General features: G+C 44.9%; 2 protein-coding genes and 1 non-coding gene across 6 annotated transcripts; all 3 read right to left on the reverse strand.

Annotated features, from left to right (window-relative positions):
* Positions 1–2,637: 2,637 nt before the first annotated feature.
* Positions 2,638–16,162, reverse strand: LOC119456421 (uncharacterized). The gene is made up of 5 exons (XM_049669825.1): positions 15,894–16,162; positions 15,334–15,469; positions 6,765–6,910; positions 5,668–5,791; positions 2,638–2,926 (listed from the first exon to the last, which is right to left on the reverse strand). Exons 1-5 carry the CDS (start codon positions 15,928–15,930, stop codon positions 2,680–2,682), a joined length of 690 nt encoding a protein of 229 aa, XP_049525782.1. The 5' UTR covers positions 15,931–16,162; the 3' UTR covers positions 2,638–2,679.
* A 5,671-nt stretch (positions 16,163–21,833) lies between these two features.
* Positions 21,834–48,437, reverse strand: LOC125939621 (uncharacterized). Of its 4 annotated transcripts, none has more exons than XM_049669827.1 (5): positions 48,256–48,437; positions 33,514–33,607; positions 30,118–30,228; positions 24,280–24,399; positions 21,834–22,679 (listed from the first exon to the last, which is right to left on the reverse strand). In XM_049669827.1, the coding sequence occupies exons 2-5, from the start codon at positions 33,596–33,598 to the stop codon at positions 22,564–22,566; spliced, it is 432 nt and encodes a 143-aa protein (XP_049525784.1). In that variant the 5' UTR covers positions 33,599–33,607; positions 48,256–48,437; the 3' UTR covers positions 21,834–22,563. The 4 variants fall into 4 exon arrangements, with proteins under 4 accessions (XP_049525784.1, XP_049525785.1, XP_049525783.1 ...); XM_049669828.1 differs by having other exon boundaries at positions 33,514–33,639; XM_049669826.1 differs by lacking the exon at positions 48,256–48,437 and adding an exon at positions 34,497–34,599.
* Trnaa-cgc (transfer RNA alanine (anticodon CGC)) lies at positions 30,934–31,006 on the reverse strand. The gene has a single exon. It is a non-coding gene; the product is annotated as a tRNA-Ala (tRNA).
* Positions 48,438–72,089: the final 23,652 nt, after the last annotated feature.

A 72,089-nucleotide genomic window follows, 5' to 3' on the forward strand; every position in this document is an offset into this window, starting at 1 on the left:
ACTCCCGTGCGTAAACGCGGTCTATGTCAAAAACTGCTCGCTGACTATGTTGGACCGTTTATTGTGCTTGAGCGTCTCAGCGAGGTGAATTATAAAATTGCGCGCCTCACTTCCAGTGGGAGACGGTCATCCAAGACCGACATCATGCATGTAGCCCGCCTGAAGCCACGAAGGCCCCACTGACTACTCGCCCGGAGGGCTTCGTCTGCGAGAGGAGCCATGTTACAGTGCGTCAAAGGTAGTGGATCATTAGCTGCAGCAACAACATTAGGAGAGCAGCGAGGAAGAGTAGGACGACGTGTAGTATCGGCGCCCACTTGCCCTACGGCTCTCTGCAATAAACGCCTTCTACACACCCCGTAACAATATATATAAATTTAAAGATTGAGATAAAACTCGAACAACGAAGCTTGCGGCTCAATTTGATGCAACCAATGATTCACTATACATAACCGTTTCCAGTAACAAGTGTTAAGAAGATTGCGTTGATAAAGCGCCAATGCACTCTTGTCAGGTTTATAGCAGCTGAGAAACTCCCTGCTTTCAAACACGCGCTTGTTGCAACATCTTAACTGCTTTCGTGCCAGTGCGTGCCACGTTTGCGCAACTCAAGGGTTTCTGTGGAAGGCGACCATTATTCACTGGATTCTGCCTGCGCGCGAACGTCGCTCAACAGGAATAAACGCGCCTGTGCTCGCTACCTTATGCCATGTTTTTTATGCATGCCCGGAAGACCATTTATCAACTCCTGGGCATATTCCCCAAGCGTGTCAAAAGCAAAATGAAAGATATTTAGCCTTTCTTCGTACGCTACTCGACGTCTTTACCTTTTTCTGTGGTAGCGTTGGTCGTGGCAGAACCTTACTTTCATTATATCTTCTGCCAGCCTTTTTGATTATACACTCGGCTTCATGCTCAAGGTATTTTCATTTGCTATTTGAGGCATGCTTTACGTATTCGGGGCAGCCTCGGTTTTTACATATTTTCTAAGATCTCCTGAGACAACTTAAATTCTAGATACACTGAGTGCAACGTACCCTATCAACCGCGTGTGTGTGCGTGTGCGTACTGTGCATGGCCAAGAATCTGTGCGAGTTCAATCCTGTGCATGCTTGTTTAGTCTGGCTAAGCGCTCATGCACTTACTTACCTTATCATATCGCAACTTTTTCTTCCTCTAGTACTTAGATATTGCGTCTTAGGTTGCGTCTAGACTGACTAATTCATCAACGCACCTGACCTGTTTATCTGCAGCATAGTTTTTGTCGCAGTGCCTTAGCTTGCGTCTAGACCTACTAATGCCGCCGCACATCTGACCCGTTCCCCTGCAGTGCAGGTTTCGTCGTATTACTTTCTATAGCGTCAGTGACTAGCAGCATCCGACGCATCCTACTCACGCAACAAACTAAAAGGTTTATTACCTTTATGGGTGTATAAAGGGTGCGTCTTTGCCCCCGGCTAATACCCTCGCCTTAAGGGGTAAGAATGATGCGTTGGAGGCAAATGAAGCTTTTGGCGACTTTTTGTGGCAAGTAAGGATGATGTTAGCTGCGACAGATCACATGAAAAGTGCACAAAATAAATTGTCATAGCTATCGCTGTCAAATTTTCATGTGTGGACCGGGTGGTCAGAATTGACACGTAGTTTTTAACTACATCTTTTTTCATCGTACGTGTCAATAGAGCTTCCTCTCGTGTGCAATAATTTTTATAGCCCTAAAGCTGAGGGACATACCTAAGACCCTTAGGATGTAAAAATTGTTAAAATGCTGCACCATCTGCTGACGCAAGTTAACACTATATTCTGCTGTATTCCTGACTACTGCAAAAATCTGCCATGCTATGTACGACCAAGAAACTCTTCGACAGTAATACTTTCCCACGCAAAAACCAGGACTCGTGCTTGCAAAGCTGTTTTTACGTCTGATTGGTTCAGAATTGCAAGCGACCGCCCATCGTTATGGCGGATTCTCTGCTTATTCACTGGTTTAACGGCCCAAAAGCCACGCTAAAGCTACGAGAAATGCCGTAGTAAAGTGCTCTGGATTATTTCTGCCCACCTGGGGTTTTTGATCGTACATCTAAGTACTCAGTAAGTGTGACTGCATTTTGCGTCATTGAAATATGGGCACCGCGCCCGGAAACCGAACCTGTGACCCCGAGCTTAAACAGAACGCCTTCGCCACAAAGCCACCACGGCGGCTTGGTGCTTGTTGTTACAAAAAGTGGCCGTCACCGACAAACAACTTTTACGAGTTAAAATTGTCAATTTCGCCTCTGTTTTGTAGCTTTTGGCACTTGACAGTTATAACAGTAGCCTAAATGACAAGCGTCGACGAATGATACACCACTACTACAGATGCTCCACTCCGCGCTTCAGACAGTTATCTGAAAAAAATACTGGGAACAAAAGCCCCGTGCGGAGCTTTAGCGGCAATAAATGTTGCGCAACGTGTCTCGTTCGAGCTGATGTATTTGCATTCGGCTCATACTACAAATGTGCATGCGATCGTGGAATGGGAAATGTTTCCAGGGAACGCAGGCTTCCAATTCTTAATACGGTTGGTTCTCTTGAAAAATGGATCTGCGTTTGCATTGTCTGGCACAAAATAAATAACAAATTGCTTTCAACGCCGGTACATCACAGAGGTTGGACTAGTTTATTCCTCGCCGTACATGATCACGACTCTTCGAGGATAATCTTGAGCTGCCTCGAAAGCACGGTGCCCTTAGGCACCGTGACTTTGTCGGCTGAGATGTAGGGCGCATTGCGGCACTTCTCCGAGCCGGGTATGCTGTTTCCGCAGCTGGCCAGGATGGGTGCCTGCGCCATGCCGTTGATCAGGTCCATCACCTGGTCGGCCGCGGTCTCGCCGCATGACTTAGTGATGGAAGCACGGGCGCACAGAGAATAAAACTGCATGTTGCTGTCGGGATAGAAAGACGAGGCGACTTTGTAGTTGAAAAACTGCACAGTATACAGAAAAAAAGCCTAGAAAAGATGACGACTGCCTCCCCGTTTGCTGAAAAGGTCATCATAATCATGATAGTTTTATCACGCCAGAGGCGCCGGCGTTAGGTAGAGTTAGAGAGCAGAGTCTTTGTACTCGGGCTCCTCGATTTGAACATCTGTCCCATCCCCATAGATTTATAATGCTAGAGTTGGTGCATGATCTCGGCACAAGGAATCGCACGACTGAGTAAAGGTATACATACAAAACAGACCAGTACAATCATACTAGGAAGGCCCACTGATCTACAAGAAACAAGCTAGTAGGAAGACCTTTCTCGTTGGACAAGATCTTGGGACCATGGCCCCGCATATCACCACTGCAGAAGGCCACAAAAGTGCTGCTGCGATTTCTGAAGGCTACCGGACTGAGCGACCCCCTGTGATATAGGGCAGAGAACTTTCACTACGTCGGTGACACCAACAGTGGACTTTCGCAACTTCTCTTAATCTTTCTCTCCCCTTTCTCCTTCCCCAAGTGCCGATTAGCCAACCAGACTCATTCCTGGGTAACCTCCCTGCCGTTCATTCATCCTTCTCTCCCTCTGTCTACACACACACAGAAATATATGTAATCCTTTTCCTCGCGAAAACATGAATGGGTCAACCTGAAACAATAATCGACCACTGCCTCTGGTATGAACATCGAAATAGACCTTTTTCGGGCAATCCCATGGATGCGCGGTGCACTATGGGGAAAGGGTGCACGTCGAGAGAGCAGGCTCCTTCAGAGAGTAGGTCCGCCGCCCGTTTGCCACGTTGGTGCCGTGGGAGTACAAAAGAAAAAAACATTCCTTGACGCTCCCCACGACATCAGTACAGATGCCCATAAATATCTACATTCATTTTATTTTCTCTTTATGTAGTATCCCTACGCAAGAAATTACAAAGCAATCACGCTGTCTATGCGGTAATCACCGAGCTGCCACCCTTTCGCGGAGAGCTAAGCTCCACCGCAAACATATCGCCTCCATCGTTTAAAACTTCGTTTGCAAAATTCCGCGTTGTCGGATGGCGCGTAAACAAAGAGATTGTGGCCTCCTATGAGAAAAGGTGTTTATGCCTCTTCTGCTGCCACAGTGGTCTGACAAGAGCACATACGTTGTGAGGCTTTAGAAACGGCCAGACTGTTCGCTGGTTGGTTGGTTGCTCGTATAGGTTCGGTGCTCATGTATTCTTATTTCTTTTTAAAAAATTATGACAAGGAAGAAAGAATTAAAACATTGTTCGTGCTTCCCCGTCTCTTACATGAGAAAACATTGTGCTATCTATACGATCTTGTGTTCGTGTTCCGCGATGAACCGTTTTCATTTGAGCGCATTGGTCACTAGTGAAGTACGTTGCTGCTTCGAGATGATAGTCTACTTGAAAGTCAATAGCTGCACTGCATAAAAAAGTTAGTAGGGCGATTTCTTTGAAACGTGCCATGAGCAGCATGGTTTACACATGAAGCCACCAATCGCAGCTAAGCGATATGCTTCGCCACAGCACTTCCGCAGCGTCGCATAGCACACACAGAACGAAATGAAGTGTTTTTATTAAGTTTCGGCAAAATTGACCAAGAAACTGGGAAGTGGTCTCTTCTTCCCCCACCTCTTATAGAAAAGTCAAATAATGTTCCCTTGTAAAAAAACGGAATAATAAACAAGGTGGACCATAAACCAAGTCTATAGGTGACAGTCGCCTCTGCAGCTATCTAACATGCTGCTGGGTGTAGTATTTAATCTGTACAATGCTTATAATGCCTAATTTTTAATTTTGGCAATGCCCTCGAATTAGTCAGGGTCAAAAGGTGTGCGCACTAAATAGTTAAAGTGGCTTCCCAGCTCGGCTGTCACAAAAAATATGGCGCGCGGGAACACTAGATGGTTGGCATCGCAAAGAGGCGAGAGGCCGCCGCAGCTTAACAATAAAAAGGACGTCCTTGTTTGAATTGGGTAGTAACATGCACCACCTTGCTAAATTTGTTTCAATTATGACTGCTGACAGGTGCTCATACGGCGCAGGAAAAGAGCAAGTGTGGCACTCGTTTCTGAGGCGTACACACGTTTCCCATAAGCGCTTGCGTGGCCGTTGGTGGCACTTGCGTGCCAGAAAAAGGTCTATTAAAAGTGTATGGTGGGGTCGGGTGAAGCAAGGCCACCGCAACTGGAAGTCGCTGGCAAGACCTTCGGAACTTGACCTGGTAATGACGATCGATCGTAGTGGTCCCGACTAACCAATTTAAATCCACTACAGTCTCCCTGCTACTTCTTTCACACGTCGTTCATTTGGATTCTTGAGTAACATTTCAGGTTAAAAGCCTGGCTAATGTCATACCCGACTTGTCATTAAAGCTACCAACCCTCTCTTTACAGTAGCCAGCAATTATTTGGTGCCTCACCAATGACGCAAAAGTAAGAATTTTCTCTCGCTTCACTACTGCTCTGCAACCTCATATTACGTTTTCTTTCCGTTACACTAGCTTCAATACGTTCTCTATGTATTACGTGCCCTGCTCAAGCCTACTCCTTTTCCCAATGTTAGTGAGAATACCACCCCATAAGCGTTAGTTCCCTAATTGTTGCTGCTCTCTTTGCCTCTCTTGGAGTTTCTACTGAACATACACACCATGGTAATAAAGGTATCAGAAAAAGGATACACAGAAAATCAACCCACCAGCAGGCCATTTGCATTTTGGCTGTCACGTTGGAGCCAACAATTGAGTCAAGCTGGTTGATGTACAAGTACATACAGTGCGTGGCAGGGTTCTGGCGAATGCATTGCGCCGTCCGGAGATACACTGGAAGCATAGAAAGGTTATATAAGGCAGTAACGTTGATGGCGCCATCAAATTTGAAAATTCTGACTGCATTGCCGTCTCCATTGAATTGAATATTGAATACATGCAGAAAATTACTGCATCTTGGTATGGACGCCATTTAGTAAATAAGTTTGTTGGCTTGAAATCTACATTCATTAGATCTATGCGCACGATATCGTTCCTATTTCTATGACATTGGAGCAGTCGTTGAGGATCTTCGTCGGTGACATAAAAGCGGCTTAACGTACATAGCATACCTTCCATAGCTTAACATAGCAGTCACCAATGTGGACAAGGTGCATAAATCGTGCACGCTACAGCTTGCAATAGATCAAAAGGGGATGCGTGTGCCTGCAGTGGGAAAAAGCAAATGCTAGAAGAATGGTTGCACGACCAACAAAAGATATTATGTCGCTGGGCCTGTAACTACGCAAGCCCAGCGTAGAGTAACTGACGCTCGTTCCCCTTGACGTTATTTCAAACCTAACAGCGTCGCCATTTATTTCCAAATGACACTGTATACACTGTCTACAGAAAGCGCGGAACAAATTTTCGCACTGGTATCAGTCTCTACAAATATTTGCATGTAAATGTACGGGTAGCTTAATTTTTTAGTGTGCTAATTGGATTGGATTGAACGTTCTTCCTACAAGATGGACTGATCAATCAGTCACTCGGGCGACTGATTCTACTGAGATTGTACCTCTTTTGTGCCACCTACAGCAACGAACGAGATCGTTGAAGAAATAAAACAAAGTGAACATACGAATTGCGGTTTCCAGGCACAATAAATTTTATTACGTTAGTATTGCCAATGATTCAGCCTTTTTCAGCCACAGCACAAGAAAAGCTGTGATGGCACTGGCAAGACAGAACACAAGAGCCGCACAAAAGATGGTGTTCTTGATTTGTTCATCGAGCACGATCATCAGGCGATGCAGGAATGACGTACCAGCGCTCTTTTGCAGATGGTGGTTCTTGCAGAGGTCTTCATAGGCAACCTTAAGACCTTCCATAGTGGCTTCTAGGAATGACCTCGCTCTGTCCGGACAACCCTCGGATTCACGCATGATGCAGCCTCTCGCCTCAACCACTCTCCTGGAAGACCATGTGAACCATGTCGGAATATTTGAGCATCACGTCCGCAATGAATCTACATCTTTAGTTTCCAAAAGCGATTAAAATATGATTTCTAGGTTTTATTTTAAGTATAAACACTATAGATGCATTTTTAGACTCATATTTTATGGTGCGAGTCACCTCCTTTCCCTGATGAATATTTAACGGGAGTTTTAGAGGACCGGTGTTTTTAAGTGCCATCTGAAAAGACAGTACTGTAAGTGGAGCCGTGCTTGCATGGCGATATTTTCTGTCGCGAGCAGCAATTTAGAAGCCTCGGTTTTCTGTGCGCTTTTCTTTCAAATGAGTGTGATGACTTCCGTATATTCACTTCTCCTTTGTGAGCTTGCGTCGAAACTAGCTATCCACTCAGAATATCCAGACACTTTTATAATTCCTAATTTTATGTACCCCATTAACATGATTACTTTTATGACAAGCTTATAGGTCATAGACTTAGAATACTTGGACGTATACATAGAATATAGACGGAGTAGAATATACAGGAAGAGGTGGCTTAGTGAAAACACTGCAATGGTACCTCTTGTTATAATACACGTAACAGAAAGGTAAAGCAAGCGATTCCGGAACATATGAAAAGTACCTATGTCGCATCGTGGTATGTTAACGTAACATGAAAAGATTAGTACAGTAAAATGTATGACTTGCTTACGCGTCTATATTCGGACTGTTTACTCGTACGCTCACCAATTGCATCCTAGATGTAGCCGTCGGATTCATTGATTTGAATGAGTCTCCATCTTGCTATTAATGTTCGTCAGTTTGCAAAAGTTTCCAGGTATTAGCCTTATGATGACTCGCGTTGGTGCTGTCAAGTTCATATTAAACCTTGAGCACAACATAACTCTTCAGTGTGAGCTAGGTCTCACCCCTCAGGTTCCATAGCCTTGCAGTACCGCGCGCGTGTATCACAGGGGCCCCACCCAACCGGTCTATGGCATACCTAGTGCTCAGAACTGTTGAGAGGCGTTGTGTGTTACACGCTCTGGTTCTTTTCAACTAATGGAACGGCCTCTCGGGATACCCATTGGCCCATTATATGCACCAATAGTGTTCTCAAATTTAAAAAAAGCTTATTATCATGGCATAAGAAATTTTGAATATATGAGCAAATGTAACAGACTTACACGTGTTACAGGCAGATGTCATGATTTGCCAAACCTGCACGCTTGTCAATTATATTTCACATTGCCTTCACTCCTTTTCCAAAGTAACTATCGAGATATTAGGCCACGTAATCATCCCGGATATCTTGTTCTTCTTTCCGGGGGTTTTACGTGCCAAACCCAATTTTGATTATGAGGCACGCCATAGTGGAGGGCTCCGGATTAATTTTGACCACCTGGGGTTCTTTAACGTGCACTACAACGCGAGCACACGGGCGTTTTTACATTTCGCCTCCACCGAAATGCGGCCGCTGCGGCCAGGAGTTGATCCCGCGATCTCGTGCTCAGCGCCGTAACGCCTTAGCTGACTGAGCCACCGCGGCCGGTCATCCCGTATATGATGCCAGATTCATGTGGAACTGTATGGTAGTGATTTGAACACATTCTTGCAATCAACCTTCGAGAAAATTTTGCGCTGATTTGCTCTGGCCCTTGTGTCATCACAGACGACGAAAACCAATCATGAAGTACGTTTCAAATAAAGCGAAATTACATGAAAATTCGGGATGCAGCTTCAACGTGGCCACCCACCACACGACGCTGCATCTTCATCTCTGTGCTTATGAAAAGAAATGAAGTGCTTTGATTTTAAGGCGAAAGCTTTAGGTTTCTATGTTGGCGGTGCTGTTGGCGTGCCATTGGCGGGGAACTTGCTGAAACTGCGCTATGACGAAAAATGGCTGACGCCGCAAAAAATGCTCGAATAAACGTCACATTTCTCAGGGAGGTTCCTGTAAACAAAGTAAATTAGGGGCTTTGAAAAGAAAACTTGGTACATTTCAGTCTGGGTGGAAATCGCACTCGGGCCTCGAGGGTGCGAGACGAGCATGCTTCCCTAAAGTCACTGCTGCTCCACGGTTCGGGCGTACTAAAGGTGTGCCTAGTACGTGTGCGATTGCACATGTCACGTCACAGCCATCTCGCTGACTAAAAGTTTGGCCTAGTACGTGCACTAACATGCTGCACTTTAGATACTACGTTAAGTGTTCATATGTGGCGTTCAGGAGGTCGCCTTAGTGCCATACCAGTGCTTTCCATTGCGGCTAGTTTTGTCTTGCAAGAAGTCTAGCCCCGATTGCAGAACTTTCCTGACCAACTTTCCTGGCTGGACGCTGCTGCTGTCTCGCCCGATAGCTAGCATATAACAGAACTGCCATATTTAAAGTTTGAAATTTTATTCGATTCACTACACACCGTGAAACACATATTACGAACAATACACAGGAAGAGACCCCAAGGTGAAAAATCACTGTAAGAGGACCTCTCATATTTAGTACGAGAAAGAGAAAAAAAAGAACACGGTTAGGCGTACATATTTGCCTACGTAAAAACAAAGGCGATTTGAGAACACCAAAACATCACTAGATAGATTATACAGAATAGAACATAGAACATTAGAATCACAATCGGTTTAATTGTGATGGGACCTCCTCTCTAAACTAAACATAAAAAAGCACAAATTACAGGAGTTGCAACACATTGTGAACAAGGAACAATTAGAGGTTTTCATAATAAATAGCATAAGAATGAATTATATACGCACAAATAAGAAGCATGTTTAAAAAGCACTGTAAGATAATCTCGGTAAACACTAATAAATTAACACTACAACTGACATGACGTAGATAGTATAATTCGCGAACTCAAATACATATGCATGACAAACACGCCGAACAGCAGTTTTCTGGTATTACTACGGAAACTAAATGAAGGCACACTGAAATAATGGTTATGACTATGAACTAAGCATTAGTATTGGACAGATTATATTCTTTTAGTTGTTTCTTGAATTTGGTAATTTTAAGTGTTTTTATGTCTAACGGTACTGCGTTCCAGAAAGCGACGGATGAAAAATGGACATCTGCGTTCATTTTTACGTAAGTACGTACATACTAATGCCTTGATGTGATGCAGGGTAGTTACGAATTATCAAATGCAGAGGAAGAGATGTATGACCACAGAATTCGCTTAAACGATGAACGCGATGGCTTAGTCTTGATTTCATAACGTAAATAAGTATTCCATAGTTTAAGTAATGAAGACCCAGTTGTTTGAATGCCGTAATTAGTTTGAACTTTTGGCAGAATATTCTTTTGAAAGGAGAGTCTGATGACGTTGTCATTATTGATCTCATTTCAATGGGTGAATTGAAGAAGATTGTGGTCGTTGATTATGCGATAGGCAAATATTCCGACATTATAATTAACGAAACCATCCACCCAAAGTATATTAAAAAATAGATTATCAGGTCTTACGGGTCAAAACTACGATCTGATTATGAGGCACGCCGTAGTGGGGGACTCCGGAATAATTTTGACCACCTGGGGTTCTTTAACGTGCACTTAAATCTAAGTACACGGTTGTTTTTGCATTTCACCCCCATCGAAATGGGGCTGCCGTCGCCGGGATTCGATCCCGTGACCTCGTGCTTAGCAGCGCAACACCAAAGCCACTAAGCAACCACGGCAGGTCCGCAGTATATTGATGATGAAAGAGCAGAGAAACATGAGAACCGTGAGAGCTCCATGCAATCGCACGGATGGATTGATTTTGAGTTCATTGAAGCGGAGCTAGGTGGGTTTTGTAAGTTAGTCACGAGATGCAACGTAATAGTTTAAGTGAGTGTGGATTTTAGTTTAAGGAATTAAGAATTTAAGGAAATTTAAAGAATGAAGGCATTGTCAATTTCAACGAACAAGAAGGTACAGTCGGTGGTACGGCAGGATAGTTAATAAAACCTGGTGGTACATTTAAAACAATAAGAGACCTTGAACTAAAATCCTAAACTTAGTTTTTGAGGGCTTAATATGCAACCTGTTTCTTTGACACTGCGCAGATAAATTCATCAAGTCAGAGTTGGTTTGGATATTAAAATGACAAATCGGGGATTAGAGGCAGTCAGTGTTCTATCGTGGTACAGGACAAAGGACAGTGGTACAGGACAGTCGGTGGTATGGCATGAGAGTTAATAAAACCTGGTGGTACATCTGAAATATAAAGAGACTTTAACTAAAAATTATAAACTTAGTTCCTGAGGGGTTAATATGCAACCTGTTTCTTTGACACCACGCAGATAAATACATCAAGTCAGAGATAGTTTGGATGTTAAAATGTCGAATCTGACATTAGAGGCGATCAGTGTTGTATCTTCAGCATATAATAAAATCAGTGGATGAAGAAATGCAATCAGCGAGACCATTATTATAGAGTAAGAATAAAAGTGGACCAGTATGGAACCTTGAGAGATCCCAATATTCGTGGTTGGTGTGGTAGATAGAACAACAGATATACTGCCAGTTTGCTTCCCGTTATGTAACATTGAAAAAAATTTTAGTGGGGTGCCATTAATTTCGTACGCAGTCATTTTAGTGTATAATATGCTATTAATAATGGTGGGGAAGGCTTTGCTAAAATCAACAAATAGAGAGCCTACATTGTTACCTTTATCAATTTCCAATTTACATCTATCGATAAACGTCACTAATGCAAGGTCAGTAGACAATCCCGGTCTAAAGCCAAATTGTTTTCGGTGTAGTATATGAAATTTGTGAAGGTAACTAGATAGTCTAAGTTCGATCAGTTTTTCGGTTACCTTACTGAAGAAGGGAATGATTGAAATAGGTCTATACCTGGTCAGAGGTTTGTTTTCTAGTGAAAGAAAGCAAAGAACTTCGTCAAGTGCAGCACAAAAGACTGAAATGGGGGAAACTAGGCGATCTGTATATGCTAGCTAAAATAATATTCTTCTCGACAATACCAATAGATGAGTCATCTATTTCGAGCCCTGCTTACTCAGTCTGGAACATCAAGGTTAAGGTTGGATCAACGTTTATAAGTCATAAAGTGAAGAGTGAAAATAGCTGCACGGCTATGGTCAGATGATTTATGATTACAATATTCAGCTGTGTAGGATGAAAAACAGTAATGATTCCTATCGTAGTCGGTAAGCCAGGTTTCTTAAACACATACAACAGAAAAGGGGAAGTGTACTGCCGATAGAAGCAACTAGAATTGATCAATATATTTCCTCAGGCTGCGAGCGTTGAAGTAGATAACACTGTAATTGTTGGCGCAAAGAAAGGAGTCAAGATTGTGTAAATGTATGGCATGAAAAAATGAAAGGCGGTGCGGCGCACACACTTACCCGAAACACTTCAGATGAGATTCATCACGGTTGCGAAAGACCCTGCTATCAGTCGACTTTATCGTGCAGTCATTAGTCCCGAGAAACTACCACGCCTTTTCTTTTTTGAGTTGCAGTGCCTTGCCGAACAGTCTGTTATCGGCGTGAAGTGATCATTAGCACATACTGGGGCAGACTGATCATTCGGGAAACCAATATCACAAGTTGCGCCCTTCGTGCTTTGCTTATTAATTCGGCCTTCTTTGTATGAAACTGAAAACGAGCGATCATGTTCTTTGTGTTGTCCTGCCGGTTTGCGGTGTATACGATTTCGATGTCGTTTTCAGAGACGGGGCATTTTATCTTTGCGCCAATCGTCTTCAAAATTTCCATGCAGCTTTGCTCCTGAGTGCACGGGACGCCCTTGATTTCGATATTGTTCTTTCTGTTTTTTCATCTAAAATTTTGAACAAAATTTAGAATTTATAAAGATCGCCTAACAAACGAGTAGGCAACAAGTACGCACAGTTTAGTCTTAGTTCACAATATTTGATGTCAGCGCATGTGCAATAACGCTCCTAGTGGGCTGTTTCTCAAAATAAACTCAGTTGCAAGTGAGCGTCTTTTCTGTCCTGGTCTCCTTTCTTCCGCAACATTCCTGCCCTGACCTTTTGCAAGATAATGTCAAGTCCAACAGCTTACCATTCTAAAGATGATTTCCATACTGTGGCACATACCCACATCGGGGGATGTGCTTTGGATATACATACCTTCACTTTCTTGCTTACTGGAACTGCTCCCGCTTTACTTTTTTACCGTAATGTCCTCCGCATATCAGTTTTCCCACAAATCATAGAAATAACATGCTCAATAGCCTATATTAACCTCCGAAGTTTTGCTAGCACTAGGCCAATAAAAAACCGCAGAGGTGCCGAAGGCTCAAATACTTCCCTCTTTGCGAGAATTAAAGTCCTTGTTCTTATAAATCATCAAAAAAAAAAACGCCGCATATCCACGGGGTGAATGATGATGAGTGGGCGAAGCTCCGGAGGGAATCATCGGTAAACCGTGAATCTTCCGTGTTTTTCGCCCAGTCTCGCCGCACTAAATCGAACGATTGACTTCCACCAATGACACGCGCCATATGTGACGTCATGCCTATTTTATAACAGCGCCCTTCATTATAATTGCACCATCTTCCGCTTAAGGGGACGCTAGCACAAACGCGTTAGAAACGTGCAGTACTCTCTAGTAAGGGGGAGAGGCCACAGCGTCTTACGCAGCCGTTTACACATGCCGGAACGTGCACCGCGTTTGCCGACGCCATCACATGACTGCTGAGAGAGCATAACCCCCGTATTCATAAACGCTCCTCGACTTGAACTTGACTTGCCACCGCCTTGGGCAGCGCGTTCGAAACGCGTTGAAGGCGGTGGCAAGTCAAGTTCAAGTCGAGGAGCGTTTATGAATACGGGGGTAAGGCGGAGAGGCCACAGCGTCTTACACCAGCTTCTTACACGGGCCGTAACGCGCTAGCACAAACGCGTTAGAAACGCGCACTTTCGTTAATGTTGGGTATTTATTGTCATCGTGGTGCGTGTGTCCATGTGCGCTTCGTGGCGTAGTGGTTAGCGCCGCGCGTTCGGAAGCGAGGGGTCCCTGGTTCGATTCCGTGCTACGGACACAACTTTCGGAATTTTTTTTTCATAAAAGTAGACGTGGCTACCTACTACTACGACGACGACTACTACTACTACTACATACTACAGAGGAGGGACAGACCCACACCCTAAGGAGCTTCGCCCCTAAAAATCCCATCAAATGGCAGCAACGCATTTCGGAAGCCACTGAAGTTCGCCCTAATTGCTTGCCGTCTGTTGCCAAGCTTTTCTAAACCACGTTTCGGCTCGGCACTTGGCCACTGTCACAGCCCTCATGAAAGAGCCCCAATACTCTAAATTCTGTCTGCGACAACAGAGTCCTTGACAATACTAGGTGCACCACAAAATCACAATTCGCTCCAATGTGGCGCCTGTATTGCCGAAGTGCGCCCACACAGAAGGCTTGCAGTGTGTTGTTATTCACGTCACTGCATTTGTTCTTCGGTCTCCTCCTGGTATGCTTCCCTGTCTTTAGTACGCAATGCGACTTACCATGTAACACCTACCATCTGTGGCAATCTCTTCTATACGCGCTGCAGGTGTAATCTTTCCCTCTTCCTAATTTCAGCTCGAGCGTTCCCAACTTAATTTTCTTTCGTAATCCTTGCTGCTCACTACCTGATTAACAAATTTACGTAAACCATTTTTATTTGGCATCGTCAGGTTTATTGTCAACAGGTTCCTAAAGCGAATAGATTTATTTGACTCTCACGGATACGTGGTCTCGGGCAAATGAGTTGCGGGCGCGTTCGTCATGGAACGCCAACTGTTTAGCTCTTTGAGACGCATTTGCTGTCGCAGCGAGAGTTTTGGGGTGAATGCAGTGCTGGAGCGCGCAGGAAGGACGACCCTCCTCTTTTCCCGCCACCTTTCTTTCCTTGCGGCAGCTGCGGCAGAGCGACATCCCTTAGACTAGAGGTGTTAGGCAGAGGCCTCCGGTGGCGGAAGAGGAGAATTGCAGCCGCTTTTCACGCCGGTGCTCGAGCCGCTGGTGACGACACCCACATTACAAAATTTATATGTATAGCCGCCTACACTATCGATTCAGATGGGCTGGTTAACTGCTCTTTTCTGTGCGAAATTACGTAATTCAACAACAGTCTCTGTTGTTGAACAACACTGCAAAAAATGTAGGTCTTAAAGTGCATAATTCCTTTAATAAAGTGAATAGCTCTGTAGAAGCGTTCGGCTATTCGCTTACAATGGCAACCATCGTCGATGGTTCCCGCACAGTTATTTGTCGGTTTCCACCAGCTGCTTCTCCCACGAGTGAAGGGTTGCCTAATTCATCGTTTGCGTAGTTTTTGTCTCAAGCTATAAGCAACCGTCGCTTCGACCTGTCGGAATGGCTGATAGATTCATTCGATTGCAAGTCACTACTTAAATTCGTTAACATGAGCAAAATACGGCACAAAGCCCAGTGATACGAACGTGCAAAAGTGCGACAGCTGTTCGGTGCTCAGCGGAAGGAAGGCCGGGTCCCCTTTGGAGCTGTCGTACACTCCCTTCACGCATCGGTCCACGCTCTCCGGTTGGCACGCATCGGCAATGCCAGACGCCGACAGCGCTGGTGATGGGCAACGTCATGGAAAAGAAACATAGAGGTCTTACTTATAAATGGCGTTTTCGAAAGGAATGGTATGCGTTAAAGAGTAATGAAGCAATACCTGGTTTCCGCCAAAACCTGTCTGCCAAAATAACTTTGTATCTTGCAATCGACTTTCGCCTCCTTCTTCAGTGAATGCGCACTGAGAAAAAGTAGTTCTCCTAGTTCTGCACTTGAATTGCTCTACTTGCCAAAGCAACATCGAACTGCTGTTCTTTTTCGTTTAAAGAGTTACTTGTCAAGACAACTGAGCCCTTAACGGGCTGTATATCACGACTGCTATACCACAACTCTTCTATGTTTCATCGGTCTGTGTGAACAGCTGGCTGCCACAGTTGATAAATAGGACATGGATTGTTGAACCTAAACCATCGCGGAAGCTCACCTGCTGCAGCAAGGAGAATGCTGATGAAGCCGTTCATGTTTCGAGGCAGATAGGGCACTGCTCTGCTTTCGCTACCAGCTCTTTGTCCTTTACATGCGGGGAGCAAGACGTCTTCTGAGTCGTCGAAAGCCGCGGATCCGATGCCCACGAGTCCGAAGCAGGACTCTGTTCACACGAGCTGCCGGTGAGGTGGCGCCGTCGCGTTGGAAACCGATACTCGAGAGAGTGCGATACAATTACCGGAATTGGCGATGTACTGGTACACGCTCACACCGACAATGATGCCCATAGAGCACGACGAGTGATTGTCTCATGCAGAAGTTTTCGTACCGAGGCGCATTTGTCGCATTCTAAAATGTACATGTCACAAGTCCACTACGAACGAATAATTGAGCCATAATCTCCGGTCTCCCCGATCCCCTGTTGTGGAAATAAGGTGCAGTCATGTGTGTGAACATAAAGCTTATTTGATTTTGGCGATGTCTAGTAAGAAAATGTGATAATAGTAGACATTATCATCCGTGCAAAGCTACCTCACTGTTAAACGTTCAAGTGTTCTCCAAGTACGTTTGTGCACATATAGACGGCACAACCTAAATTATGTTTCAATGTTATTTCTCTCCTTGTAGAACACCTCAAAATTGTTTGGCGCCCTTTCATCTTTCTGTCGGAAGATATATATTTCCCGGCACTTTACGAAGGTATTATTTGTGTTCGTTCCGTAACCTTGCGTTCAAGTGAGCACGTTGATCTGTGTTTTTCATCTTTTCATGGTGTAACGGCCGTTTCTCTGTTATGAAAAGGAAGTCAAGTGATATGCAGTGCGTCAGTAGAGTGATCTGCGTGTCGACGAAATAGCTTAATGTTCCTTTTACATTATAGCACTTTAATTCCTTAACACAGAGCTCCCATGACACAATCCCTTTTGTTTTTGGCCTTGTATTAAACTTCGATCAATTCACATCGTTACTTTAGCGCAACGGCTTTGAAAAACTTCCGAGCCGGCTCTATTATGTTCTCGCAGGAGACATCTGGTTCAGATCGCGCGCAAGCGCAAGTATTGATTACTTCTTCATGGACAACGAGCATACCCAAAGCCATGATGCACGCTTGGCCCTCGAGGCAGTCTGTCGGCGGCAGCACGGCTAACGATCTCGCAGACGCTGAATAAATGACGACAGACGGGGTAAGGGTTCTGATATTCCATTGAATTCTTCCCTAGGGGGCAACCGCACGAGAATCGAAAATGCAACAAAGCGTGATTACTTGGCACGTTCGCGACTAAATCGGGAGAAAGTAGAGGCTAGCCGTAACAAAGCAAAGTTTATATTTTTCAGAAGCATTTGTTACCCTAAATATACGGACTTCACGTTCAAAAGAAAGTAAGGTGTTAGTCCTTGCGATGTGTGTGTTTTCATTTATTTGTGATTCGCGCGTGCTGAACTTACGCGAGCTTGTTTTCATTAAAATGCAGGCACTCTCACGAAACCTTCGAAAGGCGCAAATCTGCCTGTAGTATGGCAGCACGTGAATCATTAGATGGTGCGTTTGAAAAACGTGGGAAGAAAGTCTCGCTTCAGAGAGCAGCTCTTTATTTTTTCAGAGACCATTATTGCTGCAAAAATAGTTGTTTTAAATACAACATGTTCATTAAAAAGCTATAAGAGTAACGAAGGTTCCGTTTTTTCTGAAGAGTTCCTAGGCGAAGCAGGCATACTCTGCCGCTAATAACGTGAGTTTGAAATGACGTATTAACGAAAATTCATGTAACTTATTTACTAGGACTTTGGGGGCTGCTGTTTAAATGGCAAGTTTGGAGGCAGTCAGATATCAATACATACCTATTTCTTAGGAATCTTGAAAATCACACTCTAGCCCAGGTATTTATTTTTAACTTTCAACGATCAATCCAGGCAATATCGAAACAGAGCACCGAGAACGCAGAAAAGCCGACCCCGCTATCATATACTATCATATCAAACGGAAACGCCCCTTGACTAAAAGCACTACTCAAATCTGAATGTAGCTGACAGCCGCGCGGCAGGCACTAATACTGCGAATACGGCACGCTTTGGGGGCCTGGCAAGCGTCTGCCACGACGTGCCATATCATTATTTGCAGCGGCATGCCATTATTCTAACTTCGTCACACTTTTCGTCACGGGGCGCTTCCGTCTGACTTGCAGCGGGACCCGTTTGGTTTCCATGTTACCTGGATTTACGTTAAAATTCAATGAGCGATAACTCGAATTAGGTGTGATTTTCAAGATAATTATAAAATGGGGATGCATTGAAACGTGACTGCCTCCAAATTTATTAGTTAAATAACTGCGCCAAGTGATGTAAGAAAAATCGAACTAATACTTTTTTTAATTATTCTACTGAAACTAACATTCGTAGCGGCAAAGTATGCCCGCCTGGCACAGGAACTTCTGAGCAAGAACAACACGTTCGCCACGCTGATAATTTTTTGATAAAAAATTGTATAGTGTAAAAAGCAACACCCTGTATAAGTCGGAAGCAATGAAGAGCGTAATATTTCAGCCCGCTGCAACTTCACGTAACCGTTAGTGATCGTTTTGGCCTCCCATTCATGTGAACTTCACCGCCTGTGCTCTTGTTAGATCTATGACACTTGTATAATTGCTTCTTTGTTTGCTTCCTTGCTTGTTTGCTTCCGTGCTTGCTGATTTTGTTGTGTGTTCGCTCTGTTGCGTGTTCTGTCTGAAATGAGCGGAAGTAAAATTAGAGACCTTCTTCTTGCTTTTATTAAGTGGTTTTCTGCAATTATGTGATGCAGATGGAGTAGGAAAGAACGATACAGGACACACGCTACCGAAACATGTTTGTTCGGAAGCATGGAATGTACGGAGAGCACGCACGTGATAGGTGCAACAGAAAAAAGAAAGCACGCAAACAGAAGGAAATGATATTATTGTGGCACGGTTCAATTATCGCAAAGATATGACAATTCGTAGTCTAATGACGCCATCGATAGACATGTTTCGCACATCTCAAATCCCTTGAGATAAGATAAATTTATCTGGTTCTTGTTTCCTCGTATTCTGTTTTCCCCCTTTTTTTCGTTAGGAGAGAGGGGCGTAGATAACTCAATTGCGTATGCCACCACATTTCTCTTACAACAAGGTAAGACGATGCAAACGCACGCAGCGGGTGCCGCATATAGCGGCCACGAAAGATTGTTCTCTGTGGCATGTTCGTGAACGAGATGACAGATGCAGTTGTGGACGCTAATCCATCATTGCCGTCGTCGTGCACACCCCCCAAGTAGCGGTGTACGTCACAGGTCTTATCAGCGTTTAGAATGCCGTCGGAGCGCTCCGATTTGGTACAATGTCGGTCGCTGGCGTTCAGCTGCGGGCGTTGCCCGTAAACATCAGATGCTTGCTTCACGAAAGGTGATAAGCAGAGTTGCAGAGCGATAACCGAGAACACTTGCGGTGCCTGGATTTTGTAAGCTTACACTTCATTTTCCTTTTTTCTTTCTTTTTTTTTTTTTTTACTGTCAAGCTGTTATCCTCTAGTTGGTTAGGATTTCTTCGTGTCTGGGTGCGCGGCGCTCACACAAAAAATTGGAGGACGCTTAAGCTTCGCCTTTTAAGAGTGGAACGCGATAGCGTTATCGGGCCCCATTTGCATCGCTCTTTCTTTAGGTAGGCTTCACTTCAACACAGAACGTGGGAGAGTCAGCTCACAAAGACCAGGCTTACACCAATCCCCTTAAAGTCAACTTCACTTTTAAACAGAAATGCATTGCTGGGAAGATGCTTTTCTAGGGGCAATATAAGTCGTCTTATATTAAAATGTGAAGGTCCCGGCACTTTTTTTATTATTTTATTAATTGTTTGCTATTGCCCCGACGCGCGCGCGTGTCCAAAAACGCATTAGGCAGGCGAAGTCCCAATTTGACCTGCCGAGGATGCGAGCGCCATCTGGATATGAATTTCGCAACTAGCCCATCTGAGCGCGCCGCTGTTGGGATCGGTAGAAAGGCTGGAAAGGGGGTTTGTGTTTGAGTTTCTTCGTAACAGAATTATGTTTTCTCATACATTCAAATTACAATCCGACGCCACAATGTCTGTGGGTTGTGGTTAAGTCGTACTTTACCATTTTTCTGACGGATTTCACTGTGATAAATTCAATTTTTGTTCACTAACAGTTTGCGCCACGCGGAAGGCGTGCGTGGTCGGGGGTCGGGGTGGTTGGGGATGATTTTCTTTGCCACGGGCGCCGACATACACGCCACCATCCACGCCCACGCCGGCGCTGACGCAGGATTTTCTGCGACATGGGGCCCTTAATGTTATCGCGTTAAAATTGGGGCTGATCCCGGAGACAGTGCAAAAAAGCGGGAAGTGCACAGTGTGCTGCTTCTCGAAGAGGCATCGCATGACGTCATCAGGTGGCATAATAACTTGACGATAACCTAATCACGTGACGTCACGTTTCACGTTTCACGGTGACGTGATTGTGTCATCAGATTACGTCACCAGGCGACAACGTCACATGGCAATGTAGTTATTCTCATATATTTGAATTACAATCCAAAGCTATCGTGGCTGTAGCTAGTGCGTAAGTCGTACTTTACGAATTCGCTGACGCAATTTACTGTAAAAAGTTGAATTAGTTCAATAAGGCACTTGCATTGGCGGAGGGCCTAAAGGAATAACCATGTATGCTGTACTTCCACACACGTGCGTGCGCGCGTGATGTACGTCGCTGGTGCTTGTCTAACGTCGCGCGCGCTTGTCTAAAGTCGGCAACAACTTCGCTGTACGTACATCCACTTTCACAGGGTGGAATGGAGGCGGACTTTTATCACTCGTTGCGCCGAGTGGCAGATTCCCAGGGCCTCTACTTCATAGCCATCAATTTGATTTGCCATTCTTCTCACTCTTTGCACCAAATACAAGATCCAGGCGATAACGAGAGCGCAGCTTCGCCTGAGATAGTGGAAAACGCCTGAGAAAGGTGAAGAGAATGGAAAACGAAATGGATAGTCGTACAAACGGCCTGAGTGCATGCGGAGAAAGAAAGCTCTTTGACTGCGCACGTGTAGCAGTTTATCGCGGCCGCGACTAGATTGCGCATAATTATGCTGAATTATTAGACCATTAGAGTTGCAGAATGAATACCAAGAGAAGGGAAGCGCAGTCGAGGACGACAGAAAACTAGGTGGGGTGATGAAATTAGGAAATTTGCAGGCGCAAGTTGGAATCAGCTACCGCAAGACAAGGGTAATTGGATATCTCAGGGAGAGTTCTGCAGTCCTGCAGTGGACATAAATATAGGCTGATTATGATGATGATGTTGAATTATGTTGAAAAACCCGCGGACAGCATGAGCCGCACGCTGTCGATCCACGCTTTTTTGCGGCGTGTATAGGATCCGACTGACCCGACTTTCGGCTATGCTGCGTCCACAGAGCGCAGGCGAATGCGGTAATCGGCCGCGTTGGTATAGTGATGTGCGAGACGTACGGCAGTGGTCAGCATAGAGCGCGCGCGGCCACCGCGGTAGCGCGTCCGGTTTGGCGCGTTGCCAGGTGGCGGACAGCTCGTTGAAGTTTTGAACTCCTACATAATTCATTACTAGCAACGTCACGAGTATCCAGACTTTAATGTAATCAGCGTGAAATGATCAGTAAATTTTCATTCCGAACTATAAGGGGTTTGTTACAACCATCGAAATAAAATGTTTGTTTCCTTGAAAGGAGATTTCAAATGCATGTGTTTTATTACTTCGTGTTATTTGTTAGCTCGTTATGACATCATTATAACGCATTTTGAATGTAAATCAACAAAGGTGCTGCGAACAAAAAGTTACGCGCCATTCCGTTGCTGTGAAGGTGGATTACCAGCGAAGCAGTTTAGCACACGACATAGAGGTGACACAGAATTTGGATCAAAGGTGTGAGCAAATTTATTTATCTTGAGCAGCGACGGTGATCATCCCGAAGAAAGACACACGCATACACACTTTTATTTTGATCGGCGGTCTTGATCGGCGGCATACATTCGTGTGGAAGACTACCGCCACCTCGGGGAGCCGGAGAAAACTAGAGACGCGCGACGGGACCGCCACGCCGGGAGAGCGGAAGGAAACTAGGCACGCAAGCGCTTGGAACGACGACAAAGGGAGGGTGGTGCAAGCGTTCACTTGACCGACGCGGGTCGCACAGCGGCAAATCTTTGATAAACTCTTATTATCTACCTGAAAGTCTACTGTTTTTGAAAATGGTGCCTATTGATAACTAATCTACTGAAAATGCATATCCAAGTGATGAGGTGTATAAGCTTTTGCATAGAATGAAGCAATATTGCATCATATTGGGGAGCTGAGTTTTTGCACATGCAGATCTGTTAATGAACATGAAAAATGCATAAATCCCTAGCCATAGACAGCTTCGCTGTAAAAGAAAGCATTGCTTTTATTTTGGCTACGCGCCTACAAGGAAGCCTTTTAACTTTCCTGCGTCTTGAAGGGCTCGAAAATCCTCCTTATAAGCCAAAAGCTCTGGTCGGTGTTTCGTATAGGCTCCGGAGGGTGGCGAATAGAGCACAATGCACGAAGAGCATGATCTGGGCTGGCAGACGCAAACGTCTTCCACGAACGTGTCATCCAGCATTCCATCAGCAGCACCACGCCTTCTACGAGTTCTTGTCGACAAAAGTATCTGCCGCCGCGGTCAGCTCGTCCTTTGAAGGCGTGCCCAGTAAGATGTCCTTCGTTCCGAGCACAGCCAGTAAAACGTTCCTTACCAGGTCTGGAACGTAGAAAAGGGACACCAAAAAATTAAGTTATTTACCTAACATTGGGGAACACCCTATTTGATGGCAAACTGCGATTGCATGGTCATATGCCTGTTTATTATCGACAGGTAAGAAATCCTCAGAACAGCTATCGGCAGACTGACCGAAAAAAGTAACATTAGTTATATACACTTTGCGAGAGATATTAATTGCCTGCATTGTAACCATGCATGTTCATGGATACTTAATATGCACTGCGTTCTTGCTCACCAAGGGCTAGAATGGTGCTCGAGGGTGGGTATCCTACTTAATCTTATGCTATTGACTTGGTTCAAACATGCAGAAAGAACAACAAAGACTGACTACTTTTCTCGTTATTGCTCAAAAGTGTTTTTTGTTCGTTTTTTTCCCCCCTCAACTGTGAAGCTTTCCTTCTGAGAAACCCGTTTGGGTTTCCTTTGTAGTTTTGTGCTATAATCAGGTGGATGACGGTTTTTCCTTTCAAGAATGACTAGCATGTTAGGTTTAGGCTGCGCTCACACTTCTCTACGGAGCAAGACAAATGAACAGCCTCTTCCGCGTAGGGTACCTTCTTCTAACGCCTTGTAATATTTTCCTTTGTATATTGTTCTGTAATCGCTTTTTGGCCTTCAGGCTATCTGACCCATCGAGGTGGCTGAATATCTGCATCAGCTCTTCACAGCAGGTTTCGGAACGTTGAAGCCATGAAATGAAGAAAAAAGAAACGAAATATCTTTCGAATCTATTTGCGGAGCATTATATAAAACAGGGCCACTTAGGGTGGGGCTCCTACCGTTATATCATACATCGACCACGAACCCTTGCTAGATGCCCAAGCCGCATTAAAATATATTTTCGTCACTTCCGCGTGACGAAAACTTGTATATCACCTCCATATCTCCTAAGTATGTTTATGCATCATCTAACCCTCGGTACACTAGCTCTGTATTAATGTGCGCAGGCTAAAAGCGCTGCAACTCTGACGGTGAAAAACTGGCGTTCCTTTTTCTCCAGAGGTGCGTCGGAAAACTTATTCACACGTCAACAAATGTACACAACCCTTTGAAGTAATTTTTTTACATTACGCAATACCATTCCCAGCGCGAAACGACAAGAACATAAAGCAGGCGTGCCCACACGGCCAAGCGCTGACTATCAACAGATAACTTTATTGAAAGCAAACGTATAAATAAGCGATGATGCACGTGACAATAACCGAAAAATTGTCACTGTGAAGGCACAATGTGAAGTCACGTCCGTCTGTTTTGCTATATAAGTCGGAGATAGATTACATGGCCAAGTTTCATTAGGGGTTGATATCATTTGATGGATTGTTATGGTCATTTCGTGCCAATTGTGCCTTCACATTGTCAATTTTTCAGTTCTTGCCACGTGTATCATCACTTATTTATATGTGTGCTTTCAAAAACGTTATCTGTTGGTAGTCAGCGCTTGTCCGTGTATCTTTTTTGTGTGTTCTTGTCGTTTTGCGCTGGGAATGGTTTCAGAATCGTTTTTCATTGCTCCGTACGTGTATTGTTTAACGCTGATCAGGTGACGTTTCATAGAGTACAGCTCGAGAAAGCCACTCACCTAAGCTGACGTTAACGCCAGTGAAGAGCGAACTCAGCAGGCCTAAAAGTCCACCGTCCGATTCGCCGACCACTTCTTTTCCTATTCTGCCAACGGACTGCAACAGTCCCACGCCAGCTCCTTGGCGCAAAAAAAAAAAACATGATCGGAACAAGGAGGTGTTAGCAGAATGTTTCATCGCACAAACAAAAAGCGTGTTATTGTATGAATCTACATCATCATCATCAGCAGCAGCAGCAGCGGCAGCAGCAGCAGCCTATATTTTATGTCCACTGCAGGACGAAGGCCTCTCCCTGCGATCTCCAATTACCCCTGTCTTGCGCTAGCGTATTCCAACTTGCGCCTGCAAATTTCCTAACTTCATCATCCCATCTGGTTTTCTGCCGACCTCGACTGCGCTTCCCTTCTCTTGGTATCCATTCTGTAACCCTAATGGTCCACCGGTTATCCATCCTATGAATCTGCATATACATGTATAAATAAAAAAGATAATTACTTACTTTAACTGAGCCCATACGAACTTCTTTGATATGATTGATTGATTGATTGATTGATTGATTGATTGATTGATTGATTGATATTGCAAAGAATGGTGGCTCTTTGGCCTATAACGTGCAATGAGGTATTGCATAGAAAAAAAAAATTGTCGTAGTTTCACCCGAAAGGCGAAGCATCAATTGCGATAGCAAATTAGAAGAGAGCTATACGGAGTAAGGATAGTAGTTTTATCAGCTGTGTAAACTTGGACATGCAGCAGCATCAGCAACGTGCAGAACTGTTGTCGACGCCGTCGGTGTTTTGCCCGCGTTCGCACCGAAGGCGCGCGGCGTTGGTGACTGTTGCCGGTGCCTCTGGGGGCGGCTCGGAGGTTTTCGACGAGATCAGAACGGGACACTCGTCGAGCAGCGTCGGAAATCTTACCCACCTTCTCGCCTCGCAACGTTTTATTGCGATAGCAATTATATGGACACTCAAAAGCAGATTTCTGCCGTCGGCGTCGCCGTCGCCGTCGGCGTCGCCGTCGCCGTCGCCGTCGCCGTCGCCGTGAGGTTCCGTATGACGTCATTTGGAGATGAAATCGTCGCCGCGCGCCGAACGCTGTATGTGCGAGTGAAAGGGCGCGAGGGGCGCGTCTTTCACAGGGAGTGAACGCACGGCGGAGAACAAACGCGCGTTCTGCGCCGTGCTCGCTTAAGGGCTGCAGAAGTAGGCGTCTCTTTTCTCCTTTACAATCACCATATATGTAGAGCAAACGCGCCTTCTTCGGACGCGCGAGAGGCCGTGGGGGAGGGGGAGGGAAGGGAGGCGACGTTTAGCTGCGGCACCAAGTGCCTATTTATATCAGAGGCTCCAGCAACAGTCACCAACGCCGCACGCATTTTGAGCTAACGCGGGCAAAACGCCGATGGCGTCGACAACAGTTCTGCGTGTTGTTGCTACCAAAGCCGCTCACCTTACTTCGTATGACATTGCTGTGTTGCTATCGCATTCATTGCTTCGCCCTTAGGGCGAAACTGTGACATTTTTAACACGAAAGTGTTTTATGCCGGGGTCCACCAAGACTTCACTGACGTATTTCCGTCACGGAAATACGTCATAGAACATAATACAAAGAAAGAAACCAGAAGAAAAAGTTCCACAAACATGCAAAATTTGGAAATCGAACCCACGACCTCTCGGTCCGCGACGATAGATCGCCGAGCGTTTAACCCATTGCGCCACAAACGCATTTGCAGAGAGCTACACAGACGCGCCTTATATATCTAACACTCCTCCGTGTACCCGCGCTCTTGCTCGGGGTGGTGCCGCCGCCTACGAGCAGAAAAGAGAAGTACTGCATTATGACACTAACGCGCACCGACAGTGAACGCTTCGGTGGTCTCAGCACTACGACGCCTCGATGCCAGCATTCGAAGGGACGCTGGCATCAAGAAGCACTACCAACGCCACTAGGTGGCGTTCCTAGGTGGCGTTCACCGTACTCAGCACAGCGGAGCGTGGCCTCCGAAATTAGCTCTGAAAATGTTTCTGAAGTTGATCACGGAGGCTGCAATTACGACGCGCTGTACGCGCTGATTTGACTCGGTGACGATTCAGTTACGTGCTTTGTCTTGCGCGTTGTATTAGTGTGTCAGTTACGTGCTTCGTCTTTCGCGTTGTGCTAGCGTGTGCAGCGTAGTGCAGCTTCCATATGCACGACGGTTGCTCATGGTCATCGACGTTGGTAGTCGTGATGGAGGAGACGTGCCACCAGGCGTCAGCGTGGGTGCATCAACGCCTAAGGGCGCTTTAGCCACAAAACACCAATAGACATTATATATCAATGTGCAATAAACATTACACTACTTCTGTGAAGACACGTTTCACTTTCGTGTTCTATACCGATTCCTATATAAGAGGGATCAACCACATTTTTTTTATACAAATACGCATTTGGTGCCGCAGCTAAACGTCGCCTCCCCTCCCTCCCTTCCATCCCCGACGGCCTTTCGCGCGACGGAAGAAATCGCGTTTGCTCTCTATATATGGTGATTGTGAAGTAGGAAAGAGACGCTTAATTCTGCAGCCCTTCAGGAAGCACGGCGCAGAACGCACGTTTGCTCTCCGACGTGCGTTCGCTCCTCGTGAATGCGCGTGTCTCTCGCTCCCTTTCACTCGCACATACAGCGTCCGGACCGCGGCGACGATTTCATCGCCGTTGACGTCATACGCAACCTCACGACGACGGCGACGGTGACGCCGACGGCAGAAATCCGCTTTGGAGTGTCCATATAATTGCTATCGCAATAAACGTGCCTTGAAAGTGGAAAACGCACTGAGAGGAGGAGAATCGTCGCCGGTGTAAGAGCCCGAGATTTCTTGGTAGAAGCCAGTATACAACAGGCGTGGTTCCTGAGATTTCTAGAGATCACAGAAGATATATCATAGAAGACCCCCATCACTTTTCATTTTTTTTCTTTAATTGGCCGAGTTGCATAGTTGCGAGCGGTGTTCCTGAACTGACAATGTTTAATGACGGCTTGTAGTGGGAGAGCTCGAATGTATAACTTCAAGTTGTGGTTTATTGATTCATTGATTTGTAAACAATAAACGTGAGTACGCAGACTTTGAATACATTAGCAGTAAAGTAAATTCTGTGTGGGGGACCTCCTGCCAATAATGAATACACGTTAGTAACATTCATATATCAGCCACACTAAAAGCAAGGTATTATGCTTGCGTTTTATTTTTATCAGAAACTATACTATTCTGGATCTTTATTACAGTCAATGAGGATTAACGGCCTGCCAATAAGCAGCAACATTTCCAAGCGCTTTGCTTAATCCAATGGTCCGCTGGATTACGAATTGCACTCTGAATAATATAGAATACTGAAATAATACAGAACCTTGTTTTAGCTGAACGCCAGACACATGTAAATTACCTGGGTGAATAACTCCCCCCCCCCCCCCCACCCCCTTACCCAACCCCACTCTCATCCCTGAAGAAAACGTCTAAACCTAAGAAACTAAGTTCCTAAGATGCACCTTATCCTGCCGGAAAAAAAAAACAATACCCTACGGACATAAACAAGCTGTAACGGCGGACACATGTACTATTCAGCATTCACGCTGTGCATTCACCTCAAGACGCACCTGAAACTTACATGTAGCCGCGCTTCAACAGATTGGCTTTGAGTAACAGTGTTAACACAGCGTCGGTGAAGACTTCAAAAGGGAGCGCCTTTGAGACAGTGACTTACAACCGCCGACAGCACTCCTAATGCACTAGGCGCATCTGGTTACCCCATCCTTGCGAAACTGGTTTCCAAGAAACACGTAGACTCTAAGAGGGAGGGCAGATTTAAAAGCCAGCGTTCCTATACAGCGCCGACTCGTAAAAGCACCGCTGACGATAGGGCTGCGAGTTAGTTCTCGCGGTGCATCCGATATGCACTCTGCTCCAGATGCGGAGCTTTAGCCCTGTCGAAGGAAAATAAAAAAGGAGAGCGCGTGATCGAAAAGAACAAGCATTTAAAGAGAAACCTCGTGGATTCGTCTAGACACCCAAACATAGCGTAACGCTTCAGACAAAAATGAAACTAGCGAATTAAATGGCCCCGAGGCACTATTGTACACCTTTGTCTTGCTGTTTTTACTTGTGTCTGTTGGTGTCAAAACGTGTGTTGCTTTAGTGAAAGTAAAAGCCGCCACTAGACAGCACCCTTGTGATTCAGAAGAGAGAGCGCTCGCAAGCGAAAAGATAAAAAGATGAAAAGAGAAATACTTTAAGGACAGGTGCGGATGAGAGCATTGACAGGCGTATCATTCTTATACGCCTTGACTGGCCCAAAAATTTTGTATACCCTGCGTGGTTAAGCGCAACGTCCAGCACACCTGTGTGGAGTATTCAGTATATTGTAAAGGCATATACCTTATAAGCGGGCACTACCCTCTACAGGCGCCAAATAATTCTGTCCATCGGAACTTTAGTTATACTACATTTCTTGCACCTTCAGACTTATGAAACCCTTACATTTGTAGAACGTATTATGATTCTTTTTTTTCTTTTTTTTTCAGTCAGTTTCATTGAGAAGTAAGTGAACCTGTTACATAAAGACATGCTGACAGCTACAGCAAACACCCAGCTGTCTATACCTTCAAATTCGTTTCACTAAATGCGCTTTACACATATTATACAAACGGTGCAGCACAGTTACAATCAGAAGTGTTTCAGGATGTATGCGGCATATTTTATGTATAATTATTTTTATCAGTGATTTTGCTGTTGATGCCCTGTTTGGCGTGCACGGTTGGGAATATATCACCTGAGGGGGGCTACACGCTCAGTGGAGACTTTGCGCAGTCTCCGTGCAGACGTGTGTTCCGAGACTGTCTGCCCTGCGCTTGGATTATCAACGCCACCGCAGCTCCTGCCCTCTCGCTCAGCGGTGACTTTCACGAAGCCACTGTACGCTCGGAAAACGTTGGCAGCTGTGTAGCCGCATCGAAAAGATGCGCCTTGTCGCCACACGTGGTCTATCGCATGCAGCAGCCGTGCAACGAAAAGCGCGCTTGTAATGAAGGCTTGCCTATCACGTAACGCTTGCTCCGAATCAAGTTAACCGGTCCACTGACCAGGTGGAACCAGCGCACTCTGGAGTGGTGCATAATTACGGCTCTACATGACAAGGACTAGAGCTTCTGCAATGCATAAAAAAGCATAGTGGTAGCTACATGGCCTCCGCCGGTGGCAAACGCTACTTTGAGCGTTCCGTTGCCTAAAAACAGTTGCCCCGTCAAGTGGCAATAAAGAAGTACCAAAATCACGGTCTAGCGTCAAAACTTACGTTCGCATGCGCTCCACAAGGACAAAGAAAAATAAGGCTTTAACGCTAACAGTTGTACACTCACAACTATGCTCTACGTAGTTTTGACTGCTGGTGTGTTAGCGTTGGTTGTGGGTCTGCGTACTTTTGTGTGCGTCTCTTCAACTGCCATTGTACACCTGTGGAGTCACATGTCAGGCCTACAGGTATGTAAACATCTCCGGTTTGTAATAAATACCTCTCTCTATCTCTCCCTATCTCTCAAGAAAGGCGTTCGGGCCCCTTTTCCAGAGATCATTGTTATTGCTTGCTGACACTCGGAGAGTAATTCCCCAAGGAGCTGCCTGCGCATGCGCTTCGGCAGTAGTGCTTTGCGTAGCTGTCACCGTGAGCAAGTTAGATCAACTAGCCAAATGGCCAGCATTTCTAACGCTTTATAACGGTATATGGCACCAATGCTGACATACTCATGGAGTATATAACGAACGTGTCATATACGCATATGCCTCTGTAAGAAAATAACAACGCACCAATGATGAGCCTGGCTCCCGAAGTCAGGGCGTACACGATTTCCGAGAGCTGCCTCTTCTCGCGGTGAACGCTGCCATTGTAAAGCGTTCGCGCATTCATGCTCCCTGCATCTGCATAGTGCGAAATTTTATTTGTCAAGGGATTGAACAGGAAAACCCCGGTGCTATCGTCTGAGGGCCTAATGGCCTTGATAGAAGCGCGCGGCAAAACGAAGACACAAACGAGAAGAAAAGATTGGACAGCCCTTGTCCATGTTTTTATCTCTTTCTGTGACTTAGTTTTGGCCATGCGCTGCTATAACATCTAAGTTCCAACTCGTATGATTCGCCATTCCTGTGCGGCCCAATTGCATTTCACATTCAAGTGATTCTCGCTGCGATAGACCGACCCGGACGCAGCAGTAACAGCGACTGCTGCGATTAAAGTCGCCTGTGATTAAAATATTTTTACAACATCGCGGTCTTTGTTGCGATCCCCTTCTCTTCTCCTTAATACATCCTCTCTAACGATGCATGTTGGCCCTATTTTACATGACATTATGTGCGCAGACGAAATGGTTTGTGCAGTTGTTGCACATGGGGTTCGTGACGTTCTCCATTTCGTGTGACATTTAGAAATCCAATGGTCTCTTCACTCAAAAAAACATACTCCCTTAAGAGAAGAAGGGAAGCCGAGGGGCTCTATTTTGTTAATCGTGACCATTTAAAGCCAACAGACAATGATGCCAAAGAAAGGATCGGCGCAATTAACTGTGGTTGAAATTGCCATGTAAAAATAACAATAAAAGAGAATTCAAAGTAGACGAGAAGATAATGTGTCACCGGTGGGAGACGAACCCACAACCTCCGCATTGCGCGTGCGTTGCACTACCAATTGTGCTACAGCGACGGCCATGAATCCGTCCACTAACTTGGGTATTTATGTTTTACTATATCTAGTCCTGGGAGTGTTAACCAGTGCCACTCAGAGCCATGGTGGGCGAATGTGGGACATCCTTTTTTTGCCCGATGACGACACGCAACAAGTAAATTTAGGGTATATAAACACTCTTAAGGGTATTTGCCTGCCCGTGGGTAACACTCCTAGCATTAGGGCGCTAAAAATTTCATAGCGCAAGACAACCATGCTCTAACTAGACATGCGATGAGAAAAAGCGGGGTTGAAAACTGTGTAATCATTCTGACAGCCTTGTGAGCACAGAAATATCCTACAGAAGAATTTGACAGGGATATATGTGTAAGTTTATTTAATGCACTTTTCGTGTCATCTGTCACAGCTATCATCATTTTTATTTGCCAGAAAAAGTCTACAAACAAGATACCGTCATTGGTCGCCACCAACAATTTGACCTTACCCCTTAAACGTCAGGGCGTTAGCCACGGGATAACCGAACACCCTTTGTACCCCAATAAATGTCTAAAAATGTTTAGAGCATACACCCATTTGGGACAATAAATTAAAATAATCACCTAAGACATTGAAACACTATGTAAAGTTAAAGCACAACGTCCAGCCTAATAACTTTTATATGCGTGAGGTCAACGATCCTTATTCGATATCAACGCGTGTCTTCATACATGCGTAATTACAGAGCCTTGAGAGAGGTTCGTTTTCAAATACACGCTGCCTCAAAAGTATTGCGCTCTGTTTAGAACACTCGTGGATTATTTCAACTCGCAAGTGTTGTTTTCAACATTCCCCTTTTTTTTCGCGCAATAGACCAAACTCGAAACAACAGATGTGAAAGATCGCTGTTCAGGATGGCAAAGTATAATGAGTTACTAAGGTTCGTATAAAGAAGAAAAGTACAACTATAGTAGTTCCGATACAGTGGCATGGAAGAAGACATAAAAAGCCGTAAGGCGAACCTGCTGCAGTCGCTCCATTTTCATATAGCGTCTGACAGTATAACTGTCAAGCCCAGGTTTAATGGACATAAAACGGCACTATCGGTAATGAAAATGATCTCATTCGCTAAAAGCAGCTCAGGTCTAACAAAACACACGTTACGTGATTCCGCGGCCTAATAACTGAGCACAGAACACGAGAGATATAGTAACTGAGAATATGTTTCCTTTCTTACCATGGCGAATGACTGTTGTCCGAATGAGCAGACGAGAAGAGCCCCTGTCGCACAAAGGCGTCGTCTTCATCGGTGTATACGGTAAGACAGGGTTCAATGGAAAGTATATGAGCTAAATATTTCGCCTGTGTTAGTATGACTAGAAGGCAGTCGTGACATTGAGTGGTACAACCTCGTCGAAACGCTTCTGCGTCATAGAGTGGACGCATTCCTTCCTTACTTTAAATGCTAGCGGTATACGACTCCCACACACTCGTCTCGTGTACAAACAACTGCCTTCGAGCGCGCTCATGAAAACCCGCCGTGGGGTCGTAGTGGCTATGGCGTGGCGATACTAAGCCTGATGGTGCAGAATCGAATCCCGGCCACTAAGCCCGCGACGCTCGCATTTCAATGGGAGGGGAGGGGTGCACGCTCAAGAACCCCAGGTGGTCGAAATTAAGCCGGAGTCTCTCACTGTACGGCGTGCCTCATAATCAAGTCGTTGTTTAGGCACGTAAGAACACAGAATTTATATTTTGTTTATTGCGCGCATGAAAACCTGGGGCTGGTTCCACGAACCCTTTTGTCCATGGGTTAACTCCGTAACGCCTAGTGTATCATATTATGAGCTACGCTGTTTTAATAGCTTGTGGCACCGTGATTATCGCCGCCAGCGCCGGGGATGAAGACGATGGCTAACGAGCATCGAGTGTGACATAAAGAACACGATAGCGCGCCCGGTCTCAGGGGCCGTGTTGTACTGGCTGTGTTTTACGGCCGTGTTTACTGGCTGACCGGCTTCAATAGATCGTGGCCGCGGCGACTACTTCTTCGCGCCCCTTGTACAACCTAAACAGTCTGACTTGGGCACGGGAACCTCAACGCATAGCCCATAGTAGCGTTTCTAACATGCCGGAGAGAGTTTTCGGTTGTGGGTATAGTTCAGCAAACCAATTACTGATTAATTAATATACAAACACAGTTATAACTGAAATAACATTGCACTTTTGTTCTCTTTTTTTGTAGAAGTGTACTCTCTGTGCCCATAATAAAGATGAGCAAGTTGTTCTAATTTTCCTCGATGTGGAATGGTTTGGGCATTGCACGGGTAAATGAGAGAGGATAGAAAGCTTTCTACAAGGGAAAATATTGGTTGCCGCATGTTAAGTCATCGAGTGAGAAATGGGTGACTCTGGCGCTCCACTTTTTACCTTTATCCCTGTACGAGCTACTAACGCGCCGTCATTTGCGCGATGCCGTTCACCCTCGGTAAACTTACCCTAAAGTAAGATGATTAGTGCAATCGTTGAAGTATCTTCTGTCCACTTACATTTCGAAGGAGACAGTGTCAAGGGGGCCGTGGAGCAGAAGAAAAGTGAGAGGCTTGCGCAGGCCGCCCGGAGCAACAGCGCCATCTTCGCCACCTAGAAGGGTCAGAAGTGTGCCGGTGTGTACACTATGCGCACAGTGAAAATAAACATATAATTACGAAGACTCTATCGGAGGTTGACTGTAAAAGTCAAGTGACAGCTTCCCAGTAGACGTGTTGAAATATGCTACTGGGAACGCTTAGGGGCTAGCTCTATCGGTTACTGCAATGAGGTGAGCGAGGGCTGTGACGTGGCACTGCCTCCGGGATCACCCAGCTTTACAACTCCCATTAAAACCACATCGCGCACTGGTAACAAGATATGGTGTACATATTGTGCACTGTTATCAGGATCGGCCCACCAAGTCAACGTCTTTTATAACACTGTATCTGTGACCGGCCCAGTTTGCTCGGTCACAAAGCCGTGTAAGCGCCAATTATGGATTGAGCCGGTGCCACCACCAGTTTCACAATGACTTACGTGTGACAACGCCAACTGCTTAACCAAGACAAGCCTTTTGTACGGGCTAGCCACGGTATTGATTGATTGATTGATTGATTGATTGATTGATTGATTGATTGATTGATTGATTGATTGATTGATTTTAAGAGCCCAAGTCAGCACACTGTCCCAGCAAAACTTCAACCCGTGAAGACATTGCGGAGCTGACACAAGTGGGAACTCGTGGCCACGAAATTGCATCATAATCGGTTTCTAGTTATAACGGAATTAACTGTGAATGAACGAGCGGACGAATCGGCGAAACGTGCACACGAACATGTAGAAGAATACAGCGTTCCACTGTTCAACAATGAAGTTATAAACATATTACGATAACTCTCAGCAAGAAGATTATCTGCGCTATCGTTCGATGAACAGTCCAAAATATCCATTTTGTATGCCGTACGCCCCGAGCTGAAGTTCAGTGAATATGGAAAAATACCGCGAAGTGTGCGAACGCTGTTTCACCGCTTTTGCCTTCGTGTGGCATACACAAAACACTTTCTTTATAAGATTAATTATGCAAGCTCCGCGTCATATTCATGTGGAGTGGCGGACGAGGACGCAGCCCACGTGCTGCTGGACTAGCCTTTATACGCCCAGCAAAGGCAACAGATGCGCTCTAAACGTGGAGCTGTGGGAAATTTTCCATTGTCCCCTTCGGACAATACTTGGACCATGACCAGTTGAAAACTTTGAAAGAACGGCTTTTTGTGCTGTAAATAACTTTTTTCTAAGTATCGACATGTGCTCAAAATACTGGGACGATGTTGTGCAGTGACTCGCTTTCATTGTGTTTCGTTTGTTTTTTCTTTAACTCTTGTAAATGTGAGAGTGTCTGTGCGCTCTAACGTGTTCCTTTATTTTTGATTATTACGTTTTTTTGTCTTTTTAAACCAAATATATTTTTGCATAGTACGCCTATGTAACCGAAAAAAGGTCAAAGACGCTTGTGTGGCGCGCAAAGTAGGAGCAACGCTCTCACAAGGGTCGAGAACTTGTAGCACGAAAGTGTTCTCTGCCGGGCTCCAGCGAAAATCTGTCCAATGTACGAACGTCACGCATTCATCATCACGCAAATCCGCGAAATGTGCATACTCCGCCGTTTTGTGCCTACCTAATAGTTAGGAAAGTAGGCATAGAAAGGTTCCAAATGTTTGCTTCAATAAAGGGGTTGTGCTCTTGGTGACGTATATATGTTGCAATGAGAATATTTAAGTATTGTGCGTTTTATCACTCAATAATTCTCTAGAAAAGAAGGCCGGTAGCCTGGACGTCTATAAGGGTCCTGGCTAGTTTCGGTACAAACGCCCACTCGTTACGCAGCACGTGACTCGCGTGCTTACTTTTGCTGTCATTGCTCCTCCCTTGCGAAACTGTAATTAAATAAATGGCGTGCACATTTATATCCTTGAATTTGTGAATGTACAACTAAGTTGCCACTACTCTGATAATACAAGTTGCACTTTCGTGTTATGACCAACTCCTCTAAAAAAGCGATCAGCCACTTTTTTCCAGTTCGAGGCATGCATCAAGACTGAGGTTCGAAGAACAACACTAATGACGTCAAAGAGTACAAATAGGTTGATACATAACAGATTCCACAAAACACTGCTTCAATTCATACACAACACAGGCCTCACAGCACACATATAATACACATATACACATCAAGAATTATGCCTTAACGGCAAGTCTTTATCGCAATAAAAAAAAGAGGTTGATAGAGGTTTTGTTTGCTTATTTTAAATGCGAAGCATTTCTTGGCGAACATTTGCTACTTTGACAGTATCCATCTATCTATCTATCTAGCCGCCTACGTCTTCGTGCTCTCAAGGTCGTTTCGTTAACTTGGTATGTAACAAAATTGCCATACTATGACAAGAGTATATGACGAACATAATTGATATGTCATGACATAGATGTCATGACATGCGTGTAATGTAGGTCATGACAATGACCCAGCGAAAAATATTGACACTCAAAAACCACTGATATGGGTTCGGACTTGGGTACTAAGTGAAGAAAACATTAAAGGATGCTGGTAGAAGTCATAGTCATGAGCATGACTCAGCAAAAATGAAATGACACGGCGAAACAATATTAACACTGAAAAACCACTGGAATTGGTTCGGACTTGGGTATAAGTGAAGTAAAGACTATAGGATGATGGCAGAAGTCATAGTCATGGGTATGACTCAGCGAAAATGACAATGATCAGTGAAAAAAAATAACACTCAAAAACCATTGGAATGGCTTCGGAAGTAGGCACTAAGTGAAGGAAAGACTAAAGGAAGCTGGTAGAAGTCATAGTCATGAGCATGACTCAGCAAAAATGACAATGGCTCAGCGAAAAAATATTAACACTCAAGCCACTGAAATTGGTTGTCACGTGGGTGCTAAGTGAAGGAATCACTAAAGGGTGGCGGTAGAAGTCAGTCAAGACTATGACTGAGCAAAAATGACAATGACGTAGCGAAAAAATATTAACACTCAATAACCACTGAAATGGGTTCGGACGTGGGTACTGAGTGAAGGAAAAGGCTAAAGGTTGATGGTCGAAGTCAGTCATGAGCATGACTGAGGCTTTCGCCTTAAGGTTTCTTAGGTGTAGCTGAAGGGACTCCTGAGCACTCATGACATAAATGTCATATCATGCCTGTCATGAAGGTCATGAAAGAGCCACCTACGTCTTTGGATCTCATTGTCATTTCGTTAACTTGGTAGGCACACTGCTTCGCATAACATCGTTTTTTTTTTCGTTTCTTTGATTTTGTTCTGCAATGTGCTTACTGTGTTTTGAAAAGCGTCATGTATACACCTGGATAAATTTCTTCGCTGCGAGAAACCCTACATTTTCCCCCTACTTTTGCTTTTCAATAGCTCTTATTTTCGACGACGAGTCCGCTTTAGCACGTCAAGTTGACATTTTTGCGCCGCGTAAATTACAAAGTGCAAACTTTTTTATATATAAACATGAGAAACATGAGGCTACGTCAAAGTCGGCTGTCCTAAAATTCATATCGCCCCGCCATTGTGCTAAACATTTTCTTCCGCGACGGCCAAAAGCAAGAAAGCCCAATAATATTCAGACATGATAGTTTGGTACAAATATTTGAAGGGAGGCTGAATCTTGCAACGTACCGCAAATATTTGTCTGTAAACTAAGTAAGCTTCACGGAAACCTGCTAGATGAAGGTAAATTAAGGAAAACAAAGGTTGCTATACACGTGAATGGCGCAATGCTACAAAGAAAGCTTTCGCTTTAAACCAGGTGAACGCGAGACCTTTCTCGCTTAACAAGACACTCTCATGTCACAAATGAACATGCCATCGTATATCATAGCTACTGAAGGCTACAAGAGCACTACTGCGTTTTCGGAAGTCAACCGAAGTGCAGCGACCGTCTATGAGACGCAACACTGAGAATCCAATGGCGTTGACAACTCAAGTGAACCATAACTCGATTTTCTCTTTCTCTTGGGCCACCCTGCCTTTTCCTTATGATCTCTCTCTCTCTCTCTCTTTCTCTCTTAATCTTTTTTCTGCCATTTCTCTTTCCCACAGTGCACAGTAGAAAACCGAGCTAAGTGCTGATTAACTTAACTTGCTTGCCTTTCCCTTATCTTTCTCTCTCTCACGGGTACCTTTAAGAAAAACATTAATTGTAGCCGGGATCACTGTCTGACCAAGGCATTCTTTGTATCAACTGAGCTAGCCTGAGCTACAGATAAAGCTAGAGTAAACGGGTGTATCTGCAAACGTCGCATCCTTCGCCGGATTTTTTTTTTTTTTTTTTTTTTTTTTTTTTTGCTTTCTGCGCTCGTGTTTGAACGGTTATAGCGAATTAGCCCACGGGTTTCGGTGCAGTTTGATGCTGATGCAGGACTAGAGTTGCACTATTTTCTCTCGCTGTTTGCGTGCCTTACGGCATTGCCGATTGAAAGGACGCCGTTTCACTGAAGTTTGCAATGCAGTTTTCATTTAACCAATGCCACGAACTGCCCTTTCTTTGTTATTAACGCAACGCTGGTACCCCGTCTCCGTCTTACAGTGTTGAAACAGTATTTCGCATGTATCTGCTGTGCGTCTGGCACTGTTTTAATGTTCGCTAGCTCCATGTACTTGCTGGCTTCATGCAAAGACATTTCGCTACGACCACCCGAATCTCTATATTGACAACAACGAGAACATTTGACGTATGCGGTGTGACAATTGACGAATTAAGAAACTACAAGTCATGACGTCGTCAGTTCACACAATTCGATCCATGAACAAGAAAATGCAGCAGGTAACACGACATTCTTCTTGTACACGTGTCCTACCAAGTACTCATGTAGAACACAAGAGTTGAATTATGCGATAGAACTCTCAACTTCGATAACCGTCGCCAAACATGCCATGGAGGCTCACTTTTGGTTGAATCTTTTATTCACCAACGATGTGCTTAGGCTACCGCGTTCTCACCCCAAAGTTTTGTTTTTATGCACCCCAGCATGTTGCCATTGTAATGACATCACTAAGTAGACTCTGTAATAACAGTAGAGCAGCCAATATTGCGGCTAAAGCTTATGACGTTGCAATAAAGATCCAACGCACCGCTCTAGTTTTATGATATCTGTGACGTGCCGTTGTGGTCGTCGGTTTCTATGGGTTCCGGGGCGGCATAAGACGCATCCAGACACAGTGGAGACCAGGAAGGGACTGCCTGACCCTTCTTCTTTATTGCTCGAGCCCCTCTCGCGAGCGCGAGCTCGGCGCCAAGGCGCAAGACACGTGCGCACCAAGCGTCGTCTGCTTTCGCTCGTGACATGGCCGGGTTTTGAAACAAGTCGTCCCGACTGTTTACAACACTAAAAACACAACACATAACATTCGCAATGGTACAACAGGAATTATCTAAAACATAAGCAAACTTAAAGAGCAATCATACAACAGTAACTATTTACAAGGGCAAGCTTTGTCGTCCCATTTTTACACACATAAATAAATGTAATCACTCGAACTATACTACACCACACACTTCACTGCATCCATACGGCGTCAGACACATGTACGGCTTAGTCCGTTGCACGAGGTTGTTCCATCTCTGCAATTGGGCTCAGGTAGGGCTTCAATTTCTCCACATGCACAATGTCCGTTCCCATGTTATCGGCAAGTTCGATCTCGTAGTTCACGGGAGACAGTCTGTTCACTACCTTGTGAGGGCCGTTGTACCATGTGGTCGATTTAACACCGGAGGGTGGAGCCTTAAGAAGCACTAGTTGTCCTCTTTCGAACACAACGTCCTTGTGGTGCTTGTTGAAGTAGTCCTTCTGTTTTTCTTGTGCCAGTCTGATGTACGCGGCCGCAAGTTCTCTAGCTTTTTTCAGTCTTTCGCTCACTACCGCGCCATAACTGGAATCTTCTTTCAGTTCTTCAAGTTCTAGGCGGCTGTAAACAACGTCTAGTGGAAGCACTGGATCCCTACCATAAACTAAGAAGAATGGAGTTGGCGAACCGTGTCCTGGTACCCGGTGTTGTAGCAAAATACAACATATGGGAGTACATCAGCCCACTTCTCTCCCCCGGCGGTAGTCATGGCAATCATCTGCTTGATAGTCTTGTTAGCCCTTTCGCACAAGCCATTTGCTGCAGGATGATATGCGGTAGTGGCAGCATGTGTGATGCCACGATGTTTGAGGTAAGCTTCAGTAGATCGTGCCATCATTTGAGTACCGCGGTCTGTAATAATCGTGGCTGGGCATCCATGCTTCAAGACAATTCTGCGCTCAATGAACTTTTGAACTGTCGTGGCTTCTATATTCCTCAAGGGTTTTGCCTCAACAAACTTGGTAAGGTAGTCAATGGCTACGATGATATATTTATATCCTCGAGAGTTCTTGAATGGTCCTACGATGTCCATCCCAACTGTATGAAAAGGGCTGTGCACTTCTATCGGTTGTAGTAATCCATAAGGCAGCGATGTCGACATCTTCATCCTCTGACAAAGGTCGCAGTGACTCACATACCGTTTGACATCCGTATAGAGCTTTGGCCAGTAGTACTTGGACCTCAGCGCTTCGAATGTTCTTCTGATGCCCATGTGGCCACCGTACCTTCCTTCATGCATTTCTCGAAGTGCCTCAGCCTGTCGCTGAGAAGGAAGGCAGAGGAGAAATCGACTGCTGACCGGACCTTGATCTCTCCTGTACAGTACCTCATTGTGCATCAAAAATTTCTTTTGGGCCCGTTTCTGTTGCTTCTTTGTGCCCAATGCACCATTAAGCAGATCCAGGACTTTAGCGCAGAATGCGTCCTGACGCTGCTCTTCACCCATGTTGCCACAGTATCGCAGTGGTGGATAGGATACAGCAAGGATTTGGCCTTTCTCTGGAACAATGGGAGGTGTCCTTGAGAGACAATCTGGTGCGCTGTGCAAGATTCCTGATTTGTAGGTGACGTCAAAGTCGAACTCCTGCAAAATCAGCGACCAACGGAGGAGACGTTGGTTACCTTCCTTGTAGCGCAAAATCCAGCAAAGGGCGTGGTGGTCACTGACAACTTGAAATTTGCGGCCTATCAAGTATGGTCGCAACTGTTCTAATGCCCATTTCACAGCGAGGGCTTCCAGTTCCGTCGAAGAATAATTGACCTCTGCGCCTTTAAGTGCCCTGCTCAGGTATAACACTGGGCGATATCGTCGCTCTTCATCTTCTTGCAGCAACAGACCTCCTAAGCCGAGACGAGATGCGTCTGTGTGTACTTGCACCCTAAATTCCGTTCTCTCCGAGAATAGTTTGAGGACAGGCGGCTGACACAAAGCGCACTTTAATGTCTCAAAGGCCACTTGCTGATCCTCTTCCCAGGAAAAAGCAGAATTCTTCTTTAGGAGGGATCGTAGAGGTGCAGCGGTAACGCTGTAATTAGGGATAAACTTCCGGAAGTATGACGTAAGCCCCATGAATGACTGGAGTTCCTGTACGGTTCGAGGAGGCCGGAACATCTGAACAGCTGACAGTTTCGATGGGTCAGGACTTACACCATCTTTTGTGACAACATGCCCAAGGTAATTAATAGCAGTGCAGAAGAAGTAACACTTCTGTGGTTTGAACTTCAAAGCTGCTTTCTGGAACCTTGAAAAGATGTCCCTGAGGTGCGAAACATGGTCTTCAAATGTCTGACTGAAGACTACGCAATCATCCATGTAGACGAGAGCGTTGTCATACCTAATTCCGTCAATGATTGTATCGACGGCTCGTTGACACGTGAAAGGAGCACCTTTAAGACCAAACGGCATCCGTAGGAATTCGTAGAGACCCCAAGGTGTAACGAAAGCCGTCTTCTGTATGTCATCTGGATGCATGGCTATCTGATAAAAACCAGACACCAAGTCCATGACAGAAAAGTACTTGCTTCCGGTGAGCGCCTGCAGGGCATCTTCAATCCTTGGAAAAGGGTAAACAGTATCTTCAGTCACTGCGTTGAGCCGTCGATAATCGACGCACATGCGTGTTGTCCCGTCTTTCTTCGCTACTAGGACCAGCGGTGAAGCCCAAGGACTTCGAGAAGGCCGGACTATGTTGGCATCGATGAGGTCCTTGATCAGACTCTTGACGAGGTCACGTTGCGCAGGAGACAATCTGCGAGGTCGTTGGGAGATAGGCTTTGCATCCCCAGTTGGAATACAATGTTGCTCAACTTTGCATGAGCCTAAATCCGTACTTGATTGTGCGAAGCAAGCAGCATGCTGCGCCAACAACTCCTTCACGACCTGCAGCTCACTTGAGGATAACGTTGTGCCAACGTTAAAGTTTACGTCACCAATTTGGATTGAGCAATGCTGCGGGTCAACAACTGCATAGGCTGGTGGTTCATCAAGATCCTCAGGAGAAGGCAGGCATGAAACTTGGAGAATCTGTTGACAGTCTTCCACAGAGAGTTCAATGTCCTCTATTCCCCCTGCTTCTTCTACGACTCCAACTGTCATCTGAGATGGAAGCACGATGGCTTGGGGTGAACAGTTCGTAAGCAAAACCTTGACTATCTTTTCGGATGCATCTGCAACCATGGGCTCCACAATGACCGAATAGCGGTCGTACAAGAGCTTTGTCCCTGTGATGACCATCACACAATCTTTATCTCTAGACATGCGATGCCAGTCCACTGGAACTAACTTCCGCGATAAAGCAGGTAGTGTTTGCTCCCTAATGAGGTGGATCTTTTGTAACATCTGAGGAACAGACAAAGCAAAGCTTTGTGAACCCCAGTTGATGATGGCTCTTGAGGCCCGTAGGAAGTCGTCGCCTAGAAGCACTCCGTCATGAGGTAGCCGCTTAACCACGACAAATTCATGCTGCAATGTTTGGCCGTCGACTGTTACAACAGCTTTGACTTGACCCAAGTTTTCTAAGTGATGGCCGCTTGCTCCTACCAAACGCAGGGACGAAGGCTCAATAATTAGCTTGAGTCTCTCAACCAGTGGTGCTGTAATCAGACTTTTCACAGCACCTGAGTCCAAGATGCCTTTAAACGTTTGTCCGTTGATGATGACAGGAACGGAAAAAATACCCGCTTCTGTAGAACAAGACACCTGCTCAATCACTGATGACTGCTCGCGGGCATTGGCGTCACCAGTTGATCGTTTCCCTGCTCTTTTGGGCTGGTGGACTCAAATTCCTCCTGCCACTTCAAAATTCTGCAGTTAGTGGCAGACGACACTGTGTGACAAAATGTCCGCTTCTAGAGCAGTTCAAGCATAGTTTACGAATCCTGGAGGTGTTCCCTTGAGATCTGTTAAAAACACGTGGTGAATAATAAGTCTGATTCCTCGGAGGCGGCTTCACTTCATGTTCCCTTTGAGGTAGGTTTTTCTGGGGTAGCTGATTTTCTGAGGAACCGCTAGACTCCATGCTCTCCTTGCGCTGACGATTCCGCATAGACTTCCGAGACGAACGCTTTACCAAAACGGGGCGTTCCGTGGTCTGCGATGTGGGAGGTTCAACCGCAACCAGAACTTTAACGTTTTCCTCGGTATTGCTGATCTGGTCAAAGCGCAGAAAAGAGTCTATCATGTCATTTAGTTTCTCAAAATTCTTGTCAAAGAAGTGTTTCTTGGCCTTGTCTGAAAGCGTAGCCATGATGACCTGACACTTCTCCTTTTGCAATACCGGATAATTGCATTGTTCCATGAGGTCCAACTTGCGGTAAGCAAAGTCTGTACACGACTCTCCAGCTCGTTGTGTAGCTCCGAACATTCGCTGCTTAGAGGTTACATCACAGTCAATGTTGTAACGGCGACGGAACGCTGCCTTCACATCAGCCCAAGTAGCGATATTGACCATCTTTGCGTGGTGGCGCATCCATGTGAAATCCTTAGCTGGGAGCCTAGAGATAATGAAGGGTATCGCGACCTCTTCATGAACGCTGAAGGTTCTGAACCAAAAATCAACTTGATGAAACCAAGCGGTGACATCTTTCCCAAGATGCGGTAAGGAGCTAGCTGCGAAACTTGAAAGTCGGTCGCGAGCGTCTTCACCCGAGCTGTTAGAGATGCATAAAGTAGCTTCGTCTTTAGCTTTGCCGCGTTGGTTTCCCGAGCCGCGTTGAAGATTTATCGACGCAGCGCTCGTCTCCGTACTTTGGCAGGATTCGGCGTCCGAGTCCTCACGCGTTTTCGACTCCAAGCGCTCGATGCGTTCCACAATTGGAGCGAGTAAGTTGCAAAAGAAGTCGTGACTTGCCTGCAACTGCGGGTCAAGAGGTGGCTTTGGTGCGTCGACTTCTTTCACGGAGTCGTGTCCATTCGAAAACATTATTTTCAGTCCTTCCAATTCGCGCCGGAGCTGATCCACTTCGGTTTTTAGGGCACCTGCTTCGGACACGGCTGTCCTGTAGGCTTCCACCCGGGCGGCGTCATCCAACTGTTCGAACACATCGATGGAACACTGGGCGGTCGCCATGTTGGGTTTACGGAGCCGACGCTGTCCTGAAGGCAATGGTTCGACCAAAGGAACGCGCAGCGAGCGACGACCCCACATCAAAAGGGAATAAACGTCTTCATAGCTCACCCCGAGCCGTTGGGCGCCAAATGTGACGTGCCGTTGTGGTCGTCGGTTTCTATGGGTTCCGGGGCGGCATAAGACGCATCCAGACACAGTGGAGACCAGGAAGGGACTGCCTGACCCTTCTTCTTTATTGCTCGAGCCCCTCTCGCGAGCGCGAGCTCGGCGCCAAGGCGCAAGACACGTGCGCACCAAGCGTCGTCTGCTTTCGCTCGTGACAATATCATTAAACCTTTAGGCAGACGTGAAGTGCGGCACACCAGCAGTTATTTTGTATATGTAACGGTAGGCACGCCCTAAAAGCGCTCCAGTGTTCCTTTCTTTCGCGAGGGTAACTGGTTGTCTCATACATAACGCCATCGTCCAGCGCGGACTTTCATTTTTGCAGCGCGGACTCACACAGCAAAAAAAAAAAAAAAGAAGACTGGGACCAGCGCTCGTCCAGTCTGTGTGAGTGTTGATATATCAAGTCCGCACTGCAGGCATGAATGCGAGCTCCAGCAACCAACTAGGCCACCTCACCGTATTGACTGCCTCCACACTGCTCGCGCTGACCAATGGTGTACGTTCACTCTGGTTAGGCATAATTCGGGTAAATGCAATTAATCCGGAAGTATGCAAGTGCTCGTAAATAGTTACACTAGTTATTGTTGCTTGACAAATCGCAGTTTTCTGTTATCTAAACAACAAAATTTCGCTAATTAACGCTGCAATGATTCCCTAAGGGCACTTGTGCGAGCTGATGATTTGACGGCCGAACAGAATATCTAATTAGCAGAAACATTTTGCTTAGCGTTGTTATCGACAAATGTATCCTCAAAACTGTTAGGGAAATGGGTTGGTGGTGTTCGAGTAAAAATTTATTAGCAATGGACAGACAGACATTAGATAGATAGATAGATAGATAGATAGATAGATAGATAGATAGATAGATAGATAGATAGATAGATAGATAGAATAGATAGATAGATAGATAGATAGATAGATAGATAGATAGATAGATAGATAGATAGATAGATAGATAGATAGATAGATAGATAGATAGATAGATAGATAGATAGATAGATAGATAGATAGATAGATAGATAGATAGATAGATAGATAGATAGATAGATAGATAGATAGATAGATAGATAGATAGATAGATAGATAGATAGATAGATAGATAGATAGATAGATAGATAGATAGATAGATAGATAGATAGATAGATAGATAGATAGATAGATAGATAAAGAATGCTAATTGCATTAAACAACATGTTCTCAACAGTTTAAGAAATAATCTTTTACGGTGTTTGGATAGTGATAGCAATGGTAAAATCTTTAAACAATATGGAAATTGGTCTGATGTGTGCTTGATACCAATACACATGGCCTTTCCACATTAGGTGTAAAAAGGGTAATAAAGCTAAGTAGCTTCTTCACGGCATGTGCATTCTTGCTGCAGAGGATGACAGATAATTTAGGTAAGACGACTTCCTTATTTCTTTAACAACTGCAGGGATCACTTGTTTCAACTTAGTGTTTATTTCGCTGTAGTGGGTAACGTACAATAGCGTCGTTAGCATTTATTACGTTTGCTTTCAACACCTCATTTAGCAACAAGCGATCTTTCGACACGGTTGTGACGCGTGTCTGTTCACAGCGAAGTGCAGTTTTATAATTGATTAATTGCACATGAGGCGCTACCATATTCCGTATCATTATCAGAAAAACATAATCTTAAAGCTTTTTTTTTTCAACATTGTATTCTCGTTGTCCGCGTTACTTATCATTTGTTTTGCGTAAATGTGTGCGTTGCTAAGGACAGTTAAATTAATGAAGTTTTTAAACAACAATAAATGGCGACAGTTCTCGCTTGGGCGCATACTTCACAGAGCACAAGGTCAACCGTCTTCACAGGGCGTTAACCAATTAATCAAGCACTACGGAAACACTGTCAGGGGCAGAACGATAAGCGCAGCGAGAAAATACGAAAGCCAAAGAAGCGGTTTGATAATGATCGTGAGCTTATAAAGAGAGTGGTTTTTAATCTGCGTCTGGGCTTAAAAGATTTACCTTTTTAATTGTAAACGTCAAGGCACCTGTACTTGTTTCATCTGATAAATATACAGCAAGAACACATTTGTTCAGTTTCTGTCGTTCCATCATCTTGAAAAGTCCGACCAACACTCTGAGTTATGGAAATATACGTTTGAGCTATAATGACAAAACTATCGTTTATCATTTAAATGAATGTAAGTGCAAGGAAATATATCTGATGCTTTCGTTCAAGTAGCAAAAACTTTATACTGTAGCTACGCACCAAAGAAGGATACACGCAGCTAATTGCTCTAGCGCTTTTAATCAGAAATCTAAAGCTGCTCCAAAGTTTACACATTTTCAGGTGGTTTTTATGCCAGGATTTGCAAACGGTCCTTGTATGGGCAGCAAATAAATTTTTGTGTTCAAAATATTGTTCATCAAATAATTATGTGACTTTTATAACTCCGGTATTTTAGACGTCCAGTGTTTCCGTTCGACAGCGTTAAGTAATTATTTATGCGCGGTCATAGCCTCCATAAAGAACTGCTGTAATTAAAGCGTCATTTACCGAAAACTCTAATGAAAATTATTATGGCGAAGACACACCTAAAATACAACTCGCCGGCCAAGGCTTTGTGCTTAGGCTCAATTAACTTGCAAAGTATTTTAATTCCACATCCGAAAACACCATTTACGTTTGGTCACGTTAAAGTACAAGAACAATAACATCAAGAGCCGGCAGCATTGGTACATATAAATTTCGCAGTTATATTGGTAGTATATTTCTTGCAATTTCGCAGATATTGAAGTGATCATTATTGAACGAATTAAAAGAAATTAGCAAGGGACTGGAGTTTTTTTTATTTGCACTAGATCAGTGTAAATTTTAATCCTGAAAAGATGTACATATCTTTCTTTCTTTTTATTTCATAGGCATTATAGTTATGAGCATTGAGTCGCAGCCCTTGAGATAACAGGTTGGTTAGGTTACAAAATAACGCTGAAACAACAAAGGAAATCGAACAAGTTTCAATGTGGCTATTATAGTTGCCTGACTGGCTATAGTTTGCGCAAATTCATCAAAACTTTGTCGCTAATGAGCCGTTGACCGGCCATTAGCATGTGCGCCATTTACAGAACTCTGCGGGTATATGTCCGATGAAGAGCCGTTCAATATAGCTAGCGCAGTGTCGCTGAGATCGAAGATGTGCTGCGCAGCTTGTCATAACTTAAGCGATTGCCTTTTCCGTCCGTGCGGTCAATAAATGAAGGAAAACAATACAGCCACGTGGCGCCTTAAAGTGGAACGCTGACAGCAAGAACAGTTGTCGAATAAAGCGCGACAACGTGGCCTGGTGCCGTCGCACAACTTTCGGGGTTGGGACAGTACACCATCATTGCTCACCATCGGGCGCCGGCCGCAACAATCAATAGTCGTTTAACAAAAGCCAGACGCTTGTGCATGCTCCACAAAGAGGCCTGACTAATGCCAGCCTACAGCGACACGATGAACGGGCATTGTGATAATGTTTCGCCTCCGCTTTAACACCTCCTAAAACGCATTAAGGCAGAGCAATGTTAGCATCTCTCTTTTAGTCAAGTGAACCAGACGTCACGTCACATGATGCTTAGGTGCATCGTCATAGGAAGCAACGTCGCCAACAGCTGCTCTACCTGTTTTTAATTACTGCGCGTCGACGGTGTACACAGCGCCCGCCGGACGTAGAGAGCTTCCGCCACTTGTCTATCAGCTAGCGTTCTCGCTCGGTGCACCGACGTGCCCTTCTCCTACTCAATTTACCCTATATTTTCTTTTACCTTTCGTTTTCCACGGTACGACAACGGCCTTCTTTCGTTATTTCGATGTCCATATTGATCCTGCGCAAACGCATGTCCCTCATTGTCTGCCACGTAAAGCGGCCCGTCAGCTCCACGCGTGCCGCTTTAGACCATCATGCGAAGCAGCGCTCAAAGCACACAATGTATACGTGCACAAGCGTATAGGCACACAGAATGGCGCCTAAGCGTCATAAATGAAAGGGCGCGGCTTCTATAAATGCTGTGCAGGACACGCCTGCCACGCACGGTGTGTGCACCGCGTGGCGTGGTTTCTCTTAGCAGCGTCACGCTCACCTCGGCGACAAGAGCGGCCTGGTTGCCACCGAACGTTTCACTTCGATCGACTCGCCTCTTGGCTTCCGGACTGCCGAGCCGCTCGTTCGGCGTTTCTTCCTTGGCTGCTGTCGCATTGTTAGCCCGGGGTCAACTTTAAATACGAAGGTTGCCAAACGACTCGCGTTACCCGTCCACTCGGCGTGACGTCTATGCAGCAAGGACCTCGCCCCTGGACTCTGTTTACTCTTGGCGCAGCTGCAACGCAGTCTGCAACGGCTTGATTTCGCTCGGACACGCTTCAAAGCGAGTGTAGAACAAATACGTCCTGCTGTGGCGTTGTTCTTCTGTCTTCCGTGCCTTTCCTTCGCTGTCATTCTTTTCTGTTTCTTTTTTGTTTCTTCGTTGCCTTTTTTTACGCTTCAGGCGTTTCTCTCTATCGCTCTCTTTCAGTCTTGCAGAAACTCACCACCCTAGTGATCACGTGCTCAGTCAGGTCGGAGAAAGTGAGTGTCCGATTCGCGGTATTGTGTGTCATGGGCACTCGCTCGATTACGGTCATACATATGGGAACCTTCCCGCATTTCGTGTGAACACATTTTCGTTTAATGGCTTTCCAGATCGATAGGCGTGAGCGAGTGACCTTGAACCGACTCGGTGGCTTTGTTTCTTCAGAGGAAGCTTTAGCTCCGGCCCAACTCCAATGCCGACTATTTAAAATACATGCAAAACGCAGTAACGCTTTTCTGAGATAACCACTTGGCCAATTTTAATGAAATTTGCTGCACTTGAAAGAAAAGGTTAAATTGTAGTGACTGTTAGAAGCGGAATTTCGATTTAAGGCCTGAATTTCTTAGTAGATATTTTCAAATATTGGTAAGCTTGAAATAAATAGAAGCAAGACGTTTGCACATTGGTAGCTTTGCACCAAGAATAGACATCGCAGTTCTGTAAACTGCATCCGTTAGGCATTCAAAGCGGACAAAGCTGATAAATCAACTTATATCTTACGTGGATTTGTTATATTGTTTACAAGGGTATTGTCAAATTCCTACTCACATATTAGTGGCCTTTTTGGGAGCCTTGTATAATATCCGCTTTTGATGTACTGTTAGGTGCAATTACGGAATTGTGATATCACTTTTCATTGCTGAGTTACAGAGTAGTAGACTTGAAACTGTCTTTTACTGAATATTTGCGATATTCGACAATATTTATGAAAAAATTTACGGCCTAAATCAAAAATTCGCTGCCAACAGTCGTTAGATTTTAACTTTTTCTTTGAACTGCAATAAACCTCATCAAATTTGGTGCAGTGGTTGCCGATTTCTCCTTTTCCATTTATTTAGATAGGAGCCACGAGCTGAAGCTTCCTCTTAATGTCAAATATGCGTGGCTAAATATTATACAGTCAGAAGATGTTGTCAATGTATATGTCGACATGTGTGTCACGCTATGTGCATATACCTTCTGAAAGGGAGGTTGTTGATTTATTGAGGTATATACATGAGTCCAATGTTTGATTTGCAAGAATGGCGTCATCTTAACTACTGGCACCGAAAATGTTTGCTTATGAATTGGCTGTCCCACGTAGCGTCAGTTAAGCCTTAAAATGGAAAAAAAAAATCTGTTAGAGCCTATACAGGTGAAAGAACTCACTGTTGCTAGCGGGTCACCTTGCGCAAGGAAGGACTCTTTTGTATTGAACTGAAGTGTTATTAAACGACGTCCGCAAATAGCTATTCGAAGTTTGTCTGAAAAGTATCCGGCCATGCTTCCGGAAAAAAGAAGGTTCACCTGGTGTATTGATCTTTTTTTATGATTATTAAGATGAAATAACGGAGAGGTTGAAGCCATTATTGGCAACGGTTACCCATTTTCGTCTTCAAAGTAGTTCCCTGCTTCCATACACCCAGTTTCGTGGTCCTTTCATTTTTCGAAACAGTCCTAGAACACTCCAAGGGTAGTGCTGTAAGGCAGCCGTCTCACTATATACGCTTGATGCTCTCTCGTTTTCAACTCAACAGCCCGTTCCTTCGAGGTACTTCACAATTTTCGCCATTACTAGTATACTCTACCTTTACCTTTACTATTACATTTATCATCATGCTGGTGCAGTTGCCAGGTCTTGAAATTGCTCCATCAAAGTCCTGCGCCCAAAGTTTGCAGGCATCCGCTGCGTACCCAAGTTATTTTTAAAATGGCAGTCACAGCATATTTGTTCTTACCTACAATATAGTTAAGCAGTTTTTTTCACACCTAATTGACGATATCGCATTATCACGCTTCGCATTTCGTCGGAAATCCCATCACTATGGCTTGTTGAAGGCCTCCCAGGGCGTGGCTCACTCTCAAGAGACGTTTGTTCTTTGTTGAAGCAGCTCTACCATATTTTTTCTGCTTCATGCTTATAGTGGTATCTCCAGATGATGTTCATACCTCCCCAATTCCTTCTGCTTCGCTATTACCAAGCTTCGCAGAGAACTTTAAGCTGTATGTTGTTTGATTCACCGTTCGTCATTTTCTCCCACTTACAATTGTGCCAAGACCGGAGGACAATGGGCCGCGCAACTGCTCCTGCACAACAGAAAACGCCACCTGCAGGCTAAAACATCACTGACTTTCCTAGCATGACGCGCAGTGGGACCAACCTGAGCCCTTGTACTTTTCCTTAAAATAAACAAGGTCGGATACTTTTCAGGCAGATCTGGTAGTTTTAGGTTTATGTGAATATGATGAACGTGCTTAATGGCCACTGACGCATTTATCACGATGGCAACCCTCTTTATAAGGCGACCGCGCTGCTCTCAGGCGGGCTACATATGATCGAACCAAAGCCTTATTTTGGCCCAACGGCCCTACGAAAGCGAATTATGGCCACCATGTTATGGTAACCGCTGATCATTGCCTAATACTGTCGTGATCATCGCCTAATGCTGTCGGCAGTAGTTATCGTAGGCTTTATGATAGCTTGCCTTTCAGTGGTTCCTGAATGGTACCAGAAACCAACATGAATTATCGGCTTTTCTAGTCAACCAGAGGCGGTGTCTTTTCCGTAATATCATTGGATATGTACGCTTAATACACTTTACCTTATAGTTCTTAAAATCCTTTACACAGCGCTTCATAGCCCAGTATCAAAGGTCGTGGAAGGCAGCGCGAAAGCGTAGTATCAGGGTCCTGGTAGAATAAAGGGCGACAAGATTAAAGACATTTCTTCTGTTTATATTTGTTGCGACAGAGCAGGTAATTTCCAAGCAACTCTGATAAAAACGACGCACACGCATCACTGATTCAAACAAGACCGAAGTTATAATAATAATATTGACTTTATTTCCAACAATGCGATGGGGGAGGTCAAGAAGACAAGCTGAATTAATAGTTTGACTAGTTCCGTTCTCTTCGGTAGGAATATGCGTTCTCTTCAAATAAACTGCCCTTGCGACAGAATGTCGTAAGGGCAGTTTGAATGCAGGCGAAAGCAATGCACTCATCATATTTGCGTTCGTAAAAACAAGTTGTGCCACACACACGAACACAGGATAAGAAATAAACACAATGAAGTAATAACAGAACTTCGCCGGAAGACGGAGACAAAGGGCTAAGGACGCACACAAGTGCCCCTTGTCGAAACGTTGGACCCCGCCTGAGACACTCCTTATTCGACTACTATTAATGACGCATCCCTGCACCCATCAGTGGCACTCGGTATGGCCGTCCTAAATCCTATGTGCATTTAAAGGAGTACTCGCATGACATTTTCGACTCGTCTTTTTTTTTTTTTTTTGTAGTGATAATCCAATGAAATTTCAAACAATCTAAACCTACACTTTAAAAGGTAAATATGCTGGAAGGCGTCAGAGGGGCCTAGATAATTTGCTGTAATACTGGTTTCGGTGAGCCAGTTTGGCATTCGATTTTTACTAAATGAATGTGTTATGACGTCATAAAATGGTGCCTCGCTCCGTTCTTGCGATTCATGCTGTGGCCAGTGCAGCCAAGAAGAACGCGCACAGCATGCTTGTTTGTTTAATTTCTTTAACGATTTACGTCATGATATCTCGCCTGTTGCATCACGACGTCAGAAAATGTTGCTCTTTGTCAGGACATCACTATAATGCCGACAATGTCAAGACCGGTGCTTCTAGCCCATCTTCGATATGAAATAAATTTTCGATGTTCGCCTACCTTCATGCTTGTTAATCAAGTGTCATTCTTTACGTGTGACAAGCATGTTGTCGAGTTTCGATCCACAACTTCGAAAATATGTGCTTTTTGTTTGTTTGTATTTAATTAAAATAAAAATAAAAGCAAATTACGTCGTCACTCTATAATGATGACGGCTACTCTTTTTCACCCTGGTATAGTAACAACAATAATAACTTTTAAAATATTGTGGAAAGAAAAAACGTCTTAGGGTCAAAAATCTACAGCATACCATCTTATACACTCCTTTAAACGATATGTAAAGGTTCCTTCTAAGTCTCTGAGGAGGCGGGTTGATGCAATGATGCAATGTGGTTGTGTATAACTGCAAGTATGCAGATGGAGTTTCACAACAACGTGCACACGGATTTGGACCGTTAACCAGTGTAGTATGTACTTAAATGACATAGTGACATGCATATGTCATACGCCACCTGTATATAGACGTGGATAGTGCGTTAAAAAATATTAGTCTGACAGAGATTTCTTGGTTCGACGGACGAAATGCACGGTCGAAGCAACTGCCGGGTCCCTGTAGTTCCTTACAAGAATGTGGTGGGTGAAAAAAGAAAGAAAAGCGAAAAATGCTTGCTGAGTGCTTTTGTCACGGCAAACACTCCACGCGACAGTATGCGTCCCGACGTGCAGCTTTGCAAGTTTCAGGACTCTTATTTTGAACTGTTTCTATAGTGCTAAGCTCCGCTGTTGTGTTCCAGTTATCGTTTAATATGTTTCTTTTCTTGAATTCCTTCAGACTACGACCAAAAATGCAGTCCCAGAGAAGATGCTGTGTTATGTCGATAGCGTTTTTCAACCCCGCCGACATTCAGCGACGTGCCACCACCAACATCCACCCAGCCCGCAAGAAGACGAAGCTTTCCACCGTGCCATCGCACAAACGGATATGGTGCGTCGCGAAGCCCGCGGCAAACGACTCGAGATTCTCGAAAGGAATGGCGAGCCCCGGGTGCGGCTGTCATTCGCGACCTGGGTTGCGCTGACTGCAATGTTATGCGAGTGAGCGCCAAGCTGTGATGCGGTGACGTGCTGTTTCCATTTGCGTTCTGTCGCAAAGAACACGACGCATTCGGCGGCCTCTTGAGTGTCATCTTTCCAGACGCACATCTGCGCCTTTCTGCCGAAAGGAGGCTGCGAGGCCATCCTCGACGCTAGAAGAATGCCATTGTATCGACGCAGCCCTTCTGAAACATCAAGTGGCCTTTCAATATTAGCTGCGCGAACTTCATGTTTTTACACGCCTTAATATAAACAAAAGAGCAATAAAAAGGCATACAGCATTTCAGCCTTTCAGACAGCCTTTCAGACAGTCTGCCTGTCTGCCTGTCTGCCTTGCCTTGCCTTGCCTTGCCTTGCCTTTGCCCTTGCCTTTGCCTTTGCCTTGCCTTGCCTTTGCCTTGCCTTGCCTTGCCTTGCCTTGCCTTGCCTTGCCTTGCCTTGCCTTGCCCTGCCCTGCCCTGCCCTGCCTTGCCTTGCCTTGCCTTGCCTTGCCTTTGGGGGAAGGGGGGGGGGGGGGGAACCCTGCGTGCATGCGTGGGCATTTCACAAACAGCATGATTGTTGTACTCACTATGCGAAAATCGTTAATGTGGGGCTTTATTTACCAAGCTGCACATGAAGGCCCGCTTTACGCAAAAGCACAAATGTTGTTCAATATGTAAATTACCGCGAACGGGCGTGAAGCATAAGCAACAGAAAAGACAGAATGCTGTAAGTTTAAAGTTACAGGAACCCGCTTCACCGTAGTCCAAGCTTAACGTTTTAAGCATACACGCACGTGTCATGTGTTTGCAGCTGTCAACGTTGTCTCACTTCCCTAGAGTCTCAAGTTATTTATTCGGTCACTGGCCTTAAGGTCTCAAGAGCTAAACACATTGCAGATAATGTGCGCATTCTCTCGGAAGAAGCATTTTCGAGAGCAGGTCGTCGACTCAAGCAAATAACCAGTAAGCCGAGGCTATCATCATCAAGTTCAAAAGTGCGTGAATTGCTAACATACGCACCATCTCTCCGCGCATGCATTTAGCTTGCACAGTTCGTGTAACTAAAGTGGGAAAGATGTCGATGCTTCGGTGTACTCTTCAGAAGCACGTCTTTATCTTTACATTTCCTTTTATCTCATGCACACCGCTTGGGTAGTGGATAAATGCTCGTTTTATAACCGCAAGGAAAACGCACTAATGCTTCGAACTTTATAAGGTTAGAAAGAAATAAGGTATGACGTGCCGACTCTGCGCATATGTGTGTATAATAATACAATACGACAGTGAAGCTTTTGCGTAAGTTCATTTTATTAGGCCCAAATTGATCTTTCACCTTATATAATTGGAAGCCTTAAGGACATTGCTAATCACGGGACTTCACAGGGCTGTCAGCAACGCTGTACAAAGTATTTTTTTCCCACTGTGTTGCTCGATAAACCGGGATGTGCAAACACCATGAGTTGAGAATCTTTGCACACTTGTATGGCGTGCGGCGGGGGGGGGGGGGGGGGGGGGGGGGGGGTTGCGTGTAGTATTTCTTCAGACTCAGTAATGCTTTTCTTAAGCCATAGTGACTATGACATTCTGCTTCTGAGCACGACGTCGTCGGTTCCCTCCCCCACCACGGTGACCGCGTTCCGGTGAGGGAGGAGTGCAGAACCACTTGTGTACCAAGCATAGGGTGCATGGTTAAGAACCCCAAGTGGTAAAAGTTTATGCAGAATTCTCCGCTACGGCGTCTCTCAAAGCTTCCGGGTTATTTTGAGACTTCAACCCATATAATTACAGTCTAGAGAGGAGATCGCTCGCGACTGTCCTATCTCGCATTGATCACAGATCATTGCCTGTGAGGGCGACCACAGGCAGTGGTCTCTGTTTATACCACACAAACAGCTTCATCCTTCATTATTGATTATTGTAGCTGCACGTGATCCTGCAGTGGGATAATGTGCGATGATTCTGGCCGGCTGGGATGTTGTGTCTCTTCTCTCTGCATCTCTCTACTATCTTCTTATCTTCCTACCTGCCCCCCCCCCCCCCCCCAGTACGCCAGAGTAAGTTAGCAAACCGCATTTTCTGTTATGGTTAACTTTCCTGTCTTTCGCTTTTCTTTCGTCTCTTTCTCTCTCATAACCTATAATTCAATCAATCAAACTACCAGTGCGATATGCATGTTTCTCAAATAAACAAACATTTCCGGGCACGGAATTCGAGAAGAAAGTAAATTCAGTCGTAGCCTGTGCAGCCGCCCTATAATCCGAACATGCAATCGATATTTCCCCGTACCTAAATTTTGGGCTTCGTGGCATAGTCATGAGGAAATATAACTTACTCACAATTTGCGTGCTCGAAAATTTTTGTTGTCGGCTGTGCACCCTGTCACAAATTATAAAGTAAGGAACATTGCTTAGCAAGTTTGCTATATCTCTTGTACTTGTATGTATCCTCGTTTAGCCTCATGATGTATCCCGACATCTTTTGAAGTTGCTCGGCTGTGGGTAGCCGCAGTCGTAGCTAGTTTGAGCGTCAGCAAAAGTCTGCAGTTATTACCTCACAGCAAACCCATCCGTCTTCTCAACCACAACTTCCTTGCGACGTCCCGAAAGTCGCCTTCGTTCGCTACAATACTTCCTGCTGTGGCCTCATAAACGCATGCAGGAACGTCACCAATCTCAGAGTCTATGTGGTGCAAAAAAACCTCACACAAATTGCCAAGCGCGACTGTTGAGCGACAGCTCAATAATCAGCGCGTCACGATTCCAACAGCGCATTACACTTTACCAGAGGGGCATGAGTTAATTCGATTAGCCGTGGAAATAGCGTAGCGGGTGAAGTTTTATTTTTCTTCGCCATACTTTGACACTGAAGGGGAAGAACGGACGGACAGAGGCAGCCAACACAGTTTTAGCTGTCGCAGCGAAATTGCGGAGCGCTATCGAAGCGTGCTTCATTAGTTGTTAACAAAGCATAAGTGACGATTTTAAATACAACTTTCCAAAGGATACCAAGACTTGCAATTTCACTACAAACATTTTTGAGAATGGTATGGCGTTAGAGATTGGCAGGATTCCAGTCTGCCACTTAAATATATGCCATAAACACAGCAATTTATGTCTTAATTCAGATAACGTTTTAACTAGCTCAGGGATCGCCGTGGTATGCATTTCAGGTTATGATCACCTGTTCATATAACCACGTTATAAGGTGGCCAAGCCCTGGCCGCCATAGATGCCGTGGCTGCCATAGGCGATTTTTAAATTAATTATAGCCCTAAAGAAACAAATGCTTTTGCATTTTTAACAAACATAAGTGCAATGTTCCAACCACACATCTGTAACTTTACGCGACATAACCGCTTGCAAAGCGAGTGTCATTATGTTGCTGTACTCAAGTGGCCTACCCTTATCTGAATGTCGATTTGAGTATAGGCGCAATTTTTTTATACATGTCCTTGGCAATGGACGCTCTTTTTAATGCGTTATCATGCGCCAATTGTGCAATCCACACTTACGTAAAGCTGCCAATTAACGCTACTTCAATTATAGCACTTAAAGGGAAACTCCGGCCATTTTCGATGTCCACTGATCTTAATACAATTTTGAATGTACGTTCTCTTTTGCACTTAAATTTTCTGTGCCAAAAGTCATTTAGATTTCCTGAAAATGAATTTTATGATTGACTGCGTGTTCCCGACTCATGGCCACCAATGTATGACTTTTTACTGGCCACCCTGTGTTTGTGACGTCAGAGTCTACACCGCCACTTGGCCCAGAAACGGCGAAGCTGGCTCCCTGTTCTACGACATGAGGGCCGACAATCGTCGCTTTGACAGACGTGATGACCGGCGCTTCTCCGTCTTGCCGCAGCTCAGTGCGTTGAGCTTGTGCACATCAGCTGCCTCGCGCGGTGGCGGTGGGTGAAAAGCAAACGGCAATCCTTCAGCGCTCATATCGTCACTGAAATCGCCGCTGTCTAATTCGAAAGAGCTGGAAAAGCTCCCCGTGTCATCAGAAGACATTGTCAGCTTAGCATTTTTGGCGTTAACACCACGTGTACAGCGTGTTCAACACACGTTCTGCTTGTTTACATTACGGTAGCGTAGGATCTGACGTCATCGACTCATCGTAGACATCACACGAAGCAGCTACCCGTTTCGGTACCTCATTTACTGGTTATGTAATATTATTGATGAGTTTCTAAGCAAACCGAGCTGCCCTACCGGTGGTAGGACTGTCAATTCCATTTAAAAATAACAATATCCTAATATGGTTTAAACAATGCCGGAGTGGCCATTTAAGGGCTGTAGAGGTTCCCGCTACAAATGCGTAGCACCAAATACGCTTTCTGTCTAAGCCTTTCAAACAGGCGCTGTCATTAAAAATTTCCCATGGACGGCATGTGATCGGGTTTTCCATTACATTACATAACTCTCGCAGCACGCATATTTGTGGGCGCCTCTGCGCAGTCCTCTTAGAGCTGGGTTGCACCTTCAGCCGGGTCTAACACTTAAATGTCTGTAACCTACCTGTATGCTCCTCTGTCTTCTTGTTTTCGCACAGTATGAAGGCCCTAGCTCTATAAGGCGTGCTCCGGCGTGTATTCCTGGAACCGAAGGGAGCTCCTACGGCTAGAATTCTGAGTGCATACACATATAACCTAATCCCCACTAGCCAAAGTCATTATATTTCAGTGAAGAGACACCAAATCAAGTTTGCCCCTCTTTGGCGAGTTGTTGCGCCATCATAGATTTCGCAAAAGTTAATCTCAAGTCCTTAGCAAAAAATTGGCGTTATTGGAAATTTCAGTGTGCACTACTGTCCAAAATAAGCTCTCAAGCCCTGGCACTGAGTAATGATGCATCGGTATAAGCTAGGCTTACACTGGTCTGATTCTACACATGCAACTGTCTGTAAACCTCCAACAAAGCCCTGTAGCCATGCATGAGGAAAAGAAAGGAATGAAGAAGAATCGGTGGCCTCGTTCATAGGTTCGTTCACCTGAAGCCACTGACTCGCTTCAGTTAATTTCCTGCTGTAAAAGCAAATTTCCATCAATTTCCTGCTGCAAAGACTCGAATACTGTCGCTTGCACTACGACTGTCTGCTTCGCCACGTTGTCTTCCTGTTTCCTCTCTGCGTGACGTCTCATCCAATAAGGCTCACCAAACTCAGCCGCGCAATCGTTTGCTGTCTCTTGCACCCCACCGGCCAAATCCTAATGCTTTCTATAGAGCAATGCCCCAACAAGTTTCGAAAGGTGGCTCCCACCTAAGTCGCCTCGAATAATGGCGATGGCCGAAGAAGGGCGGGACGTTGAGGCAGAGGAATGGAGAAGAATGAACGAGGCTTTAAAAAGTTCTAATCTAAGAAGTTATGCAATGCTGGGCTCTCCTGTTGCGGGAGTCACTGCTTTTTCCAAGTTTGACTGCCTTGCGGGAGTTGTCGTACTCCCCTAAAGGAGTAAATTCACGCAGCTTTGATAACCACCCAGACATGTACAAGATACTCAAAGAAACAAATATCTAAGATGCTAAATACCAGGCAAAAGATTTACTCAGTAGACTACTTAATACCTAAATTACCTAATAATAATAAATTACCTAATACCTAATACCTTCAAAATACAAGACATTACACAGATGAAGCAAATTTATGCGTTATTCAAGCGCTTTAAATTGTCAAACAACGTAAAACGTCGAATTACCGAAACCTTTTGTCCAGCCTTGGAAAGGGGCTGCATTTCGATACAGGATGATCATTTTTAAGTTTTATGGAATTATTAAAAATCGCATGTGGAAGATAGCATAATTGTTGTCCTTGAACTGGATTATTTGAACAGGCAGACGTTATTAGCGTGAGAAATCGAAACACATATTCAACTAATTAAGACAAGTTCGCTGATTAAGTTCTAAATACTTTACGGCACAAATTGAAATTTATGAATTGTAGCCGGTGAGCTTGCAAGGCCTACTCACTTGAAATGAATTTCCAGGATGACATCAATTTAGAGGTATTATTTCACAAAGTGTGGGACAAAATTCATAGGTGTTACAGTTACATTGGTGCTTCAATGCATAAGAGCGCGTTTTGTTCAAAAAGCCGGCAGATCCCATGCCCTGTGGGAATCGATGTCATGCGAAGCAGGATGCGGGGAGCCTACCAAGTTAACGAAACAACCATAAGAGCACCAAGACTTAGTCGGCTCTTTCATGACTTACATGACACGCATGTCTTGACATTCATGTCATGAGTCCTCAGGAGTCCCTTTAGCTCCACATAAGAGACCTTAAACCAAAAACCTTAGTCATGCTCATGACTATGACTTCGACCATCAACCTTTAGCCTTTTCCTTCACGTAGTACCACATCCGAACCAATTCATGTGGTTTTTGTGTGTTAATCTCTTTTCGCTGACTCATTGTCATTTTTGCTGAGTCATAGTCATAACTATGACTTCTGCCACTATCCTTTGTGTTTCCTTCACTTAGTACCCACGTCCGAACCCATTTCAGTGGTTTTTGAGTGTTAATCTTTTTTCGCTGACTCATTGTCATTTTTGCCAAGTCATGCTCATGACTAGGACTTTTACCAGCATCCTTTAGTGTTTGCTTTACTTAGTACCCACGTCCGAACCCATTTCAGTTATTTTTGAGTGCTAATCTATTTCGCTGGGCCATTGTCATGACCTAAATGTCACGCATGTCATGACATTTATGTTATGACTTATCACTTATATTCGTCATACACGCCTGTCATACTATGCCAATTTTGGTACCCAAGAAGGTAATGAAACGACCATGAGAGCACCAGGACGTAGGCGGCTGTTTCATGACCTACATGACACGCATGTCATGACAATCATGTCATGACATGTCATTTAAGTTCGTCATATACTCTTGTCATGCCAATTTTGGTACATACCAAGTTAACGAAACGACCATGAGAGCACAGACGTAGGCGGATAGATAGATAGATAGATAGATAGATAGATAGATAGATAGATAGATAGATAGATAGATAGATAGATAGATAGATAGATAGATAGATAGATAGATAGATAGATAGATAGATAGATAGATAGATAGATAGATAGATAGATAGATAGATAGATAGATAGATAGATAGATAGATAGATAGATAGATACTGTCAAAGGAAGAAATGTTCGCCAAGAAATGCTTCGCATTTAAAACCTTTCCAGGCACCATTATACAAGGAGTATGCTTAGAGGTGAAGCATGAATCACGTTGGACACATGTCTTTCGTGGCAGGTAGCTGATAACGTTTGGCTAAAATGCCGACAGGTCGTAATTGGAAGAGATGAGAGTGACTACCCTTCGGCTAAAGGCCTAAGGCATTTTCTTTTCTACAGTGATTCGATTAGTTTCCTGTCAGTGGTGTTTAGTTGGTATGGTGATATTTTATGTACCGCTGGCGTCAATCACATTTCATGTGCTATGGTGCCAGTGCAATTGTTTCAACATTATTGGAGCCTCATTTCATGTGCTATGGTGCCAGTGCAATTGTTTCAACATTATTGGAGCCTCCTGATGATTGTTGAAAATGATGCGCTAGATCTGCATTGCATATGTGTAATAATTGTAACCTTTTGCTACAAACTTGTACCTTTTTGGTGCAGTTCTGTTTATTGCATTGCTTTTGCCATTGGGGAAATTTCGCTTATTTCCTTTGTTCTGTATACTTCTCTTCGAATATACTTTTCATTAGCTGCGATTTTAGAATAGCACGCTCTTTAGTAGCCAAACATCCTCTTCTGTCGCCGTTAATAGGCGGCCACTATTCGGTCATTGTCACAGTCCGTCTCATGTTTACTCTGCCATTAGCGGCTAAGAAAGCCCACTTGACTCTCCTGCATTTTTTCTTCGTTTTTTTACAGCGAAGCTGTTAGCGTCTAGTTTGTCAGGATATTTCGTGGGCTCGTTCTGTGCTCACCCACCGCCACCTAGCAGCCGCGGCCACTCAGACAGACTTCAAACGGCAGCTGGAAAGGTGCTTTGTGTTTGAGTTTCCGCGTAACAAAATTATGTTTTCTCGTATATCATGTCTGCTGCTTGTGTGTAAGTGTTACCTTACGAATTTCCGGGTGCAATTTACTTTGAGAAATTCAATTAGTTCAATAACGCACTTGTGCCTGGCCTAGGAGAATAAGGATGTATGTGCTGCGTTTCCGCACACGTGCGTGCACGCGTGACGTACGTGTGTGCACAATGTATCTGTCCTTGATGCGTGGGCGCTCTGTCCGTTGCATCTGTCGCACAACGTGTGCTGCCACCGTAATCGACATTATGGCAAACACTGTCCAAAAACAGTACTGCCACCTAGCGGCCGCGGTCGCTAGGAGGCGGTACTGTTTTTGGTACTCAGTATTTGGTACTCCGCGGACGCTAGGTCGCGGTACTGTTTTTGGTACTCTGTATTTGGTACTCCGCGGACGCTAGGTGGCGGTACTGTTTTTGGTAATCAGTATTTGGTACTCCGCGGACGCTAGGTGGCGGTACTGTTTTTGGTACTCAGTATTTGGTACTCCGCGGACGCTAGGTGGCGGTACTGTTTTTGGTACTCAGTATTTGGTACTCCGCGGACGCTAGGTGGCGGTACTGTTCTTGGTACTCATTATTTGGTACTCCGCGGACGCTACGTGGCGGTACTGTTTTTGGTACTCATTATTTGGTACTCCGCGGACGCTAGGTGGCGGTACTGTTTTTGGTACTCAGTATTTGGTACTCCGCGGACGCTAGGTCGCGGTACTGTTTTTGGTACTCTGTATTTGGTACTCCGCAGACGCTAGGTGGCGGTACTGTTTTTGGTAATCAGTATTTGGTACTCCGCGGACGCTAGGTGGCGGTACTGTTTTTGGTACTCAGTATTTGGTACTCCGCGGACGCTAGGTGGCGGTACTGTTTTCGGTACTCAGTATTCGGTACTCCGCGGACGCTAGGTGGCGGTACTGTTTTCGGTACTCAGTATTCGGTACTCCGCGGACGCTAGGTGGCGGTACTGTTTTCGGTACTCAGTATTTGGTACTCCGAGGACGCTAGGTGGCGGTACTGTTTTTGGTACTCAGTATTTGGTACTCCGCGGACGCTAGGTGGCGGTACTGTTTTGGGTACTCAGTATTTGGTACTCCGCGGACGCTAGGTGGCGGTACTGTTTTTGTTACTCAGTAATTGGTACTCCGCGGACGCTAGGTGGCGGTACTGTTTTTGGTACTCAGTATTTGGTACTCAGTACTGTGTTTTGTACTCGGTTTTTGGTACTCAGTGGTACTCGGTACTGGTTTTTTATACACAGACCTCGAACGGCAACTGCAAAACGGTTTCGGCATAACAGAAACATGTTTTCTCGTATATTCGAATTGCAGCATAGCCTCCTATAGGAGGCTATGCTGCAACTCATGCGTAAGTCGTACTTTACGAAATGTCTAACGCAATTTACTTTATGATCAAATATGGCAGCGCACTTCGACACAACGACGTAACACAGTGAACAAACACGAACATCGTGGTTAACCTCCAGTATGTCTTACGCAATTTACTTTGAAAAATTCCATTAGTTCCATAAGCCACTTGCACTGAGCGGAGGGCCTAGAAAAATGAGAGTGTATGCTACACTTCCGCGCACGTGCGGTGTGCGCGTGACGTATGTCACTTTTGGTGGCGGTGCTTGTCTAACGTCGGCAACAGCTTCGTTGTACATCCCTTTTCACCCGGTGGAATGGAGGTGAATTTTTTTTTTATGTGCAGGAACACTTCTAGAAGGTATCTGTAAACATTCAAAAGTATTTTTTTTATTTTGGTTATGGCACCTTGTACTGCAGCCGAAGGCACAGGGATAGAATGCATGGCACTTCATTTATTTATTTTACCCTTAATAAGCGCTGATAGCTAATCCAGAGACTGCATAGGTGCGTATATATACTCTAACCAGAGCCTTGCAGCCCCAACGCTTGCTTCTGTGCCCGTGAAGCAGGCATTTTTCCTGTTTATTGTTGTTTGATGCTCGCTTTTCTTTCAGATTTACTGAAAAGTACACCTCCCAGCGCAAAGTGTCTAGCCGTGTCTTTAATAGCGGTTGCGGCAGCGCTAATTCAATTTTGTGATCAGCGGCCGCCACAGCTAGCTTGAGTCGATACTGCTTCTCAGAAAGATGCAACAGTCGAATACATCATAGCCACTTCAAAACTTCCTTTAAAAGGACCACTCCTGCCTTCTCACTTTCTAGTTTTGTTTTGCGGTCTCCTCCGACTTTTGTCTCATATCGTACGAATACCGTTGTGCCGTTATTAGAAGCCTTTCGAAGTTGAGACTAGGAACTCCAGTTTCAGTGGCGGCGCTCTCTGAGGATTCGTGAGACGGCACTTAGCTAAGAAGCTTAGAGCCCAAAGCCGTTGCTGCGCCTGCGGAAGAGCGCGTGCTTACGCGTCGGGGTTTACTTCCACCGGAGATCTGCGGTGGCCCAACGGGAAAAGAAAAAACGTCAAAGAAAAGGTGAATAGAGCCCTACTGAAAACAACTAACGGTAACGGGCGTAAGAGTGTATCCGTGCATGCCCGTAGTCTATATAACAGCCAACACAGGCAGCACATGTTTTGCGTGTTTGTCTTTTGAACATGCTGGGCTAATGGGAGTAATTATTCTAAAGTCATAGCGGTGAAAAAGTGACGAACACTCTCTGTTGGGCAAACAGGTGTTAAGCCTAAATTTCAAGAAGTGTAGATTTTAATCAGGCCACGATGAAATTTTACAGGTGTGCACAGGTTTTGTCGCGTACTGCTGCACATTCGTGGCCGTTATAGCTCAGTCACCGGCATTGCAGATCTTCCTACCCTGAAGTGGTAGAGCTGGCACTGTATGGGTGTTGCATAAATGGCTGAGCGATGGCACAGCAGTGTCATTCCTGTATTTCACAAAGGCACCGCGCGCTAACTGCAAGAACCGCAGGAAATGTCCACCTTCCAAAAGCGCAGGGATCCAAAACCGGGTTAGAACCATTAACTGCAAGGTCAGCGGCCGAGATAAGCAAGAGACGGTTGTGTATCGGTGAAAAAAAAAACAGGAAAGAGATTAATCGAGCCGGCGTCGTTACAGGCGTAGGCAACTGTGCGATATAGAGGTAGAAGTTTTAATGAAGAGAGAAAACATCAAGGAGAAATATGAAAAGCGCTGACTGAAATAGACGTAGTGAAGCCTGATTAGCTCGAGCAAGGCTAGGAGACTATTTGTCACCACCCCGTTTTGAAGTTGATGCCAGTTGGAATCATCATCATCATCATCATCATCATAATTATATAGGGGAAGGTGCAGAATATGAGCTCAGGAAGACGCCGTCAGTCTCGGCGTAAGATTGTCAACAAAAGAGCTCATGCTTTTCGAGTGACGCGCATGCCTCACCTTGGGGTCATAATCGCTGCAACTACGACAAACGCTAGTGGCGCGAGGTTAGTCGAAACGCAAGGTGAGTGTTTTGGAGCAAAGAACTACTTTCTACCAAAGCACTGTTACTAAAAAAATAGAGAGAGAGAGAGAGAACAGCGAAGGAGAATTCGAGAGTCGGCTTGCGCGTAAGGCTGTTCTCGCCTGCGTTGCGGATTGCAGACTCCGTACGTCGCCCAACCCCCTTTGTTTACCGAGAAACAGTGTGTTGCAGAGTTCACTCTCCAATCACACGCTTAATTAATGATACTTTTAGCATGAGCCCAGTGTGTTATATATAATGTACAAGAACAAGCACTTTGGGAATAGTCCAGTTGCTTTTTTTAGTATCTTTTTTTTACTGGAAACATCACTCACCGGCAACCCACCACTCCGGACACGCCTTTAAATTCATCTGGCAATTTTGAAGCTTCAACTCCAGTCCATGTACGATTTCAGTATTAAAATACACGTGAAACCGTAATTAGGCAAGCGTTGAACCGAGTCGAACGAGATTAGTAGAGGTGGTTGGCACAAATATTAGTGTACCAATTGAAACATCGGCAATATATATACGCGGAAACATTGGAAGAATACTGTTTTCTACTTTTTTTTTTTCATTTTCTGCATGCTGTGTCATATGGTGGCGCACACTGGCATATTTTTTCCTGTGGGAGGCACTTCGGGATTAATGTTACTGAAATTTCGGCGCTCGTGCCGTACGCCTCTTCCTTTGTATATGCATTTATTCGTTATTTCTGTTCGCACGAGATAATTTAAAACAGTGAGTAAAATTACACTAACTGAGGAAAATATTATTCTACTTTGTCGCTCGAAATAATTTTGACAATAGCTAAAAATTGATGAAAGTACCTAAATGTATAATAAAAGATTGCAACAAAAAGAAAACAATATTTGTCAACTATACCATGTTATAGAACGGTTAAAAAGTTGTCAAAAACGAAAATTCTAGGTCCCAACTTTATGTTAAATTGTTATTTCGGCTGCATACCTTACCTGAAATGTATATGCTCTCGGTGGCCTGCGCGTGGCGCTCTTTGGCCAGAACTGGCCCTTGCGCCATTAAAACCCATTAATCAATCGGAGGCTTGCGCATGTAAGCGCTTGCATTTAGGCTCTTGAAGTCGCGGGATCAAATCCAGGCCGCGGCGGCCGTATTTCGATGGAGGCGCCGCGGAATGCAAAAACGCCCGTGTGCTTGCGTTGTAGTACACGTTAAAGAACCCCAAGTGGTCAAAATTAATCCGGAGCCCTCCACTACGGCGTGCCTCATAATCATAACTGGTTTGGGCACGTAAAATTTCAAAAAGAAGAACGCATTTAGGCTCCCTAATATGTTTCAAAACCAAGCGCCATGTATGAATTTTGAACTGTCTGGCATATGTATTATACGCAGTTGTGACATCTGTTTTCTTGTCTGCAAACTTGAAAGATTGACGTCTCGTGGCTTTGAAAGTATTGTATTTTTATGTCAATTTCTCCTTAATATTCGATGAGTGAGTGAGTGACATAACTTTATTTGAAATCCGGCGATTGGGAGGCCCTGGCCTGGGGCCGCCTAGATAGCCACTGGGAGCTGTTGCTCCCGCACGGCATCCATGGCTCGCTGGACGGCCCAAAGTTGGTCTAGGAGTTCTGAGCTGAGGCCGACCAATCTACGGCCGACCACCGCGCCCGTAGATTTTCCATGGTCTAAATTTAAATGATTCTTTTATATATGAGAATTGTTTCTCTTTGTTCTCAATGCAACACATTTTATTGACATTATTTTAAAAGTTGCCACGTGACAACATTTCGCCGTTTCGCAACTAAAGACCTTGTCTTTCCCGTCGTATCATCCTGTCTATCTGCGCCCTATAGAAGCTGCGCGTGTGCGTGCTTTATTATTTGTTCTTTTTTTTTTTTTTCTTGTACGCTTTGACGCCACCGCTTGCCACTATAACACTGTGGCGCCATCTGTGTTGAAGAGCTGAAATACAAGCCCGCCAAATTTGATGCTGCAAGAAATCGGCGGATAGTACCCCCGGAGTCGTACAGAGGGACACCGCGGCAACCTCGTGCTTCCATGGGGGTTCCCTACATCCAGCAAGCTAGCCGCGCCATCTCACGTTGAATAAGCGAGAAAGCATACTGCAGGCATGGCCTCGGAGATTACACGCGCCATGCACGCTGCCCGCTCCACGGAGTCCATGCTGCCATGAGCAAAAGTTTCCATTCCATGGGGAAACAAAGGCCGGTACAATGTAGCGATGCTCTCCGATCGATTCTATGCCACTCTTAGCATCCACCGTTCACGGTCGGCTTATCCCGTTAATAACGAGGGCAGATCGTCGCTCTGGCCCCTTCACAAAGAGCGAAGATCGTGAAAATGAATGGCGTCATAAAAGGTCTCGCTACGAAATCGGCGCCTAAATTTACGCAATCCGCAACGCACTTGGAATGGTGCAAATTTGTGGGCCAAGATGAAAATCCGCCGATTTTTTTTTTTACTATCTCATGAAAGCATTGGTCAGTGCGTAAGCATTGCTGCGAAATATAGTTGTGGTACCTGTCACCATGCAGTGGCACCCTGCAGGAAACGCGCACCACGAATGTACTTTGTCAGGTTAAGCTATAGATTGCTAGTATTATTAAGTTATGCATCACCAATTTTACCGGTGCAGGAGATCAAAAAACAAAACAAACAGGAAAGTTAGTGGCAAGGCCACCACGCAATTTGTGCCGCAGCTCTCCATGGCATCTTGTACTTTGACAGCATGTAACCGAAACTAGTTAACTGATTATTAATGAGAAACAATTACACTGCATTTGAGAACAGGAAAAAAATCATCCTGCAAGTTTTTGTGAACTTTTCTTCTGCGAAAAGCAGCCATGCAGTTATGCAAAAATGGCGAAAACAGGAAATAGACGCCGACCAACGTGAAATTTTTTTTCTTAGTTGCCGTTTCTTTTATTTATTTTTGTTTTGTTTTAACTAATGCAAAAATACAGAGCAACACGTGACATAAGAATTGCATCACTGAACCCGCAGTTCTGGCTCTCGTCCATATCCTTCCATCATCGCTGATTTGTCTGATTTCACCCTGTTATGCGCTCCTCAAGAGCAAAACTTTCGCTTTTAATCTGTCCGCTAATATAGCATATGGCTGATACAGTATTTTAGCATTCCGTTTACGTTATACTGTAATCGCTATACTAATACAGTTTGTCGTCGACTGCGCATACACATAGTTTACTGCGCATGGGCAATTGGGGAGAAGCGGTAGCAGTAATTGTAACGGTAGAACGATGGAATAAAGTAACGCTATTATTATATGCTTGCAGATGCACGGACCCAGCTGCGCTCTTATATATAAACATTCTGTGAAACCGGACTTCAGCGACTGAAGCACTCCGGCGAGTAACAACAAAGATTGAATGAGGCTAACGACCTCTTCCCCCACCACCCTTGCAATCGCCTGCAGGTGATGAACCATGACAGCAGACCAACAATAAATCAGCAGTGTCCCGCTGGTTCTGCGATGTGGGGAGAGTAAATGCACGGAAGCGAATTTTTCCGAGAAATATTTGAGCGATTATGAGTTAGCGAAGAAAATGCAAAAGGCGAACGTGCAGATGTATCAACGAAGGTGCAAGAAATATGTTAGTGATGGATTTTTTTAATTATATACTTTCAGGCTCAGTGCGACGAAATGTCCCGTAATGGAAAATAAGTTACTGCTGAGCTGAACTTTTAGTCCCGCAGCGACCCTTGTGTCGCTACGGTTCCAGACGTCCCCAAAACACGACGGCCCATTGTTGAATAAAACAGTAGGCGACAAGATTCCACATCGGATAGGCAAGAAGTATGTGCTAGGTCGGTCTAAATAGGTCGCAGTTCAGAACAAATTGCCACCGACATCAGCAAGGGTGTTTTTTGGAGCAGCGATTGAAGCGCGATTATGTGAGAAAGGAACAAACACTGGGAAAGAAAAAAAAAATCCGCCTCCATTCTACTCTGTGAAAGTGCATTTACAGCGAAGTGGACGTTAGACATCCACCTCAACTGACTTTAGGCGACGTTACACCAGCACCACCACCACGAGCGGCGTACGTCACTCGCGCACACACGTGCGCCTCATTCTTCTAGGCCGTCCGCCAAGCGCAAGTGCCTTTTTGAACTAAATTGAACTAAATTGAAAAGCAAATTGGGTCAGAAAATGCGTAAAGTGCGACTTACACACAAGCTGGAGACATGATAGCTTCGAATTGTTATTCGAATACAGGAGAAAACACAAATCTGTTACCCGGAAACTGAAAGGTGAAGCCCTTTTCCAGCTACCCTAACAGGTCTGTCAGAGTGACCGCGTTCGCTATCTGGCGGTACAGTTAGTACAGTACCGTTGTTCACGCTATATGTTAAGGGCATAGAAAGACGGCGGGAAAACATCGAATTAGGGTTAATAGTCCACTACATACGTAGTGGACAAATTGTGCTACAGAAGGTCCCTGGACTGGTGTATGCGGACGAGATGGTGCTACTAGCGGACAATACAAAAGATTTACAGACACTTGCGAATATGTGGCACCGCAGCGACAAATCTAGGCCTCAAGCTTAGCACAGAGAAATCGGGAATTATGATCTTTAATGAAGAGACGAGTAATTACGTGGTGTCAATTCAACAGCAAGTCATACCCATAGTCGAGTGATATAAATACCTCGGCGTGTACATAAACGAAGGCAAGACTTACTCAAGCAACCACCAAGATAATCTGAAAATGAAGGGGAAGCGGAATGCAGCATTAATGAAACACAGAGCACTGTGGGACCACAATAAGTATGAGGTGGTGCTTGGAATCTGGAAAGGAGTAATGGTGTCACCGCTAACGTTCGCAAATACCATACTATGCTTAAAATCGGATATCTTGTCGGGGTTGGAAGTTACCCAAAGATCGGTAGGCCGGTTGGCTTTGGGAGTCCACGGTAAAACCACAAATCATGCAGTGCAGGGTGACATGGGTTGGGCCTCTTTTCAAGTCAGAGAAGCGCAGAGCAAAATCAGTTTTGAAGAAAGACTCGGCAACATGGATGAAAAGAAATGGGCGGTTAAAGTGCACAAATATCTGTACCTGAAAAGCGCGGACAAAGAATGAAGAAAGAGGTCAAGAAAGCTGGCAACCAAGTACAGGGTAATTGAAACGGTAAATAGACAGCCAGGAGTCATCAGAAAAAAAGTGAGAGAAACAAAGACAGTTAATTGGATGCAAAGAATGGAAACAAAAAGGACCATGGAGATTTACAAGGAGAAGAAAGAAATTAGAAGGGAAAAGCTGTACTATAACAGAAAGTGCAGCGTCTTGCTATTTGAGGCTCGAGCCGGTTTCCTAAGGACAAAAACATACCAGAGCAAATATATGGAACTAGATGAGACATGTGCATGCTGCAGCAAAAATACGGAGACCACTCAGCACATCCTAATGGAATGCGAAGGAATTCACCTAGTGAGAACCGTGGGTAACGCACACCTTCCAGGAGCGCTTGGGTTTAAAGCGGACGGAAGCGTCAACCGGTCAGCAGTCGAGATAAGCAAGAGATGTACATCTCTTGCTTATCTCGACTCCAAACGTTTACTCCAATACTCCAATACTCGAAACGTTTGGAGTATTGGTGGAAAAAAAGCATGGAAGAGATTGATACGACTGAATCTCTTACAGTCGTAGGTAGAGGTACAAGTTTGATTGAGAAAGATTAAGGAGGTGTATACAAATATACGGTAGGCATACGGTGCATACGGTAGGCATTACAAAATCCTGACTGGGAGCTTACCACTGTCGTTGAAAAGTGTACAATCATTGCATTGTACCGGTGCTAACATATGGGGCAGAAACTTGGAGGCTAACAAAGAGTCTCGAGGACAAGTTAAGGACCGCGCAAAGAGCTATGGAACGAAAAATGTTAGGCCTAACGTTAAGAGACAGGAAGAGAGCGGAGTGGATCAGAGAGCAAACGTGGATATCCGATATTCTAGTTGAAATTAAGACGAAAAATGGAGCTGGGCAGGCCATGTAATGCGTAGGATGGATAACCGGTGGACCATTAGAGTTACAGAATGGATACCAAGAGAAGGTAAGCGCAGTCGAGGACGGCCGAAAACTAGGTGGGGTGATGAAGTTGGAAAATTAGCAGGTGCAAATTGGAATCAGCTAGCGCAGAAGACAGGGTTAATTGGAGATCGCAGGGAGAGGCCTTCGTCCTGCAATGGACATAAATATAGGATGATGATGATGAATGATGATGATGATGATGATGATGATGATGATGATGATGATGATGATGATGATGATGATGATACAAATATTCTAGGTAAAAATATGTATAGCATACCGGAATAAATCAAGCAGGCTAGGTGGCTATTTGTCACCACCCCGTTTCAAAGGGAATGCCATTAAATCATCATCATCATCATCACATATCCTCATTCTTGTAGGCCCTCCACCTAGCACAAGTTCGTTATTGAAGTGATTTAATTTAACACCGTCCCCACCATTCATCGGCTCAGAAGGCAGTGAAGACACTTTTGTTCTTTCTGAGACCATCTGGTTTGTACGAGCGCCTTTGCCTCTGCAGTGCGGTCCGTGCACGTCTCCATGCCCCCCCCCCCCTCCACCCTCTCTCTCACCCTTTTTCTCTTCCCCTTCTCCCTTCCCCCAGCGTAGCGTAGCCAACCGGACTCAAGACTGGTTAACATCCCTGCCTTCCTTATATCCATCCATCTCTCTCTATCTCTCAAAGCAAAATGCGCAAGAAAATTCGTAAAAATGGTACTTACGCACAACCTGCAGACATGATATTATCGGATTGTAATTGGAGTATACGAGAAAACCTAATTCTGTTACGCGGTAACTCAAGCACAAATCCCTTTTTAAGCTGCCGTTTTTCTGAATGAGCACGCCACGAAAAATCCCGACCAATCAGATGCTAACAGCTTCGCTGTAACAAGCGTATTTTTATAAATACGAGAAACAGTTTGATTCATTCGGCGAAAATAAAATTACTAATCAATTTTATATGGCCCTTCTCAGGAAATAAAAACAGTTGAGTGAGTGACATAACTTTATTTGAAATCCGGCGATTGGGAGGCCTGGGCCTGGGGCCGCCTAGATGGCCACTGGGAGCTGTTGCTCCCGCACGGCCTCCATGGCTCGCTGGACGGCCCAAA

The sequence above is a fragment of the Dermacentor silvarum genome, chromosome 6, assembly GCF_013339745.2.
Source record: "Dermacentor silvarum isolate Dsil-2018 chromosome 6, BIME_Dsil_1.4, whole genome shotgun sequence".
Lineage (NCBI taxonomy): Eukaryota > Metazoa > Arthropoda > Arachnida > Ixodida > Ixodidae > Dermacentor > Dermacentor silvarum.

Excerpts from the sequence above, each read along its gene's own strand:
- LOC125939621 (XM_049669826.1), bottom strand. The coding sequence starts at position 34,544 with ATGCCACACGAAGGCAAAAGCGGTGAAACAGCGTTCGCACACTTCGCG. Across the intron at positions 24,400-30,117 it reads GGGAGCCAGGCTCATCATTG|GAGCTGGCGTGGGACTGTTG; the intron begins GTGCGTTGTTAT and ends TTTTGCGCCAAG. Across the intron at positions 22,680-24,279 it reads TGGCGTTAACGTCAGCTTAG|ACCTGGTAAGGAACGTTTTA; the intron begins GTGAGTGGCTTT and ends TCTACGTTCCAG.
- LOC119456421 (XM_049669825.1), bottom strand. The coding sequence starts at position 15,930 with ATGAACGGCTTCATCAGCATTCTCCTTGCTGCAGCAG. Across the intron at positions 5,792-6,764 it reads CCATCTGCAAAAGAGCGCTG|TGTATCTCCGGACGGCGCAA; the intron begins GTACGTCATTCC and ends CTATGCTTCCAG. Across the intron at positions 2,927-5,667 it reads AAAATGCAAATGGCCTGCTG|CAACATGCAGTTTTATTCTC; the intron begins GTGGGTTGATTT and ends CTATCCCGACAG.